General features: G+C 49.8%; 2 protein-coding genes across 2 annotated transcripts; one reads left to right on the top strand and one right to left on the bottom strand.

Annotated features, from left to right (window-relative positions):
* Positions 1 to 1,185: 1,185 nt before the first annotated feature.
* On the top strand, positions 1,186 to 4,117 carry LOC144172515 (uncharacterized). Its single transcript, XM_077701200.1, has one exon. The coding sequence runs from the start codon at positions 1,218 to 1,220 to the stop codon at positions 4,035 to 4,037; it is 2,820 nt and encodes a 939-aa protein (XP_077557326.1). The 5' UTR covers positions 1,186 to 1,217; the 3' UTR covers positions 4,038 to 4,117.
* Positions 4,118 to 39,865: 35,748 nt separating this feature from the next.
* On the bottom strand, positions 39,866 to 61,401 carry LOC144172540 ((3R)-3-hydroxyacyl-CoA dehydrogenase-like). The gene is made up of 3 exons (XM_077701214.1): positions 61,108 to 61,401; positions 44,300 to 44,499; positions 39,866 to 40,303 (listed from the first exon to the last, which is right to left on the bottom strand). Exons 1-3 carry the CDS (start codon positions 61,274 to 61,276, stop codon positions 39,902 to 39,904), a joined length of 771 nt encoding a protein of 256 aa, XP_077557340.1. The 5' UTR covers positions 61,277 to 61,401; the 3' UTR covers positions 39,866 to 39,901.
* Between the last annotated feature and the right edge of the window lie 10,332 nt (positions 61,402 to 71,733).

Below are 71,733 nucleotides of genomic sequence, written 5' to 3'. Positions count from 1 at the left end.
GAACCCAGCAACAAGAAAAGGATAATCGAAAACACCAAGGAAAGAAGACTCATGGCACGTCTCGACCGCATGGACAGGGAGCGCGAACAGCTAGCAAAAACGACGAAGGATAAGTTTAGCAAGATGGAGAAAACGCTGCAGGATCTTCAGAGCGGAATGAGGCAGATGCAAACCCAATTGCAAACATTCATGCAGAGCATGGAATCCCAAACGCAAGCGTTCATGCAAAACGTGGAGACCCAGATCAACACTAAATTGCAACAATTATGGACCCAACAACACCAAGTACAAGGACCAAGCCAGACCGAAAGACAGTAAAAGACCAGAAGCCGGACAGGGACCTCCTAATCTGGCAATGGAACTGTAATGGTTACCAAAGTAAAAGGGCAACGATAATACAACACCTAGAAGGGATAGACAGGAAACCAGACATCTTCATGCTTCAAGAAACGCACTGCATAGAAACACCAAAACTACCAGGGTACAGAGCACACGCCAAAGCTGCAAAGACGCTGAGCGAAAACAAGACGGGAGCACACAGGCCTATCGGCGGGGTGTGCACGTTCGTCCGTAAGGGCATCGTCTTCGTCGAGCACGAGCTGAACACCGGCAACTGGACCGACAGCTGCGCGGTGGAGGTGATCATTGGGAGGAGGACGAAGACAAGCACACTCGCCGTAAACGTGTACAGCAGTCCGAGGCACAGGAAACAGAAGTTTCGCACGCTCATGCAGAAAGCGCTAAGAACGATAAAAAAAGGAACGGTAGTAATCGGGGGCGACTTTAATGCACCACACTACGATTGGGGCTACGACAAGACCACCGAAAAAGGAAGAGACTTAATGCAAGACGCGACGGACGCAGGGTTAATACTGATCACGAACCCTGAGACCCCAACGAGAACGGGCACATCGGTCGCCAGAGACACCACCCCGGACCTGACGTTCGTAAGGATCGAAGGCAGAGGGGACGCGACATGGAAGAACACCAAGATCGATCTCGGCAGCGACCACATGATCATAGAGATACGAGTCCCACTCGGAAACGACACAAGCCAAGAGAAAAAAAAACACAAATACACGAACTGGGAAGAGTTTCGCCGCCACCTCCCAACTCAGCACGAGAAAATAGAGGACATAGACGCGTGGGCAAAAGCGATCGTGGAAGCAACCGAGGAAGCAACGATTGAGATAGAGACAGACGGAAACGTACACACGATGGATAGCCGACTGGCCCACCTCATCGAAGCAAAGGAAGCCTTAAAAAGAAAATGGAACCAACAACGTACGAACAGAAAGCTCAGAAAAAAGATCGCCGAAATTACCAGAGAGATAGAAAAACACAGCAGGGAGCTCGGCAAACAACAGTGGGAACAGACATGCAGGGAGGCGGACGGACAACTCCACATGGGTAGAACGTGGAGACTGCTCCGACACCTCTTGGACGAAACCCAAACCAAGGGCGAACAGCAGCATAAACTCGGCAAAATCATCCACAAGGCGATCGCGAAGGACGGGGAGGACGAGGTGAAGAGAAAACTCGACGCCAAATACCTCCCGGTTTCCCCGAAAGAAAAACACCCAGAATATCAGGGAACGGAAAACGCCGAAATAGACCGGGACATTGAAGAATGGGAGGTACGAAACGTCATGCAAGACCTCAATAGAAGATCGGCGGCGGGACCCGACCGAGTAAGCAACAAGGCACTACGAAACCTCAACGACGCAACGGTCGCGGCACTGACGGAGTACTTCAACAAATGTTGGAGGGCCGGAAAGCTACCGCGCCGATGGAAGGAAGCCAAAACGATTCTAATACCGAAGCCGGGCAAACCACCCGGCGTCGAGAACCTAAGACCGATATCGCTGACGTCGTGTGTAGGCAAACTGCTCGAACACGTACTCATGAACAGGTGGCAACACTACCTCGAAGAAGCAGAACTATACCCGGACTCGCTCATCGGGTTTCGGAGTAAGCTAGGGACCCAAGACGCTATGCTACAGCTCAAGAGAGAGATCGTAGACTACGACATCAACACCAACGACAACAGAGCAATACTGGGCTTGGACCTGCAGAGTGCCTTCGATAAAGTTCGGCACTCGGCGATCCTTGCCCAGGTATCGCGCCTGAATCTGGGAAAAAGATCGTACAACTACATCAGAGACTTCCTTACCGACCGCACAACCCGAATCTGCGCGGGAGACCTACAACTACCAGAGAAGACACTAGGCAGCGAGGGAACGCCGCAGGGAGCGGTAATCTCACCGCTGCTCTTTAACCTAGTAATGATCGGGGTCGCCAACCGACTGAAGAGCGTCGAAGGGGTACGACATACAGTCTACGCCGACGACGTAACGCTATGGGTCACCGGCGGAAGCGACGGCCACATCGAGAGCAAACTACAAGAAGCACTGGAAGCAGTAGAAGACCAGCTGAGGGGCTCGGGACTGGTATGCTCCCCCGCAAAGTCGGAACTCCTAGTGATCCCGCCCAAGGGAGCGAGGCGCAACAAGCAGCCAACCAAAGACGGCGACAATATAACAGTAAGAACACAGGGGGGACTCACCATTCCCCAAGTAAGCAGGATCAGAGTCCTAGGAATGCTCATCGAACGCAGCAGGGTCAACGGAGAGACGGTCTCCAAACTCGACGCCAAGACCGGCGCGGCGATGCGACTCATAAGAAGAGTGTCGAGCAGAAGAGGTGGGATGAAAGAGGAACGACTCGTAAGACTCGTTCAATCCTTCGTGGTCAGCCACGTCGCATACGTCGCCGCCTTTCACAATTGGCGGCAGTGCGAGCGGAAGAAAGTCGACGCGATGCTGCGCAAGGCATACAAGTCGGCGTTGGGGCTCCTAGGAGGCACGAGCACGCAGAAGCTCGAAGCCCTCGGACTCCACAACAGCCTGGAGGAAATAGCGGAAGCCCAGCAGACGGCGCAGTTCACAAGACTATCGGAAACCAAGACCGGCAGAGAAATACTACGACAACTAGGCGTCAGCGTCAGAGAAGATCTGCAGACGGGGGAGCAGATACCGCGGGAGACGAGCAAACGCATCGTCGTAAGCGCGATCCCACGGAACATGAACCCAACGTTCAACAAGGAAAGAAGGCAAGCACGGGCTAAAGCGCTGATAGCACTTCACTCAAACGACGAAGGGGCGGTATTCGTGGACGCGGCCAGCTACAAAAACATCAACGGCGTCTTCAGCGTCAGCGTGGTCGAAGCCAAGACCGGCGAGACCAGGCTTGCGGCAAGTGTGAAGACCAAGTCGCCGAACCAAGCCGAGGAAGTGGCGGTGGCACTCGCCATCGCGGACCCAAGAACAAAGACGGTGCTGTGTGATTCGCGAACGGCAGTGCGCAATTTTGCGAAGAACCGGGTGAGCTGTGCGGCCGCGCGTATTCTACGCAAGGCCGAAACCAACAGCGACAACGGCGGTGTGGTAATTAAGTGGTTCCCCGCACATGCGGGCGAAGGGGTGGCGAGCTCGCTGGGGCTCGCCAACCACAACGAGACGGCCAACGCCGTGGCGCGAGGATTAGCCGGCCGTGCCACGGGAACGGCGGTCGCCGACGAAGTGGATCGCCCCGACAAGGACACCATGACCAGTTACAGCGAGGTGATCTCATGGTATAGACTAGGAAGACGAACGATGGCCCTGCCTCACCCCGGACTGACTAGGGAAGAGGCGGTTGTGCTCCGTCAACTGCAGACAAACTCAGTGATTACCCCAGTGCTAGCCAAGCACCTGTGGCCGGAGGTTTACGTGACTGATGTGTGCAGACTGTGCGGGAAAGAGCGGGCCACGCTGGCCCACATCCTAAAAGACTGCATAAGCGCGAACAATGCCAACAATGCCGACGTTCTCCCGCCCCACATAGAGGAGGCGAAGAGATCCAACGACTATGGCGTGCAACGCAAGGCCGTCCAGCAGATTCTAGCGGCGGTCGAGAGGCAGCGACCGGACGGGCCGGAGGCAGAAAGGGGGAACCCGAGTACGCCGAAGACCACCGGGAGCGACTCTCGCCGCTAAGAAGACGTCCGGCCTCGTCGACCCAAGACTCCATCCGAAGAGGGTGGGGTAGGGGTTACTGCAGGAAGCTTAATAAAGTTGTTCTCTCTCTCTCTCTCTCAGGACCAGATCTAGTATGTTAGCGGACGTCGGACCCACTCTGGTTGGTTTGTCAACTAGCTGAGTCAAATTAAAGTCGAGACACATGTTAAAAAATGTAGTACTATCTCCTGACAGATTACTGTAAGCAGAGCAAGGCACTGACCAGTTTATTTTGGGTAAGTTAAAGTCCCCGAGCAAGAACAACGGCGCATGTGGAAATTTTAAGACCAGATTGTTAAGAACGTCATGTATTTTGTCACAAAAGTCAGGTGTAACTGTAGGTGTAGGTGAAGGATCCTCAATGGATTCTTCATAAACGTTTGTGGATGAGTTTCCCAAGATGTTGGTATCGGTCGTCTTTTTGCCTTCTGGTCGGCACAAGATTCTCTTCCTGGGGTGTTCATGTTACCCATCGTGGTAAGCGGAATGTGGTCTTTCACCGGCACCTTGGAGTTGTTGCAGGGCTCCATTCCAAGGCTCACGTTATCTTTGTTCAAGGATGTGGGCGTCGTGATGTCTGAAAAGTGGTAGGACCCGTCCTCACTTCGTTCTCTGGGCGGGGTAGGTGTGAGCGCCACCACATGCGGCTGCTGCTCCGCCAGACGTCTTGATTGCAACCGGGAGAGCGAAGAACGGTGAATGGTGCTCCTCACATTCATGTCGTCGAGCTGCTGAGGCGTGCCCTGGGGATGCTGCGGAAGGACCTCGTCGCCAACGCAGCTGTTGACCGACGGGGGACGGTGGCATTCCTGGAACAACTACAACTACAACTACAACTACAACTACAACTGCGGCGTAGCTGTCTTACTGCGGGCTTGTTGAAAGACAGCTGTCGCCTTCGTGCCATCCTGCGGCTGGCACTGCGGAGTAGCTGTCTTACTGCGGGCTTGTTGAAAGACAGCTGTCGCCTTCGTGCCATCCTGCGGCTGGCACTGCGGCGTAGCTGTCTTACTGCGGGCTTGTTGAAAGACAGCTGTCGCCTTCGTGCCATCCTGCGGCTGGCACTGCGGCGTAGCTGTCTTACTGCGGGCTTGTTGAAAGACAGCTGTCGCCTTCGTGCCATCCTGCGGCTGGCACTGCGGCGTAGCTGTCTTACTGCGGGCTTGTTGAAAGACAGCTGTCGCCTTCGTGCCATCCTGCGGCTGGCACTGCGGCGTAGCTGTCTTACTGCGGGCTTGTTGAAAGACAGCTGTCGCCTTCGTGCCATCCTGCGGCTGGCACTGCGGCGTAGCTGTCTTACTGCGGGCTTGTTGAAAGACAGCTGTCGCCTTCGTGCCATCCTGCGGCTGGCACTGCGGCGTAGCTGTCTTACTGCGGGCTTGTTGAAAGACAGCTGTCGCCTTCGTGCCATCCTGCGGCTGGCACTGCGGCGTAGCTGTCTTACTGCGGGCTTGTTGAAAGACAGCTGTCGCCTTCGTGCCATCCTGCGGCTGGCACTGCGGCGTAGCTGTCTTACTGCGGGCTTGTTGAAAGACAGCTGTCGCCTTCGTGCCATCCTGCGGCTGGCACTGCGGCGTAGCTGTCTTACTGCGGGCTTGTTGAAAGACAGCTGTCGCCTTCGTGCCATCCTGCGGCTGGCACTGCGGCGTAGCTGTCTTACTGCGGGCTTGTTGAAAGACAGCTGTCGCCTTCGTGCCATCCTGAGGCTGGCACTGCGGTGTAGCTGTCTTACTGCGGGCTTGTTGAAAGACAGCTGTCGCCTTCGTGCCATCCTGCGGCTGGCACTGCGGCGTAGCTGTCTTACTGCGGGCTTGTTGAAAGACAGCTGTCGCCTTCGTGCCATCCTGCGGCTGGCACTGCGGCGTAGCTGTCTTACTGCGGGCTTGTTGAAAGACAGCTGTCGCCTTCGTGCCATCCTGCGGCTGGCACTGCGGCGTAGCTGTCTTACTGCGGGCTTGTTGAAAGACAGCTGTCGCCTTCGTGCCATCCTGCGGCTGGCACTGCGGCGTAGCTGTCTTGATTTGGGTAAGAGCTGTTTGGGTAAGAGAGAGGTCTTTTCACTCGATTTCACCCCCACTATAGTGATTCTCGCTGCTCAGTTAGCTGCCGAGGTTTAGACCATTTGATGAAAATTGAGACAGACTGCTGTAACACCTCTGTGAGGGTAGTCTGCTTAGGGTTTTACCCAACAAGCCCGAACCCTGCTCAATACCGAGAAACACTCTGTTGGGGTAACATGAAGTGCGAAAACATCTCCAGTGTGTGGGGATGCTGGTGTCGATGTAGTGCCTTTCAATATAGAGCCTTCGCTTTCGCTCCAATCGCAATTGATAAATAGGACATGAGCCTCTGATGGTCGCGGTTTCCGGAACTGGCTCATCCCTCTGAGTTGTGGGATTCTACGTTTCACACACCAGTTATTTCCCACCACGCAGACATCGCACTCAGCAAACATGCCTTGCGAGCGCCGGCTGTGGACGGGTCCGTTGTTTGCGGAGACAGACAAAGGCAGGAGGCGGCGAGGGCAAAACATCAATGGAAGCATTTATTGCAAAAGTGCGAATCAAATACACTGCATGCAGACTGATCGTAGGCCATAACGGTAACACTGTGAGCGAGGCATTAAACAACGCTAGAGATCGAGATGGTTCGACTCACCGATGACATACCGGAGCAGCGGAGCGCTACGCGTGCGAGCGCGGTTGCAGTCGCCCAGCTCGCCCGGATGCGTCCCATTGTGGCGCGTTCCCCAGGCCCGGACCGGCGCGCCGAAGCGTCCGCTCGCTATCGCATCCCCAAGACAAGAAACCGCCCTCTCATCATTTGACGTCCCACCAGACTTCGCCTTATGGTGGGGCTAGTGCAGAGGAAGAACTGGTTCTCGGGTAAGGCAGAGGGGAAAAGGGTCAACGCCTCCACCCTGGCGCCGACGAACCCTCCGGTCGCTGGCGCCCTCCCGTATGGCTCCCGTCGCGCGAGCCAGGCGCACAATTGTGCAACGCCGGCCGCGATGGGAAGCTAGCCAGAAAGGGGTTCGCGTGAAAGTCGCGATCCCCACATCCCTTGCTCCTATATTCTAGTCACTGCATCGTGTTGCCTACACCGGCTTCCGCTCGTCCAATTCCACCGCTGGTAGTGTACCAGCAGGCCCGGTCGTCACCATCTGCTGTCTGCAGGCAGGTAGATCCGGGAAGAATCGCACCAGCCAGCCCAAGCAAGCGTTGCTCAAGTGGCGGTACATCCGCGATGGCCCGTGGCCGCAAAGTGGCAAGAGACTGCCGGCTTCCTCGGCTGGGCTGGCGACGGCATGCTGCACCGCACCGCTTCAGCAGGCTCGCCAGCTGCAGACGGCCCGTCATCCGGAACAGCAGTCAGCAGCATAAACACGCTCCGTCATGTGGTCCACGCCTGGGTGGCTCAGCTGCACAAAGAAACTCACCGTACCTACAGCGTACGGCAGAAAAATAGCTCTCCGATCGCACCGCCTTTGTGGCGCGATCCCAATGACAATTGCCAAGTTTTAAGCATTGCCATTGCCGTGTTAATGTGAACAAAGCGCAATAAAGTGTCCAAACCCCACAATGTATAGAGCAGAAAAAACAGGCTGCAGTAGCCCTTTCATCTCATTGATCATGTGGTTCGATGTCGAATATCACAACTTCCTAGGCTTCGGCATAACTACCAGCTTGTTAACGTCAACAAAGCACGCCAAATTGTCCTTACCCTGCAGCGTGCACGTTAGGGAGACTACAAACTCGATTGCATCAATAACGTGACACAATCTGATGGTTCAGCTGCTAAGTTTCTCAGCAATGCAACCGCTCTCAAAATGTCAACAGAGCTAGAACCTGTTCTAACCCTGTAGGGTACAGGGCGCAAAGAACACACACGATGGCATCGACCGCCCGGCGCGATGCTTAACCACAAAAATGGGAAAGCAGTATTTGCTCGCATCTGTAACACTACATTCATACCTATGAACTTGTTGAAAGACAGCTGTCGCCTTCGTGCCATCCTGCGGCTGGCACTGCGGCGTAGCTGTCTTACTGTGGGCTTGTTGAAAGACAGCTGTCGCCTTAGTGCCATCCTGCGGCTGGCACTGCGGCGTAGCTGTCTTACTGTGGGCTTGTTGAAAGACAGCTGCCGCCTTCGTGCCATCCTGCGGCTGGCACTGCGGCGTAGCTGTCTTACTGTGGGCTTGTTGAAAGACAGCTGTCGCCTTCGTGCCATCCTGCGGCTGGCACTGCGGCGTAGCTGTCTTACTGTGGGCTTGTTGAAAGACAGCTGTCGCCTTCGTGCCATCCTGCGGCTGGCACTGCGGCGTAGCTGTCTTACTGTGGGCTTGCTGAAAGACAGCTGTCGCCTTCGTGCCATCCTGCGGCTGGCACTGCGGCGTAGCTGTCTTACTGTGGGCTTGTTGAAAGACAGCTGTCGCCTTCGTGCCATCCTGCGGCTGGCACTGCGGCGTAGCTGTCTTACTGTGGGCTTGTTGAAAGACAGCTGTCGCCTTCGTGCCATCCTGCGGCTGGCACTGCGGCGTAGCTGTCTTACTGTGGGCTTGTTGAAAGACAGCTGTCGCCTTCGTGCCATCCTGCGGCTGGCACTGCGGCGTAGCTGTCTTACTGTGGGCTTGTTGAAAGACAGCTGTCGCCTTCGTGCCATCTTGCGGCTGGCACTGCGGCGTAGCTGTCTTACTGTGGGCTTGTTGAAAGACAGCTGTCGCCTTCGTGCCATCCTGCGGCTGGCACTGCGGCGTAGCTGTCTTACTGTGGGCTTGTTGAAAGACAGCTGTCGCCTTCGTGCCATCCTGCGGCTGGCACTGCGGCGTAGCTGTCTTACTGTGGGCTTGTTGAAAGACAGCTGTCGCCTTCGTGCCATCCTGCGGCTGGCACTGCGGCGTAGCTGTCTTACTGTGGGCTTGTTGAAAGACAGCTGTCGCCTTCGTGCCATCCTGCGGCTGGCACTGCGGCGTAGCTGTCTTCCAAAGCATAATCGGTTCGCGCTTCATGAGCTGCGCTTTTTTTTTCGACTTTTGTGTTTCTATTTGCTTTCGTGTTTGTGTTCCTATTCTTGCCACTGTTAAGCCAGGTTTCCCGTTGTAAATTTGATGTGCATAATAAAAACAACTACACAGAGGGACCTGGTGATTTGTTTCTGAATTGTTTTGCAAGTCCCGTAATTGCTTCGCAAAATTGATGCATTTTGTTTATTGTGCCTCGCGGTCCGATTTTTGTTTTATAGATGCATTGTACACGAAATTATTTAACGAGTGCGCATTAAATAGGCATTGGTCATATAGACTGGCCACAAAGCCAAAAATGTGCATGAGATTTCACGGGGTGCACCCATAGGCATTATCATGGCAACATACTTTGCCAAGATTTGTTAAATATTGGCCTTCCAGAACTTGGCCATTTGTTGGCTTGTCAACTTTCCCAAGCGCCAGCCAATAATGGCGGCCGAAGTATTGCCAAGCTCGGACACATTGGCCAGGGCCGAACCCAGAAATTTTTTTCGGGGGGTGTTATGAATTTTGGGAAGGGGGTAATTTGGCTGAAAGCAACAGTAAGTATTGTGTACGTGCTGCCTGGAAAAGATTTCGGGAGGGGTTCGAACCCCCAAACCCCCCTCTGGGTACGGCCCTGCATTGGCCACTGATGATTTGCCGTGCTTGGGCTTGGCAATTTCTGCTGCTTGGGAACGTCTTGTACACATTGAGGTTCGTACGACTTCTAGTCATCTTAGTAAAGATGACTTATCGACATCTCACGGAGCTCAAGACTTCGGAGATCTTGCACAATTGTCCTGTAGATATCTCTCTTAAGACATCTTTGAGACATAAACAATAGACGTCTTATAGCTAACTCGCATAGTGCAAGATGTCTAAGACCTTGCAAGACCACGGTGGACATCTATAAGACGTTTTGTGTTCAGTGGGCTTTTAGGCCTCCAAAATTGTGCTGGGCAAGGTAGTGTAATTAAGTTACTGAGTAGTTACTACAACATATTTTACTTATTTCTTGCCTAAATATTTAGCGCGTGGGCAAATTCTATTTTGCAATAGGCAGTTTTAGCATATCGATACCGCGTTTGCGTTACCGTTTACCGTGTTGGTGCACAGCGCGAGAGTTACCGCGAACGGTGACTTACCGTCACAGGCTTCACCGTCACCAGCGGCTTCCGGTAACACGGTAAACGGTAAAGAAAACGTGCCGGAAGGATCCTTTAAACCTAGTAGAGTTAGAGTCAACAGGCAATTTTAGCATATCGTTACCGCGTTTACGTTACCGTTTGCCATGTTTGCGGGAGTCCACCGCGCAGCACGAGAGTTACCGCGAACGGTAACTTACCGGCACAGGCTTCACCGTCGCCAGCGGCTTCCGGTAACACAGTAAACGGTAACGCAAACACGGTAACGATATGCTAAAACTGCCTATTGACTCTAGCTCTACTAGGTTTAAAGGGTCCTTCCGACACGTTTTCTTTTTAAGCTCTACAGGTGATGGCTATATTGTCAAAGCAACTACAGTTATTGTGAACGCTTCACCCGAAAAGTGAAATATTCCATCTACTTTAAACAAAAGCAAATAGATATCAGCAAAAAAAATTATGCGTGATTTGCTTTGACACTAATTCATCAGATGTCGCTACTTGCGCCGCGGCGGCCGAAATACGCAAACCGCAAACGGTGTGCTAAATAAAAGAGAGTTTTAGCATAGCGTTACCGTGTTTACGTTACCGTTTACCGTGTTTGCCGGAGTCGACTGCGCAGCGCGAGAGTTACCGCGAACGGTAACTTGCCGGCACAGGCTTCACCGTCGCCAGAGGCTTCCGGTAACACGGTAAACGGTAACGCACACACGGTAACGATATGCTAAAACTGCCTAATACATGCCGTTTTCAGCGGCAAACGGAAACCCCCGCTCCCGGTAACACGGTAAGCGGTGACGCAAACACGGTAACGATATGCTAAAACGCTATTACAGACGGATAACTACCTAACTGTGTGGTTTTGCTTTTCCCCGCACTGCGTGCCCGCTTATGTATTTCCCGTAAAAAGTACACGCAAAAGAAAACGGCTTGGGGTACGTGTTCTTAACGCCTGGATGAAAAATATGTGCGAACCGTTTCCTCCGAGGAAAAATTTCAGCTTTAGACTTCAATGGCCATTCTTCTACAGACATTTGCATATAAAGTGACCGTTAGCGACGTACACATTAAAATGGATCGTACCACCATGGCTTGGCCCTTTCTCGCTTTCATAAAATAAGTTTTTTCTGTAGTTAGTTAAGATTTGGTAATAATATTTCGCGATATCTTTTCCCTGCAAATAAAACAGTATACCTGTACTACCCCTAATAAATTAATAGTTGCATTTGTTAAAACCCCAACTTCATTCTTGAGAAGAGCTGCGGGCGCTACAGACTGGCACTGCGACCGCGGAAAGGTTCTATTTTGTTAATTCTCGCTCTTTCTTTTTTTGTGTGCGTTGCATATAAGTGCATTCGTTTATGCAACCGTACGGACTGGCACCATCACCGCTGCCGCGGCGTACGCATGCGAGTAACACGTTCCAGACCGCGCTCGACCAACGCAGAAGCAGACGGAAGGTGTGCTGTACCGGGTTGGACGTAACGCAGCAACCTACGTGTTGTTTTTTAATTGGCGCCGCGTATCGTAAAACGGACCATTGCAAAAAGGTTGCAGGTTCATAGGGCGTCTTCATACTTTGGCTCCGCCAGCCGTAACGTTTTTTTACGGTGAAATACGTTTCACGTAACTTCAATTTAATTTTCAGGTTACGGCGGGCGCAAGTGTCTGACTTTCCGTTACGTCGAACGTAACTCAAAACATGAGGTTAAAATACAGTCGGACGCAACTTTAATTTTAAAAATCGCACGCCTCGGTTCGAGTCACCTGAGTCGAAACTGGGTGCGTTATTCCGGGAAGGGGCTAAATGGGAAAATACGAAACGGGAAGGGCGTTTTGTACCGGGTTGAAGCGGCAGGGAACAAACGAGAAGGTTCAAATGGGAACGGGTTCAAATGGGAACAGGGGAAATGGGAAAAGCGAAGAGCTCTGATTCTCATCGTTTTTTCGCGTTCGTTGTCATCTGCATGCAATTTTCTGCAGCCAGAGCATCGGACCGGAGCTCGCCGGAACATCAGGAGCGCTCGAATAAAAGGGCTCGCTTTGGGGACGCAGGGTGCGCTGACGCTTCGTCAGCTGTAACATCTCGCTCTATCCCGCTTCCGTGTGCTGCCACAACAGAAACCCTGCCTGACGACGCCCCCGTGGACACGCTACCAGATGGATATTCGGGACAGCCTGGAGCGGTGATCCTTGAAGACAAGCATGATGGAGGTGTTTATGTTGACAGCAGATCGGCGTCAACCTTGTTGACTACAGAAAAAGTTAAGTGGAAGAGGAAGGAAAGCGACCTCATGAGTCAAATTGTGCGACTAAACCGCTGCAACAGCTGAGAGAGGATGCCTTCAGTGCGCACCTTTCGTTCATACGGCAAAAGGCCGCTGAAAACGTGTCTTCCGCATTATTCTTGCTTGAACAAGTAAGGAATTTTAAGAAAGGAAGGCCGACATGGTCCGAGGAAACAACTTGTCGCTGTGTTGTTCTCAGCCCCATATATCTACAAAGGCATATGAACGTATACGAGGTGAAGCACTTCTGAGGCTGCACTGCAGAAGTGCTCAGTCCGGGCTTATCTGCATCCAAAGTGGCGATATGGGCTTCACAAAACTGGTTGCAGCTCGCCTTAAGACTGAGGCAGAAATCCTAAGCAAGCCACAATCAATGGGTGTAGCCCGAAAGAACCCATTCCCGTTTGACCCCTTCCCGTTTGAACCCATTCCCGAAACGCCCTTCCCGCTTGACCCGTCCCGTGTGCGCCAGTTCCCGAAACGACCTTCCCGTTCAGCTGGTTGGCTGCCTAATAGTCTTACTATGATGTCTTCTCGCTGAACGTCTGAAAGGCCCTTAGAGGTAGTATTCCCGCTACAATTTTAAGTTTCTCTAGTAAAGAAAATTTAGGCTAGAGACGACCCTGCGCTGCTTGAGTTTTTGAAGGTTTGCCCTACAATGCAAACTGAGTACGCCAGAGTGACGGGAATAAACAGAATCAATAAAACGCAAAGCTAAGTTTATATTAAATGCAGAGCATTTCAGTAACTCACGATGTCACCCGCGTTGGCGTCCGTAGTCCGCACGCTCACTGCGCATGCGCGTCGGGTCGAGGCGATAGCGAACACTCTCTCGCAAGGGGCATATTGGATTGGATTCGAACACTCTCTCGCGAGGGGCATTGGATTGGATTCGATTGGATTGGCTTGGATTGGATTGGCTTGGCTTGGCTTTGATTTGGATTGGATTGGATTGGATTGGATTAAAGTGGATTGTGTTGGATTGTGTTGCATCATAGCCGCGGCAGACACGCTGGGGCCGGCGCATGTGCAGTACTCTCTCTTCCGCGGTTTCCTCTCCTTCGGGCGCGCTGCGCATATAACCGGTGTGCCGTTCTCCGGCGAAGCAACATCCGCGCTTGGCTCAAACACCTAGCGTCCACGCCGCTTTACAAGTACGCCAACGTCGTCGACTGGGACCGGCTTACGCAGTCCCCTCGACGTATATAAGCGGCGGAGCGCGCGTTCTGAATTCAGTCAAGGGCGTCTTTGCTTGGCTTTCGCTTGACGTGACGCTTTGCTTGACTCGAGTAGATGCGACGCATTTACTCGAGTTCCCCCCGTGGGAAGATGCGGGCGGCTTTTTTTTCGCCGCTTCTCATGACTGCGATTTTTTATAGCCAGATATGGCATATGTATCCAGATACGTAGGGTTACTTTATTTTTATACATCTTTTTATCTTTTATAGTTTTCATCTGTTTCTTTTCGACATTGATGTACACTTGTGCTATTATAACGATTACATGTGTTAGTCCGCCAAATACGATTTCTTTCAAAGTGAGGGTGTTTTTGCGATTTTTTATTTGTGCTCCCGCGGCGCTTTTCTGGGCTTTTTTATTTTATCATTTTTTGGTTTTGTTAGTTTAAAAGACTTGTTTGTTAATTTAAAAGATTTGTTTATTAATTTGTTAATTGTTACTTTGTTTTTTAGGCTGTGTTAAATTAAAAGATTTGTTAATTGGTATGACGAATTGTAACCAAATGTCGTCGTCTCTAGATTCAAAAAGTGAAGCCCAGGTTTGAAAAGCAGTCAATTGAGGACTCTGGATGTACTGAGCATGCTATCGCAGCGGCTGTGAACAAACAGAAATAAATGAAAAAGAATATGAAAATGTTTTATAACGTTTCATAAACTGGGTACGTTATTCCGGGAAGGGGCTAAACGGGAAAATGTGAAACGGGAAGGTTCTTTCGCCCCGGGTTGCAATGGGAAGGAACAAACGGGAAGGTTAAAATGGGAACGGGTTCAAACGGGAACGGGCTAAGTGGGAAAGGGCGAAACGGGAAGGTCGTTTTGCGCCGGGTTGAAACGGTACGGAACAAGCGGGAAGGGTGAAATGGGAATGGGTTCAAACGGGAACCTCCCCGTACGTCAACAAACGGGGCAAAGAACTGTTGAAAATAATAGATGAGAAGAACCTCACTCTCCTCACGGAGCCAAGTGCCCCAACTCGTATAGGCACGAGCACAGCCCGGGATACTAGCCCTGACCTTACGCTCGTTGCACACGCCCCAAATGCCACCTGGAGCAATACGGAGGACAACCTCGGGAGTGATCATATGATACTACAGACGAAAGTCCCAGGGCCTCAGTTCCGTAGGGTCATCGGGGTAGCAAAACTTACTGATTGGCAAGCACTACGCTCCCATAGAAGAGGTAAAACAGAAGACAAGATAGAAGACATAAGTCACTGGGCGAAGACACTCGTGGAAGAAATCACGCACTACACGAAGAAACTCAGCTTCTCCGATGACATTCCAGCGGTCGACCCACACCTGCTATATTTATGGGAGGCAAGGCGCAGCCTTCTTCGCAGATGGAAGGTGCAAAGGCACAACAAGAGACTCCGAAAACGAATAGCTTTGCTCAACAAAGAGGCGTCAGCGTACGCGGCCGAGCTCTGTAGGCAGAACTGGCTTCAGATGTGCGATGCTCTTCAAGGAAGACTAAGTACTTCCAAGACGTGGAACATCCTCCGCTACCTAATCGACCGTACTAAAAGTCGGAGTGAAACAAGTTAGACGATGCAAGCCATCATTCACCAATTCCCTGGCACGCAAGAAGACCTCTTACGGGAGCTACAGGCAAGATATTTTCCGCCTACACCCAGGGTGCAGTTGCCAGAGTACGGGGGACGCCCCAATTTAGATCTCGATAGCCCAATAACATCAGCTAAAGTGAGGGCGGCTTTGCTGAAGATCCGCCGGAACACGTCCCCTGGCATGGACCGCGTGTCGAAAGAGGTCCTAACAAACCTGGATGACGGCTGCGTGGAGGCTTTGACTACCTACATGAACGAGTGTTGGGAGAAGGGGGTGGTGCCAGTGGCCTGGAAAGAAGCAGAGATTCGTCTCCGTCCAAAACCAGGCAAAACACCTTGCACGGATAATCTTCGCCCCATCTCCCTCACTTCGTGCATCGGAAAGCTTATGGAACACGTCGTTCTTAACCGTGTACAAAGGTTTCTTGAAACGACGGACCAAATGCCTCGCGCGATGTTCGGGTTCCGCCCGCACCTCTCAGCTCAGGACGTACTACTGCAGCTGAAGAAGGACATATTTGAGGCAGCCAGTCGCACCGCACCCAAAGCGATCCTGGCTTTAGACTTGAAGGGTGCGTTCGACAATGTAACGAACGAAGCAATCCTCACAAATCTTGGCAACCTGGGTTGCGGGGAAAAGACGTACTCATTCATCAAGAATTTTCTGTCTGATAGGACTGCGATCATTAACATTGGCGACATTCAGTCGTCTCCCATAAAGTGTGGCAGTCGTAGTACACCACAAGGGGCAGTGCTATCGCCTCTACTTTTCAACATAGCCATGATAGGCCTTCCCCGACAATTAGAGAAAATCCCCAACATTCCCCTGTATGCAGACGATATAACGATCTGGATTGCCAACGGCTCTCCCGGCGTTATGCAAGACAGCCTACAATTGGCAGCGGACGTCGTCCACACCTACGCCAGCCGATGTGGTTTAACTCGTGCCCCGCAGAAGTCGGAACTTATAATAGTACAAAAATGCCGCAGGGACGTTTCAGACATCAAAATTTGGCTCAATGGCGTACTCATCAAACCGAAACCCTCAATCAAGATATTAGGGATGACGTACCAGGAAAACTGCAAAAACACCCTGCTTCTCAACAGGCTCCAAGAAACCACGGCTCAAATTGTTCGGGTGCTGCGTAGGGTGGCGAACAGGAGCCATGGACTAAAAGAAAACGACATGGTCCGTCTTGTGCAGGCCTTCGTCGTCTCCAGAATCGTTTACGTGGCTCCTTATGCGGCTTTGGGGACATCGGAGCGCGAAAAGCTAGACGTCCTTCTTAGAAAGGCATATAAACAAGCCCTGGCACTTCCTCCAAGCACCTCTACGGTACGACTCATGGCTTTGGGACTGCACAACACCATCGAATAGCTCATAGAGGCCCACCTAACGGCGCAGAAAGTAAGACTCGGAGCAAGCCCAACGGGTAGGGAAACGCTAGCTACGCTTGGTTACACGGCGCCGCACATCACGGAAAACGCAGTGGACATCCCGCCTGAACTAAGGACCAGAATTCTTGTCCGTCCAATACCCTGGAACATGGCCCCTCAACATCATGAAGGAAGACACCTAGCAAGAGCAACTGCGCTAGAAAAACAGTACGGAGGGCAAGACTACGTCGTATATACAGACGCGGCGGAATACGCGAGGTACGGGGTAAGATCGGCGGCCGTTACCTCCACAACCGACCTCCTTTCCAGTCTGACGATTCGGTCGTCGAACACCCAGCAGACTGAAGAGACGGCTATCGCCCTTACCCTCTCCCAGACAAAGGCCAGCGTAATTATTACGGACAGCCAAGCCGCCTGCCGAGCATACCAAGCAGGTGGGGTTTCAAGACAAGCGCTTCGGGTTCTGCTTCAACGGCCACCGCAGTAGCAGGTCACAATCATTTGGACCCCGGCCCACTCTGCTCTTCGCGGCAACCAGACGGCACACGTCCTGGCCCGAGAACTCGCCCACCGGGCACCGCAAGAAGAGTCGAAGCGAACCTGGCAACCGCTCCTCACATACGCCGACATCACCCAACATTATCGACTAGCGAGACAACTCTATCCCCCAGTCACCGATCAGGCCACGAAAGAACAGGAAGTCATCCTGAGACAACTACAGACTAATACCTACCCCCACCCAACACGACTACACGCCATACACCCTACTCTTTACGACCCCCTATGTACTCACTGCCAAGCACCAGGCACGCTGTATCTTATTGTCTGGGAATGTCAACTGAACCCAGATCTTTCCCCCATCCCCAACCCCTCACGCGAGCAGTGGGAGAGTACACTGGCCAGCTCTTCTCCTGAAACACAGCTTTTGCTAGCGGAAAGGGCGAAGACAGCCGGTCGTACCAACGGAGTCTTGGACTGAAGACCCCGACCACAAATATGCTCGCTTCAACTGTGATTAAAGTTTCTCTCTCTCTCTCTCTCTCTCTCTCTCTCTCTCTCTCTACCGAAGAAATGCTCCCCCAGGGGCCCATGGCCTCTCGCTTAATAAAGTTTTTCACTCCCTCAGGAATGCAGCCGCTACGGATAAGATATTCGTGGCAATTTGAAGGACGCATGCTTTACAAGCGTTATTCATGAAATAGTTGCGTAAGCTGCTGGGAAGACTGAAAACAAAAGAATAAATAGGCTATAGGATATATGTTTTATGTGTCCATCTCCGAAAACCGACCTTTCAAAGACATTTGATCAAGTTTCCTATGATTTGCTTGCAATATTGGCCGCGGTAAATTTAGGTACTATATTGTATGAACGCATTCACCTTCGTTTGAAACAGTGCACCATGTGCCTTGTCGTCAACCGCGTTCTGTCTAAGCCAGTTGTGATTAAGTCGTCTGTTAGATAGTGCTGTCCACTTTAACCCGTGTTGTTTACTTTGTACCTTAAACCTCTGTGCCTTGGTGTTCAGCAGTATCCAAGTTTACGGGGGGTTTTCCTCGTTATCGTCCGAAGTTAAGGTCCTTGCTTCCGCCGATGGCGTGATGTATTTGTGTTGATAAAACAAGCGTTGAAGAAACCCCTTGATTGACCAAGGGGTCATGACGTGTCTGGAGCGACTGCAAACATGGAAAAAACAAAGATTTTTTAGTGAATGGGAAACGAAATTCTCGCGATTTTCTGGCATTACTTGTGATAATGACGCACTGCAATACATAGGTTTTCATTTGCCCCAAATACGAAACACCGGGCTGCATTGGCCATTGGCACTCAAAAAAGTCAAGCGAGCCTCGCGGGCATGAATGGGGCGAAAACTTTTCCTTTGCGCTTCCGCAGGTCTGTAATGTCTTCCTCGTGGCAAAGCTTCTTTATGTGCTGCAGGTATACTAGTGTGCGCGTTCTGAAGTCGAAGCTCCAGATAGAGTTTTTGAGACGGTTGGGCCTGTGTGCTTGCGTGGCGTGCGTGGCGTGCGTGTGTGTGTGTGTGTGTGCGTGCGTGGGTGTTTGTGTGTGTGTGTGCGTGTGCGCGTGCGCGTGCGCGTGTGCGTGTGCGTGTGCGTGCGTCGAGGGGGGGTTCTCAATGGGAACCTATGCGGAGGAACAATTTGTTTCTTCCATTGGTGTTTGGGTGTGATGGCTAACGCATTTGTTTGTACACCAACTTGTCTATCATTCCTTCTTCTAAGCACACGCATCATCCACTTATAGTAAACGTTATTGAACAGCGCATAAGTTTTCATTTACCTTTTCTCTTTGTCTATATGGGCGAAGTTAGTACGAAGCCGCCTTAGGGCTTTTTAAAGGAGGTGGAGACATTATCCGGTCAATCCCAAGTCGTGCTCCTCTTTCATCGCCTTTCCGATCCCACAATGTACATGTTTAATATTTACGCGGTGCGAACGCCACCAGCAATGAGACTCCTCTCTATAGAAAACACTTTCAAATCCTGCCAGGCTCGTCACTTTTTGTTATCATGATTGATGGAGTGGAGGCCCCCTATGCACGTCCACGCGAGCTGGTGAAGCCGGGAAAACCGTTTGGCGGCTGTCTTGCTCCAGGCAAGAGCGAGCGCAGCTTGAGCGCTGGCAATGCAACCAGTGAGCGTTCGCGGAGGCGTTTCCGCATAGAACAGGACAGTTGGTAAAGATAGTTTCGGCCAGATATTTTTGTTACGTTGTACAGACTTGATATAGCACACAGGGCAGTTTACGCAATCATGCATGAGCTGAACTTCGCGTATGTGTGCATTCACTTGCTACATTCCCGACATGAGGCGCAAGGTGAAAGAAATATAGCGGTAAACAAAGTTGTATTTTATCCCTGGCGTCTGTAGCGTAGCCAGGGGGTTGGGGAGGTCGGTGTCACAACACTCCCCGAAATATGATGAGAATTGCATTCCTGTCTCTGTCTCCTCCACATTTCCGTTCTTCTTTCGTCCATGCTGTTCGCACTTCGCATTGGTATATCATATACAAAAACAAAATAAGAAAATTATACAGGAAAAATAAAATAAAATGATATGTGCATGCAGGCACTTTCCGTTTATGTTTTCTTATTTGGGGGAGCTGTGTAACACCCCCCCCCCCCCTCCCGAAAAGTTCTCTGGCTTCGCCATTGCCAGGCTTATAGAATATCTAAAAAAGCATATGTATTTCTAGAAGGGCTGCCTAATACCACTAAGTGATTTGATTTTGATTGATTTGATTGATTGTGGGTTTAACGGGTCGACGCTACACCGGCGATGACGTGCGCCGAAGTGGAGTGCTCCGGATTAATTTTGCCACCTGGGGATCTCTAACGTGCGCCGAAATCTCTAACACACGGTCGTTCTCGCCTCTCGCCGCCATTCGAAAAGCGGCCGCCGCGGTCGAGAATCAAACACACGTCCTTAGGATCAGCAGAACAAGCTGCCTAATATAATATATATATAGTGTCCATGGCGCATCTAGGTAAATAAAACACGCGCCCTTAAAACAAAACAGCGCAGACAAATGCAAAGATATACAAAATCGGGCCGGTTGGCCAGCTTGCTGCTGCTATGGTTCTTATCTATCATTTAGAGATTTATAAAAACTCGTCCTGGCCATCTCTGTTCGTACCCTCTATGCGAGCTTTCTGGTTGATTTTTTTGAATGAGGGGGGAAACCCCATCTTCACATACAGGTTGGCAATCTTCTTTGACAAAGCGTAAACTCGATTGTTGAGGGGATCGCAGTGCAACAATCATGCCCCAACTGAGCGACTAATGTTTGTTTGAAGACTACTGCCAACATCTTTACCATAAAGCGCGCTCACTATCTGCATGTAACAATATTATGGGTGATCTTTAGGACATGTTTTCAAGGCGCCACCATTAGTTTTCACAGCTGCCGGCAGGTCAGTGAACAGCGGCTCAGTGCAGCCATCATCGCGGAATGCGCAACCATGCACTTTCAGCATCCCAAATTCTGGTATATGCGGCACTACTGCACTGACAACAGGCGAAAGGCTTTTCCAGAAGTGCTTCCAATTAGCGTAATCGATAGTGATCATCGCCCAGTGGTCGCAGTAGTCCGGATTTAAGCTTAGATGTGCGTGGAAAGCCGGAAGCACGGGAGGAATGCATCCCCTTATCGCAGCGTTGTTGATGGACCCTTCCTGTCGAAGCAACCGGCTTTACACAGCTCCAAGAAAAGAACATGCGCATTCTTAGGCGTCCAGCCATCCCTACGAACCAGCGTATGTCCTTTGAGAACCTCTGGAAAACGCACATATACACATTTCACTTGGTATTCGCCAGATAAAAAATTCGTGGAGAAAGTTTTTCCTTGAAACTGCGACTGCGCTGCTCGAATAAGATAGCGCGCTGAAGGGGACAAGCATCTGAAGGCGGTTTCGCGAGTACATACTTATAAAAAATGATTCTTGCCTACTCCATCGCACGATTCCTGCAGCTGAAAGCAATACTCAAGGTCACCACAGCACTCAGAAGCGTTTCTACACAAGAGAAGCGGAGAACCACCGCAATGCGGGAACTGCGGGGTGTGCCCAAGTGGCCGCTTTCACATTTCCTGCCTGGAGCAATATGGCGGCTGCCGGCTTCAACAGCGGGGCGCCGCTTCCACTCCAGAAGATTTTTTTAAAACCTCCTTGGTTAAATCGCGCGCAAACACATGATATATATTGAGTGATAATCCAAACGGGGAGGTACGGACGAGGAGAAAGTCTGTTTATATAACTGACGCAGAACTAAAGCAAAATCAGCCTACTGAAGTCCGCTGGGGCTGGCAGGGTGGATCGAGCGGAGACGGGCTGGTGGCCTGGACGAGCCGATGGCGGGTGTGGTTAGTCTACCCGAGAACTTACTGAGTAGCGCAAAGAAACACACACACGAAAGAGGACACAGGACAGGCGCTACTCCTGTAGCGCGTGTACCGCATCCTTTTCTTGTGTGTGTGTCTTTGCGCTACTCACTACGTTCGTAGACCAAAACCAGCACGCCCAGCAACAAGTTCTCCTGACAGTCTGTCCGCATTGCTGACGAGCTGTGTGCGCCGAGAAGCTCCAAACCTGCGTTATGGTCCCACAGCGAAGAACCTGGCGGTGCCGATGGCTAGCGGCGGGAGGAGAGAGCTCAGGCCCCAAACGACGCCTCGCTGTCCGCGCTCCGTGTCACGGGCGCACTGCTCGCTCGTTGGCCGGAAACCGGCTTCTTCTGCTTGCGTCCAAGGCTGTCACCGGGCCGACACCGCCACGTATTGTGACTTGGATGGGAGCGCCGGCGACGGACCTCGTGCCAGCACCGCGGGGGCACCGTCTCACTACTGCCTTCTCCGAACTGCTTCTTCCTTTTTGTAACGCTGCCCTTATTGTGACGAGAAGTGCATCCCTAACCTGTACCATTTGATATGGCACTGTGCGCACTTCAAGACCGGTCGCGAGCCACTATTGTACCTCGGTTCCCCACCCGGAGAGGAAGAAGCGCACCTGCAACGCGTTCGAGAGGACCACTCAGTGTGTGAGAAAGTTGTTGAATACGCGCTAACCAGTGGTCTCTACAAGGTGGTGTAATAACCTGGACCGACACCTATAAAAATCGTCGCCCCTATCTCTTCACGGTTTTTGCGAACTATATGTTCACGGACTTTAAAATGCTATCCCCCATTTCCGGTGACTGACCTTGAACAGTGTTCTTTTTTCGAATATTACCTCTCTTCCTTCATGTCCCTCTCCTTCCCCAACAGGGCATTCATGCCCTTCTGATAACAAAGGCATTCCTCCTCCTGCTCCTTTCTTGTTGCAGGTCCTCGTGAGCCGGTGCTGCTCCAACCTTTAGGTGGATTGGCCCAGCCCTGTACCTACACCCAACTGCATAGAGCTTGTGCTATTATCCGCATGCAGCGCCGTCTGAAATTGAGCTACAATACTGACTAGATAACCCCAGTACATGTTTGAAAACACCAGCCTTGCTGCTGACCCCGCCTGGTGCGGGCGGTCCGTTTGTCTCGGTGTTCTGTTCTTTCACTGCATTAAGTTTGCTACGCGGCTCATCCCCAGTGAACCTCTGCGCAAAAACAGACCATAGAGTTTCTTAATAAGTGTACTAGAGAGGAAACTGCGCCTGGAAATCCATGTCGGCATGGGGGTTAAGGCCTAATGGGAAGACCACAGCTGCTGGCAAGGCATGTATATCGGATTCTTAAGCGTCTCATTGGGTTGACTTTCTTGACTATGCATTTATATGTCTACAAGGTAGTCGCTCCGGGCGAAAAGGGCGAAACTCGCTTCACTTCTCTCGCTTCCTTTGAAAACTCTAAATTCGCTCCGTTAGTTCATGCTAACACAGCTGTGCTTCATTATGGGAGGACTAGTGCCGGTGAACGACCATGAGTACAGATTTTCATAAGTACACACCTGCAAAGTGAGTCACGTTATTGTGTGGTATGGAGAGCATGCGCTTCCCGGTTCTTTTTTCCAGTAGCAATGCATATGTGAACAGCACCCGGGCTTGTTGAGAGAGCTGGTAATTTGCCGCCGCGAGAGTTGACGCAAACGGTCTTTGACGGAAATATGAACGAAACACCGGTAAGGCAATGTTTTCATAGGTACGCGCATAAAACATTTCTGGGCTTTTTAAACAATTTATTATTAGCAATGTTTGCGAATTGGATAAGTGTCTCCTAAAATTTTACATTACTGTAAACTACAGTGGAACCCCGATAATACGAACTTCACTGGACCGCGAGGAAGCGTCGTATGAACGGGGTGTCGTACGACCGGGGTGCGGGTAAATTCCGGCCTAGTAGACAGTCTCACTCGACAGGTGGGCTAAGAACGTATTTAAACTACAAGGTTCAGCTCGTTCTCGCGTGATTTTCGAACCTTTAGCTGAAGTCCCAAACTAACACAAAAGAAACGCTATATTTTGTGCCCCCTTCCTCAACGGCGTACGAGCTAGCCCACCCGTGCCGTGCGGCGCTATTTATCGCTTGCCGGCCCCGCGCATTGCGCGAGTCCAGCAGCAAATTGAGAGGTGAAAAGGCGAGTGCGAAACTGCCAAGGCTAAGCGAAACGAATCATAGTACATGGCGGAGGCGACAATAAATGCACATTCCGGTGAAGGGTGGGGACACCCTTTGAACCGTCCCGCGCCTTCGCTATTGGGTCAAAGTTCTCAACACATAGCTGTCCTCGTTTCCCACAAGACCCAAAAACGCGAAATAGATAAGATTGAAAGTTCCGGAGTAAACCGCTTTGTTGAGAAAATTATAGCGTGGTCTTGCTACAGTGACTTGCTGCGGCGCCCAGCTAGGGACCAAAAAGATAGCTTGCGCATGACGTAACCGCCACCCTTTCTTCTGCACTGCTCGCACCTTTCCTAGCGCTGCTCGAATTAAGAACACAAGATACGTTAACTGCCTTTCAACATTCACGCATTCACGCGGTTCACCAACATGGCAGCTATCGTGACGTCAGTGCAAGCTATGTTTACGTGTCCCCACCACGTGGTCCCCACCCTTGCGGCAGACGTGCTTGAATCGAGGCGCCCTGCAAAGGAAGGAGCAGAGTGAAAACGCGGCTTTGAAAGACACTGGTAATCGGAGAGTAGAAATGAAAGGAAGAAACTTGGATCGAGCGGGCGGGGAAATTGGGTGTTCGGTCATCGCCGCGGGGTTGTCTCGGATGTGCATTCCCATTCATCGGCGGCTGGATGGGAGCTTCAAATTCACGGTCCGCCTGCCACCTCACCTTCGACTTCTCGCGGTTGGCGCGTTGGCGTACTGCTGCCGTGTGGGGCCGTCCAAGGGCACCTCCGGCTCAAGAGGTCCGCCTGCTTGCTTGCGTCTATTCAGCAAGTGGTCTGGCCCGCATGCGGACCTTTGCACATCAGGCAGCGTCAAACCGGGGTCCAGGATAAATAAAGGTCGGGATGAGGCGGCGCAGCGGTGTAAATATGATTGATTGATTGATTGATTGTAGGGTTTAACGCGCCGACGCAACGCAGACGATGAGGCGCGCCGTAGTGGAGGGCTCCGGATTATTTTTGACCACCTGGGGATCTTTATCGAGCGCCGAAATCTCGTACACACGGGCGTTTTTGCTTTTCGCCTCCATCAGAAAAGCGGCCGCCGCGGCCGGGAATCGAACCCTCGGTGTAAATATGGGAAAAACGCCGGTCTATCCGCGCCAGGGTCCATTGTATGAAGCGGCCTGCGTGCCCTCGAGCGTTATATCATCGGGGTTTTTAATGCATTGTTTCTATGGGGAGTCTGCCGGGACCACGGTGATCTCTCATAAGAAGCGGGTCGTCGTAAGTCCGGGAGACATATCAGCGGGGTTTCACTGTACCAGAGTGGTCTACAGTATTGTAGGCATAATGGTTCTGGAAAGCTCTCAGTAAAAAGAACACACTTTATTTGTTACTTCCTCGGCTTTAAAACACGTCTTTTTTATAATTATATAATTACAATCTCTGCGTTTTTTGCGGCATTATATTTGAATTTACGGCCCCGAAACGTTTCAATCCAAGCCAATGACGGAAACTATGGCGAGCGCGGTGCTCAGTGGAGTCCGATGACGACACATACGGCCTTGATGAGACCCGCATAGACGCCAGCGTTAGATTCCTCTCTAGTGTATATAGTAAAAAACTGTATGGCACAAACCAAGTAAGCAAAACAGTTCACGTAGTGAAGGGAACGGGCCCTGCTCCCGACGGCCAAGTACGACTTTTGTTTACACACAGGGTTAGTGTGCACGGCACACGTTTATCAGAAACCGTGAGAATTCAGCTGGTAAACAGCGTGTTTGAGCATTGACGAGTGTGTTTTTGATGTTGGAGTTCCGTCATCTGTCATAGACTGTGTTTTCACTGTGTATAAATCCGGATACCGTAGGAAAATTCGTCGTCCTGGCCGCTCGTAAAGGCGGAGACTACAGTGAACTCCAGTTCGGACCGGACACCCCGGCTACGGCTGCAAAATTAGCGGCCGCGGTGGCTCAGTGGCGAAGGCGTTGCGCTGCTGAGCACAAGGTCGCGGGTTCGATTCCCGGCCGCGGCGGCCGCTTTTCTGATGGAGGCGAGAAGCAAAAACGCCCGTTTGTACGAGATTTCGGCACACGTTAAAGATCCCCAGGTGGTCGAAATTAATCCGGAGCCCTCCACTACGGCGCGCCTCATCGCCTGCGTTGCGTCGGCGCGTTAAACCCCACAATCAATCAAATGAATTACTGCGGCAAAATTGGCTCACGTGGCCTGGGCACTTTTTCGTTTTGTGCTGAGTCCTCGTTGCTGCTAACGGGCATCAAATGAATGGGACTTCGTGGCTACGCCTCACCCCATCGACAAAGTCGACGCACTACTCTTAGTTTTTCTTTTGAAACGCACGTGTTTTTTTTTTGCCCCTTTCGTTTTCAGATCCCTGTTATTATTCTAGTTAATTGACTTTGTTTTGCTGGCTCTGCTTTTATTCTCTGACATGTGTTTATTTTAGACGCTTTTTCTTACTTTGCACGTTGAATCGGTTATCTGGTCCCTATTGTTTTGCTTACACAGTTTTATCGACTTGTTTTGTTTGTTGTGTTTGATATGTGTTGGCGTTCCGCCGAAAGGGGTGGTACGATTGTTGATTGGCTTGGTGTTCATAGCGGTGGTAAGTATCTATATGTGTTGTCATTTAACGCAAAAAGAATGTTGCGAGCTGCGCTCGTCCTGTCACCCTCTTGAATTAGCCCTCGTCTTTCATGCAGTCTTATTCCTTCGTGCTGCATGAATCAAGTAGCGAGCAACCAAGTACTAAAAATAGATACCTTGGCGTTGATATGCGGCAATCTTTTCTCCTTTGAAGAGCGCACGCTCGGTGTGCTTCAGCCAGGGTATCATACCGGAATTTTCGCGGGTTTGGTTCGGGTTTGGGTTCAAGCCTTTCGGTTCATTTCCGGGTTAGATTCCGGAGCAACATCCCGTTCCGGTTCGAACCGGTTCGAGCCGGTTCAAACGGGTTCAGAGAAAAAAATTCCCTCGCACTTCCCCGAGGGGGAGAGTGTGTAAGTGCGAATGCACGGTTGTGGATTGCGCGATTACGGTGGATATCGTGATCTTGGAGTGGAGAGGAGGCGCCCAACACCCGCAGTCACTGAGCGGAGAGAGGAGGAGGAGAGTAGCGCCCGCCGTTACGGCGAGGGCTACACGAGCGCCCTCACGCGTCGGAATGCGGAGTGCCCGCTACGCGAGCGAGAGCTCTCCCGCCCGAAGTGGAGAGGAGGCGCCCAACACCCGCAGTCACTGAGCGGAGAGAGGAGGAGGAGAGTAGCGCGCGCCCATCTCCCCCCGTTGCTAGGGAAGACGAGGAGCGCGCGCACCCGCAACTGTTGCTATGCGGACTACGGCGGCGGACGATTCAGGCTCGCTTAAGAAGTGCATTCGCACTTAAAAAAACCAGGAGTGTTTTTAGATGCGACGCTGAGAGCATCTCTTGTCGGCGGCCCTGTCCTTCCTGCGTGCGTCCGTCGTCGTCGGCGTCCGCACTCTCCTCCGCTCACCCCCTCTCCTCTCCGATAGCGAACACTCTCTCGCGAGGGGCATTGGAATGGATTCGATTGGGTTGGCTTGGCTTGTCTTGGCTTGGCTTGACTTGGCTTGGATCGGATTTGGATTGGATTAAAGTGGATTGTGTTGGATTGTGTTGCGTCATAGCCGCGGCAGACACACTGGCGCCGGCGCGTGCCCAGGTGAGCGCGAACACTCTCTCTCAACATCTGCGGGTGGGCGGCCCAGCGCGCTCTCAGTCGGCCGGTGGGCGGTGCTGCGCATGTGCAGTACTCTCTCTCTCTACGCGGTCTACTCTCCTTCGGGCGCGCTGCGCATATAACCGCTGTGCCGCTCTCCGGCGGCCTTTCGGTCGGCGGTTGCTCTCCGCTTGCGCTTGAACCCCCCCTCAGCATCGCATCACACCAGGGTTCCCGCGAGGGGAGGTGGGCGTAATTTTTTTGTGTTCAATTTTTTTAGTCCTGCGTTTTTATTGCATTGTAACGTCGGTATAAACGATTACAATGTAGCTTCCTTTGTGCAGATGTTCTCATTTGGGAGATTTGAAGAGATCCTGCAACCCTTTTTCCAACTTTTTTCGAAACCTTTAGTGCTTCCCCGAACGTAGCCAACACATCCAATACTTATACTGCAGGGTCGCAAAGCACTTCAGCCAAAAATTACTGCGCTATGCCCATCAGGTAACTTGGATAGTTGCTCGAAAGATTTCTCTCTTTCCCGTCTTCGAACACCGGAATTACGTCATTAGAGCGGTGCAGCGGCTACTGGCCGGCTTTCCTTCGGCTGCAGCAATAAACGCATTCGATACACACTTAAAAAATGGATGATGCTGGCACTGCACAAGTCGCGGAAGGCGTGAACCGTTGCGAAGCTGAGACGATTTCCTTCTATGTATGCACTGAAGGAAACATCTCCATGCATTGCATTAGGTTTGAGATTGTTTATCTATATGTTCCGTTATCGCATTTCACGGTGGTAGTAGTAGTTTTCATATCCATCTATATTAGATGCATCTGCACCTCATTCACTCGCCTTGTCCATGCAGCGTCAGCGTCGTTGTCGTCCGCCCCTCCCCCATTCCCCTCGCCGCGCGAGCTGCGCTCTCCGCCACTCACCCCCTCTTCTCTCCGATGCCCCTCCCTCGTCCACACCCCTCCCCCTACACTATAAAAAAATAACAGTTAGTGGCGCCCGGTTTCGATCCCACGACCCTGTGGGCGGAACGCGAGGTACATGGTGCTCTTCCCACTGCGCCACAATTCCGACACAGAATGAAATGCTACGAACGCGCCTTATATCCTTGACCAACGCCGCCTGTATTAACATTGCCTGACGCGTCGCGCGCTTTTCAATGGGAAGGGTAGGGACGCTTAGTTCAGGCACTGATCCGCTATGTGGCGCGTGCCGGCGGACATCTCGCCTTACCTTACGTCACTGCTCGCGAGTCACGAACGCTGCACCCACTTTTACGACGTGTGTCTGTCAGCTTGCCTGTTGGGCTTCAAGGGCCGTTTCGCTTACATCTTAGCCGCGACGGGGCGCTAGTTCTGTGGCGCACTGGGGGTCTCGTTCAACGTGTCGCTCGCTTCATACTTGCTGCATTTTTCCAAAGATAAAGACGGAGGCGGACTGAAATAGTGTAAGAACATACTGATTGTCGGGTAGACATATAGCTAACAGAAAAACGATATTTTCGGATGGGGCAGCCATTATTTTACTGATATTTTTCTTTCTGTAGTATTTAGAGAAGAAAAAATTGCGTGCACGTTTTTTGTTCAGGCGCTCACTTCTACGATTACTTTCCAATATTATCACGTGCTTGTAAACTTCAGAAAATTATAGGAAACAAAAGGATAAGCAGCTGGGATCCCGCCACGCTGTCCGGGCGCTTCTACAGTGCAGTCCTCAATTTTAGAAGTGCGTACCAATGCGGAGTGCGAACGGCGGGGTCAAAACAATACCTAAATGCGAAGGGGATAGAGGTGGGATGCCCCACTCAGAAAATTTCAGGGCCTGTGATCCGAGTAGATAAGCGCGCAAAGCCGGCATCAGCCTGCGGCAGCGCAAGGGATTTTGTTTCGTGACAAAGGAAGTTTTATCAGTGACAGACCAAGACAGACAGGCATGGTGAAAAACAAGAAGGCGTAGGAGCGCCGCCTCGGGAACGCTAAACAAACTTTCCACTATTTTGCATAGTTTCCGAGAAGCGGCGCTGGCTGGCGGACACGAAAGCACGCTGGAAGGCTACGGAGCGGGGAAGGGTAGGAGAGAGCAACAGGAGAGTGGCTGTTTGGCCATTTCTCGCTCACGCGTTAGGCGATGTTAATACAGGCGGCGTTGCCTTGACTCATTCAAACTACGTCAAGAAGCTACTGATACAACGCATGATGGGGCAATGATTAACACTTGCAATAAAAAAAAAGAAGCTCCCACTTACAGCAACAATGATGGAGTAAAGGTCGTTGCGACAGCGAAGCCCCAAGCATACCACTTAGAGAGATTGACCAAGATTGGGCAATAAAACATAATAATAATCATAAAACATAATACTCATACGCGTTCCCGACACGTTTCACGCGATTTCAGAATCAATCCAGCGGAAACACCAAGTGAACCCGTCGATGCGTCGCATCTACACAGGGTTCCCCTCGCGGGGAGGTGGGCGCAATTTTTTGTTGTCTGCCGCATGCATGACTGGCGGCTTAGGATTGTTTAGTCCGCACGCTTTCACATTTTTACGAAAATAGAACGGGTCAGCCCGGGCTAGAACCGACGCCAGCCGGCTTCCCGAACAGGGCGTCTCTAGCGCGCGCTGTCTTGTGCTCCCGCCTTGAGGCGTGGACGCGCGTGAATTGCATTTTTGGTATTTTTTTTCGAGCGCAGCGCGCAAGCCTGGACGACGCCGGGCACTCCACGTATAAGGCGCGTGCTGACGTGAGCGGTAAGCGTGGGAGAATATATGACCCTGGGTTTTGACGCCGCACACATTACGGCCAGCAACCACAGCGTCGCTGTTAAGAATGGTGCAGCTTGCTCTAGTGCCACAAGGCTGGAGAAAGCAGCGGATCTGAGGGTCAACATGGCCTCTTCCGATTTTGCTAAGCTTTCCTAGGTTTTGCTGGGCTTTGCAAATTTTTTTTAGGTTTCGCGATCTTCTTGCTAGGCTAGGCTAAGGATTGAGGGGTGAGGCCAAGTTTACCCGGATTTTACAAGGCTATTCCGGTCGGTCCCCAACACTGACAGCTGATCTTAGGTGGAAAAGAAGCTAGGTCGGCTACCAGCGTCGCTGCTTTTCTAGCCTTACCCCACTAGTGCAACCTGCACAGTTTGTTTTTGCGTTTTAGTAGCCCAAAGAAGACTATCACCTTTAAAATGGTATAGTAATGGGTGCGCGTGCACATACGCCCCTTGAGCTCACACTCGATAAGGCGCGAATGCCGGCTTCACTGTATTAATACCTATCTGCGGTGGTGCACCATTTACAGGCAGCGCAAATTTTGGTCTTGGTATTTTTTTTGCTAACGCCAGTGGACCAAGCTCAAGCTCAAAGAGGTCCGCTGTTAAAAGAAAGCCTCAAAAGCAATGCATAAACAGAACGTGTATCTGCTACGACGAACAAAGTAGGCAGGGCCGCTCCGTGCTGCGATGGCTAGAGCCTTCGCAGTGCTTCCAGACGCGAAGGAAAGATTGAAAGCGTTGGTCAGACGTTTTGCAGAGTTTCTTTAACTGCACAATCAACTGCAAAATGTTTTCCATGGGAGGTGAACGATTACAACAATAACAGAAGCGATATAAAATGCTCACAAGCACACTTAAGGCTGTTTATGTGTGGGTATGCGAAAGAATTACTCTTTACGGCCGCAAGTTTATTTTTAATATTTAGTTTAGTTCATTTATAAAATTCAATTTGATGTTTTTTTCCTCGTAAACCCCCAGTTTCATTCACAAAAAAATTGATGATGACGATACTCCCTAATGTTAAAGTGAGTGAAGCACGAACTGCTGTTTCCTCAGTGACGGCGAGAGCTCTTGCGTATCAGGAAGTGATGGCGTTATCAGCGAACTTACGACTGCTAGCGCTTAAGGCTGGCGTTATCCCGTAGGGCGACCGCCGGGGAGCATGTCTCGCGCGGCTTCGGCATACCGCCCTCCCCTCAAACTTTTGCCATACTATACCCTCCATTTTCCTGTTTGCTCTATCTTCGGTGGCCTCTTCGTTGTCTCGGTTACAACGGAGCCTACTCTTAGGAACTACGCAAAACGAGAGCAGCGGGTGCTTAAGAGCTGCGCTCTACAACATGACTCTACGGAGCCGCCGCTGTACCGCATTGGGTTCCACTCCCCTCGCCAAACACCTCGTCTACAAATAATGCATCCTCGCCGTAGTCTTCTGACGGGCAGGCATGCAGCCTCCTGGCAAGTGGTTAGGGCCCGGTGCCGCCGACGCCACCTCCGCATCCCCCCTTGTGGCATCCTCACCTCTTCTGGGAGTGGGCACCTTCCCTGCAGGCTACCCATTGCTCCGTCCGTCCACTAAGCAGGCGACCGTCCGTCTACCATCGTTCTTTTGTACCATCGAGTGTCGCCGTAGTGAGGAATTGTGTCCCCCTACCCCCTGGATGGCTTGTGACGGGCCGCCCCACGTCTCAAGTCACGCATCCTGCCTGGAATCATCTGGCAGGTAGGGAGGCAGGCAGACAAGTAGTTAACTGGCAAGCGGGCACCCTCTTGGCAGGGCAGGTAACTTCTCTGAGTAGAATAGGGCCTGCCTCAGCGCAATCCTATGTGATACCGTCAAATGCCTACAAAACCACGCACACACACACACACACGTTTTTTCGCACAATGAGGCAAACAACTTCGCTCTGAAAAAAAAATGGTTGATCTACTACGCTGTTCATGTACCTACAGTTTCCGCTGACCAAGTAACGGAAGCGCTTTGGAACATCGTCCGACCTACCCTCCCAACAAGGAAAGGACCCACTCCGACGCAAGGACAAGTGGTTGTGTTGGGTGACGTGCAGCTTCCCGATCACCATCGCCAAGTTCTGCAGTTAGGCCTAAAGTTTGCCTTTGAGCCCCGCTTGTCAAAAGTGGTAATGGTTAGTTTGGCCCGTGACATCACTCACGTTTCGGAGGGTGACAAGCTGCGCTGCACCGGGGAGTGCATGGATGCCGTCGTGCGGTCTACACCTAGGCCCGAAAAAGGATTCCACTGGAACGGTATCGTAGATTACCTGGTGAACAATGTCATCAAATTGCTTTTGTAAGATGAGGAGGACAACTGCGTTGTTTTACCGGAAGGTATGTTCTGTGAGCAGGCTTTAAAAGCAGTGCACAAAAATTTGAGAGTAACAACAGCGCTTGTTTGTGTCCTCCTTTCTCGTGTCTTCGCCCAGTTTTTGCGCTGTTAGCAATCAGAAAGCAGTACCAACTTGCCCAGCTTACAACATTCCAGCAGTTGTTCATGTTCCTGAAGGCCTTCGCAAGGGTGCACGGATGCATTCGAATTAACAACACATTGAAAACTTTACAGATTATTAAACGCCGTGTACACATGGGAACTCCGATGAGTAAGCCGTGATCTGTTGCCTCGGAATATTTTCTCAATCTTAATTTATTTTAAATGAAAAAAAAATTAGGGGAAATGGGCAGTATTCAACTTAAGCTGATAGTATATACGGACAACTTTACATGAAACTAGGAAGAAAAGCTGATGGGTTGGGGGACTACAGGCTATGCATAATATTAGCTGGCGCTGTCAGGCGAGTGGTAAAAATATATTCATACAAGAGGTAGACCACCATTTTGAAAAACGATAAATTACAGTTTTCAAGCCCCGGAACCGGTTCGGAATGGTTTCTGCGATTCGTTCCCGTACGGGTTAAGTTCCAAAATTGCGGAAAAAATACGGGTTTGGTTCGGTTCCGATTCCGGGCAAAAATTCGGGTTCGGTTCCGGTGTTCTTTTCGGTTCCGGTTTTGGTTCGACCCCCTGATTTCAGCCCCTAATATAGTATAATCCTTCGTTTAGAAAATAGTGGCAATACGTAAAGGCGGATTTATCTATACGCGAACCTAAAATGATCCCTTTTATCGGTGACACGGTGTAAAATACACTTTTAGGTGTGGACACCGCAGCCCAAAAATCAGTCAAATAGAGTTGGTGGCGCCGTGGGGCCGCGCAGACCTTTGATTGAAAAGACATCTGGTGGCAGAACTCTTAACAAAGCTTCGCGGCGTCCTAGGCTTCAAGTGGCTTGACTAATGACTGTCCGAAGCATGGTAGTTCGCAGGTACCTGCGGCATGCGTGTAAGACAACGTTGTTTGTGTGACCTCACCGTGTCAGCACGCAAAACGCGATCTCAACGCGTAATTTATTGAAGTCTTTAAATATCTGCGAGAGGTCGGGCGTCCTAAGTTCATTTAGACGCTGGCACAGCTCCTCTGAACATTTAATGCCGGCAGTGACGTTTACAACATCGATTCGTCTCCGCTGCTTCATGCGTGAACTTACCCCGTTTTTGCAACGTCATTTACGACGAAGCAACATCAGAGTACTCACTGCTAAGTTACTCAATTTCAGAAACTGGGCTTCTTTCCTTGTATGTCGGGGCATTGTTTCGGCAGCGGACGCTTTCTTTTGCCGCAGCTTCTACTGAGAGGCTGGGGGGGCTTAAGCCAACGGTAAAATCGATGGCACTGCATCGCTTGCGAACGCGCACCTCTTCCACATTCAGTAGTAGCTCTCCTTTAAAGGGACCCTGCAACACTTACCATCGACTACTCGGAATGTATTTTGTGGTAAAGTCTATTGTCCCAGCAATCTCCTCCCGCAAGAATTATGAAAATCCGTTCACTATCACCGAAACTACGCGCTATGAAAAATCGCGCGTAAATGTTCCCTCTCAACTCAACCGAGGACAACGCGACGAAAGCTGCGCGCTCTCCCCCGGAGAGGGAGGCGGCGCGCGGCGTTCTGTTCGGAGGCCTTCGATATGTCACAGGCCGGGGAGTTTCGTCCTTTTCCCCGCAACGTGGACGGGTCTATTTCCGGTCTGGTGCCACAAAAGAGCAGGCATGGCTGCCTGCTTGCAAGCAAGCGCTCGGGCTGGTAGGGCGTTTTTGGAGCAATAAACGTTTGTTTTGTCGAGTGGGCTCGTTGAAAGAGGAATATTTAGTTCGTCACGCCAACTCAGCGCGCACTCAAAACAAAAATTCCCCGCATTTCCCCGAGGGGAAGAATGTGAAAGTGCGAATGCACGAGTTGAATTTGCACGGTTCGGTAATGTTCGCAACAGAGAGATCACACACACACACACACACAACTTCAAAGAAAGAAAGATGCATTTATTCACAGACACCTATTTGTGTTGTCGTTGTACTTGATTGCTAGAGCGGATCTCAGCTTTGAAATTTCGTGTCAGTACTCCTTTAAGCGGGTGCATTAGCCCTTCTCACGCCCGATTCCTGGCCAATCCCCCACGTGGGTATGTGCCATGTCAGCGGCCAGGCAGCGCGCGCCCATCTCCCCCCGTTGCCAAGGAAGACGAGGAGATTCCTGGCCAATCCCCCACGTGGGTATGTGCCATGTCAGCGGCCAGGCTGCGCGCGCCCATCTCCACGTGCGCGGACATCGCCGGTGGACGCAGGTTCAGGGTCGCTTAAGAAGTGCATTGCACTTAAACGAAACACCAAAAGCATGCGGACAGCTTCAGACATAGAACAGGTTCATACACAGCGCCGACTACGGCTGATCGCCACAGGAAATGACAGAATTTAGCCGCGAAGTTGACCAGCGACAGCCAATAGGACAGCCAGGACAGCCATGGCCCGATTGACGTCGCAGAGGCCATTCCAGGGGTGCATAATAAGGAGAATTGAAAAGAGAGCGGTTGGTTTTTCCGCGTCTTTCACGGCGATTTGCGCGCTTACCGCTTCACGTGCACGTGTAATATTTGGCTCGGGTGTTCCTGGAAGTCTAATCTAAACGTCGCGCAGGTTTACTTGCACTGCACGAAGAGTGTTGCAGGGTCCCTTTTAGCTCCGAAAAGTACCCTTTCGCGCAACCGCACTCAGAGAAATACTGAGTGCAAGTAGCATCATTTTCTGCTGGGAATGCCTGCAGAGCAGGCATTCATTCGTTTTGGGATCGCAGGGAACGTTAAATAATGTCACGTTTCTTTGCCAGTTGTTGCAGTACTACTTATAAAGACATGTTCACCCCATTGTATTGTTTCGAAAGCATAAAATCTCACTTGTTTGAGTGCTCAACCGCTACCGGGGCACAAATTCCATTCTGTGTAATATTTTATACTTCTTTTGATTGTTACCGACTCAAAACACGGGCCTAGAACACATTTAGACACTGGGGCGAGTGCAAATGCTCTCGCACGGCTTTCTTCAAAATATCGCCTGCACCAGAAGCCGGCGGAACCGGCCAAGCCGGTGGCATCGGCGAGCAGACGTCCAGCAGACGACCGGTTACGGAAGCTGCCGAGAAGGCCCGACAAGGAGCCAAAAAGATCCTAACACGACCGAGTGGCCTGCGCTGGGGCAGCATCTCTCCTATGCCGCTGGAGGGCGCTGCAGTGATCGGTGTCAGCAGCATCAGTTTGGCGACTTCATTAAAATGACGAGTACACGTTCGTTTTGCAGCCTGTGTCCTCACCTAATAGTGTATTTTACACCGTGATCCGTAATTTGGAAGCACTAAGTAACCCAAATACGTGTTTTATTTCACGGTACTTATTGTCGAATTCAAACCGCAAGTTTGAGAAACTTCAGCCTGAATTCACCTGCCATTTCCCTCCCGATTCACGCAAATAATTTATTCCCCTCCTCCTGTTTCTCATCCCGCCCTCTTCTCTACCCAAGAAATCAATATGACGGAAGCCCATCTTGTCGGTGCATGTGAAAGAATGAAAGGCAAGGGCGCTGAGCACAATAGCAGTCGCGGTTTAAAATAATAACGCTGTGGCTGCAACACGTTAGCCTTGGTAAGAAAAATCATAGCCGCTTTCTTAAGGCAGTGATTGTTAAATAGCGAAGCTTCCTCTCGTGCAACCAAGGTCAAGTCAAGGTCGAAAGTACAAACTGCTTCGACCGTGTAGGAATGGCGCCGTCAGGTGGGCTTCGTCTTGATACGGCGAGAGACCCAGGTTCAATAAAGACAACGGGAAGCCTTTTTTCCTTGACGCTTTTGATGTGCCTTCGCTTATCATCGTCATTGTTCTGTGAACCCCATTGTGTAAAGCTCGCTTTCCTGCAGTCCGTTTTGGCGCGACATCGAATGCAATCAGTGAGGCATAGTACGCTTCGCTTAAATTAATTGAGAGCCCAAATGGCCGCATTAAGTACGATTCACAACGATGCTCAGGCATCTTGCATGGACACGTGGCAGATTTCCGGCGTTTTGATTAAGCGGTGTGAAGCGACTATAGGTGCAGGCATGAAGTAGCATTGTCTTCTTTTGCATGCACACGTACAGAAAACCAATTGATTGTGGGACTACCCTTCTGTCCTCTCTTTCATCCACTTGCTTTACCCGTCGGCATATGCCATTCAACAATTCCCCACAGCTCCCGATCCATGCCTCCACCCTCTCGTCTTTCTCCCACCATTGTCTCTACCCTCTTTGTAATTATTTTACCTCCCTTCTCTCCCAGATTGATAACTTTCCCTTACAGAACCAATTCATCCTACTCTGTCGCCTATACATCCCATCCAATTATAACTGCCACGTTCCACCAACATGGGCACTATCAGAAAAAGCACAGCCAAAGGAACTGGAAGCATCATTGCAAATCAGCGAGTTTTTTTTTATATAAATCGGATTGATCCTACCAATGAATCTCTGAATGCTTATGCTTCACTCGGTCTTCACAAATTAATCGTGGTATTAAATTGTACCTCTTGTGTCCCACCTCCGGCATCTTGATTTTTTCTTCCGGAAGGCACATTGTTCAGGGCAAGATGCTTTTCCTGCTAAGACGACGGAGATAATCTTCTCGCGACCCCCCCCCCCCCCCAAAGATAGCGATTTGAAATAGTCTCTGACGTGTGTTTTTCTTCTGTTGGAGTGCCTGATCCACGCTCAGTTTCTCAATTCAGTGCGTTCCGACAATCCACTCGGAACCATTTTTATTCATTTATTTATATAATATATCAGTTATCTGTATTTTCTTACCACTGTTACGAGGAAGCGAGCCCCCCAGACACAGGGTGAAATTTTCACGTTGAGAAAACATTTTTTAAGGGAGCCCGCAAGCCAGACAAGCAGACCAAAATTTCGGCGTTTCAAAACGATTTAGTGTGTGCGAAACCACGTCGTGGGCTATTTCCGACGTAAAAGGACGCAAGGACTACGCTAACACTGAATGCGATCCCAAAGAGACCTTGAAAGACATTCAAGGCCGGACCTAAGAAACAAAACCTAACTGCAAACAAATTTTTCTGAAGCGTGAACGAATTTCTTGATGAAGGCTTAACAGCCTCGGGCGTTCCCTTCCACGACCGTCTGCAAAGTTAAGCGCTAAACGTTCAAGGCGCAGATAAGTGATTCTTTCCGGGAACATACCAGAATAGACTGTGCTTTGTTAGTTTTTACTATGCTATAGGCAGAGTTTTTCACATCTTACTTGCATCCGTCTCCGGTTGCGAAGCCGTCTAATTGGCGTGGTTGCGCAGGCGCCGGCGGCGGCGGAAGAGAACAAAGCGAGAAAGATAAGTCGCGCGCGTAGAAGAAAAGGGGCGTCACTGGCGTGGAAACTTTTCCATGCCATCACAAAGAAGTGTTTCGACTGTTAAGGACAACAGCAGTACTGAACATGCCACTTACGGGTTGCCGTAAATCTTCTTTTCTTTTTACCACACGCTTCGCAGTTCCGTTTACTTTCGTTGCCTCAAAGTAAGCGCAACTCCACCGACCACAACGCAAGCGTGCCCCTGTGAAGTAGGCGAGGCGTTCCGGCGCTTTCACAGAGGCCCCTCTGTGTATAGGGACAGCTTGAAAAGCTGTAACTAAATAGACATGATATCGTAAGAGAACCCCTTCCAGCAATTTGTGTATTCCCTGTCCTTGTTACATTGCGGGGGGATGAGCATCACTCACGAAAAACATGGCACACTTTGCAAAAGCACCGTTGCAAGATCCCCATAGCCGATAAACGAGCTGCCAGTAACGGCAGCCTGTTTATCGTTGTTTTTTAGCTTTGTTGTGTTTCTTTATGTTTGGAGTAAGCGGAGCTAAAGTCCGTATGAATTGTGCGAAGTGCAACCCTGGGAGCCTTATCCCTGTTTTTCTAGCGAGTACGCTCGCAAAGGACGGAGAGGCATTGGTAACGGGGGCAGTTGGCTAGGTACATCCAGGGATCAGGGCCCGAAATGAAAGAATTGAAAAGTGCGACGCCCTCCCTACCGATGTTATATTGACCGATACTCCGGATCACATGCCAATTAGTTACTTGTATACCTCTGTCGCCTCGGGGGCAACGTGCGTGTGGGAACAGCCAATCCGGCTTCCTTTCTATCTAGGCGCAGCCCCGGGAATTTGAAGGAAATCGGTGAGACAACGAAACATCAATTTTTGCACGCAATTTGATTATCAATTTTTAAATGACGGACTACACATGGGATGAATCGAAGTACGTTGCTCAGTGCTGAGAGTTTCACAGTTGTTTCCCTCCACCACTCGCTCAGTTGTTTTCCGTCGTTTTCTTTCGATTGTTGGTCTTAAACGTCTGCTCGAGAAAGCCGCTTCGGCTTTTTCCGTAACATAGAGAGTTGGGTCATGCGACTATTTTTACACGCGTTTACGATTGGTAGTTTTTGTGCCCAATCAGCGGTCTAATGCGGACGCGGGTTCGATTGCCTGCCGCGGGGGCCGCTGTTCTGATAGAGGAAAAACGCAAAAACGCCCGTGTGTGCGAGATCGCGGAACACGTTAAATATCCCCAGGTGGCCAAATAATTTGGAGCCCTCCACTACGGCGCGCCTCATCGGCTGCGTTGCGTGGGCGCGTTAAACGTTACAATCAGTGTTCCTGTTTTGGTGTAGTAAGTGTAACATTTGAAATTATATGTCTTGGATTACAGCGACTGTCATTCTAAGTAAATCAAAAGAAGTTAACCTGGAACTTCAGAAAGGTCCTCGAGTATATTATCGCTGGAATCAACATGCAACAAAAGCGTGTGTGTACAAAACACATCGCGCAAAAGGTCCTCGAGTATATTATCGCTGGAATCAACATGCAACAAAAGCGTGTGTGTACAAAACACATCGCGCACTTTCGCCAATATAGCCAACTAAATAGATAGGTAGAGAGAAACTTTATTAGTCACAGGATTGTTGGGCGAATTAGCCACCTCGGTTAAGGCAGCCGCTGAGGGCTGTAACGATGCAGGCCGCCTGTTCCCTTTTTCTTGGAGATTCGCCGCAATAGCCAGCCACGCTCTGAGGTAATTGTGCCGTTGAAAGAATTTGGTTTAAAGCAGAGCAAGCATTTTGCGTCGAACATACAGCATTCTTTTCCCAATTTCTCAGTAATGAGTTAGCTTTCCCTCTCCCATTGAAAAAAGCACGGAAAACACATTTCCCTCGTTTATTTTGCATGCCAGAAGGACCTACATCCCCGCTCCTCCCGACACCTCGACAATTGCGCCCGTCATGTACGAGCTTTCGGGGCCGCACAGGAAAGCCGTCACTTCAGCAATTTCGCGGGGTTGAGCTCCGCGGCCGAGCGGAATGCCCGCTGTTATGGCTCGGACCTGCTCGTCCGTGAGATTCGCCGAAAGCGGCGTGATGGTGTATCCCGGAAGCACGGCATTGCAGCGGATACCGCTGTCCGTGATGTCCAGGGCCACAGTCTTGGTTAGCCCTATGAGGCCGGCCTTGGAAGCGGTGTAGCTTGCCAGGCCCCTCATGCCGACCTTGCCCGTGATGCTGCCGATGTTAACGATGCTGCCCTCTTTCACTCCTGCCTCGAGCATCAGACGGATGCCGGTGCGACACATCAAGAATGGACCCTGCAACACAAAAACGATTGGATGAACAACCTTATTTATAATGTCCTGAGTCTATGCGAGGTTATTCACAGGCGAGCTAAGATGTTAGTGAGGGTTTTAGATCTGTACCACAGAACATCCACACAGGCGTGTATGATAGGGACGTGGCGCCCTGGTACCATTTGCGAACAATGCCAGGAATGTAGGCTCTGTCTGCGCATGCTTTGGTGACAAAGATTCCCCCTTGGTGAGGCAGGGACATCAAGTCAGGGAGGAAGCCGGGGAAGCAGCTTCTTGAAGATGCTCTTGGCATTTTAACAGCGAAGCTGTTTAAGCTTGAGTTTCATCCGCGCCTCGCGTCCCTCAAAACTCGGCGAAGCAAATAGGAGAGAACAATGCTAGGCCAAGAACTATGGGGGCGGGGGGGGGGGGGGAAGTGACAAGGAGGCAAGACTACGACGAGCAAGTTTGGAGAGTGCGCGTTGCGACGCAGACGTTCGGGTAGGGAGCCGTGCAAGCCGTCGCTCAAAACTTGGCGCAGAAACGTGGAGAGAAAGAAAATGCCAGGCAATAATTGTGAGAAGTGGCGAGGGGGCAAGAAGCGGGCGAGCAAGTGGGAGAGAGAGAGAGCGCAAACATCTTTATTGAGTCCGGCAGCTGGGACGCAGCCTAGTCGTCGTGTCGGGCCGCCACTCGTCGTCGGCTCCCTACTCATGCATTGCCTCCAGTGGAGGCAGCAGTTTCGGGGCGCTGGCGTTCGAGGGCCCCCAACACCTGCTGGACGGCCGTATGTCGTATTTCGTAGTCCTTGTCTCTGGTCGCACTTGCGAGGAGCGGCGGGAGCGTTTTGGCTGTATTGGCTTCACTGGGGTTTAGTCTACAGTCCCACAGAATGTGAGATGCTGTGGCTCTGTCCTTCTTACACAACACACACACGTCGCTTGGGAACACTTCTGGACAAATGTGTTTGGCTATCACCGGAGTCATTAGCGCATTAGTTTGTAGTTGTCTCTACACGACCGCTTCTCGTCTCGTCAGACGAGGGTGCGGTGGTGGGAAGGTCCGGCGGTTAGCTCGATACCACTCAAGGATGTCCCTATAGGGTGGAAGGGTGTGCCAAAAAGGTTGTCTGCACATTAGGGCTGGCGTAAGCTCTGACGTGAAGGTGTTGTCCTAGTAGAGAGAGATGACGTGCTCTCGGTGGCATCAGTGTCAGATCTTCCAATAAGGTGGGCCAAGCTAAGAAAATTTATGTTGGAGGCAGTGAAGGCCACCAGTGCCGCTCTCTCATTATTCCCGTATCACTTACGGAGTTGGCGGAATTTTTTTCGCAGTTGTCGCATTTCTGGTATCAAGCTAAAGGTTCAAGTGAGCTGCGGTCGATAGTGGGCGCTGTAGCTATGCGAGGAGTTCAACAAATGCCCTCGCGAGCAGCGTTGTGTACTTGTGGGTTCCCAGTCGCTCCTGCTGTGTGAAAAACTGTCCACGCCAGTCGGATATGTACGTCGTTTCGCGGAAGGATTGAATTGTTGTTATAACGTGGTTGGAGGTTACATTATGGGTGTAAGCCTTGTTACGTTCCTTGGGGGAAACTTGCGAATCAGCAGCGATATAATAATGCGGATGTTCTGGTTACTGGTGTGTCTGACTTAGTTGGAGGGCAATAAGTAAGCCGAAGGGCTGGACTGAGTTAGTAATCGGACACCGCGGAATCTCAGACCATGATACTTTCTGGTTATGTAAGAAAGGCCAAGTGTCTTCGGTGATGGAGTGAGTTTCTGAGAATTTGAGTGCATAGAATGCATACACTTCGGATTTATGGCATTTTTAACAGAGCGTGATTGTGGTCCATGGCATTGTCAGGAGTACAATAATTAGCGAGACGACAATGTCTGCTCTTGTGAGACACCATGAGATCACCAAGGCATGGAACAGTGGAAAGTAAACCGTAACATGTTCTTCCTCGTCATGAGAAGCAGTGTCTCTTCTGATAAGCGGTATCTCGACACCTTTCCTTACAAGCAACAACCACTTGACAGCGTGAGTTGAGACCCACGTAAGGGGTTATGCACGCCTGAATTCACTGATCACGTTTGGAAATAACTTATGTGAGCACAAGATGTTTCAGAAACGAAATTATCCTTGAATACATTCCTCTCAACTAAAAATTACGTCTCAAAAAATTTCGTCCTTTTATATTTTTTTGTTGTTTGAAAGAAACCAAAGACCGACATTTTTGGAGCACATGGCCGCTAGTGCATATGAAATGCAGCATTTTATGGAGAAAAAAATTGCAAAGGATTCCTAAGAAACCCCACAAATAATTGGAACGGAGCATTTCTCTATACACCACGCTTTCCCTACCACGAATTTCGCAGAAGGGTCGCAACACATTGGTTTTTTTAATGTTAACTTGAATACCAGCGGCAGCATCACCTCAGTTCTTTTCCATTTCGAAAGAGTTAGCTTCTCCTCGGTTTCCTCGAGCGTTGACTGGTGAGGGGTCTATTGAAGAAAAATGTTATGTCGTCACGTAAAGGGGTTGATGAAAACATTGAACATTCAATCGTCGTAATTGCGCCATTGCCACCGTTTCGGCCATTTCGACGTTAGGGTCTTTAAACAAAGTTCGTTCTAGTGGGCCAGAATGAGTTTAGTTGTCGGTATCATTAAATATCGACAAAATAAGAAAACACTAAAAGGAACGATTGAGCAAAAACCCCTGCCATGAATTTTGTACCCATATTGTTTTGGTGTTGTAGACGGACAAACAAAGAAGTGCTCGCTTCAACATTTTTAAGATGGTGGCCTTAACTAGCAACAAATTAATTACGCCTCATTATCCACCGAGGGCAACATAAGTCTGACGCTCGTTTTACCTTGCTTCACACTTTCGAAGGGATTGATTTGTGAAGTCTTATGGATTGTAGGCTCTGCACTTATGGGGGACCTATTTACCAGAAATAATTTTCAGGAGGCGGCAAATGAATACTGGTCGTTGTTATTTCAGACCAGTCAACTGCATAAGGTTTGATGCGAGCTACAAATAGAAGCAATCGAGCCGATGTAACACTAATAGAGGGAGTATCATGGAACTAGGTTACGCCACGGCACATTGGGCACCATCTAGCGCAGTAGCCTCCGGAATTCGCCGTGTCGCACTGTTATAAAAAGCACTGAAATAAATAGCAGAGTTCTGAACACCAACGACTAAAGAGCCCCCCCCCCCCCAAAAAAAAAGGAGAGTGAAAAACAGGGCTCTACCGAAAAATATGCGTTAGAGCCCGGAGAATATAACCCAACGTACGCATGCAACTATTTGTCGAAAGGCATGAAGGGAGCAAAAAAGACACTAATAGGAGCAAAAAGGACACCAACACACTGTGCCTTTCTGTGGTAGCATGTCACGCCGCTCTCCCTTTACAAGGGAGATTACATCTTGCGATGTCGCTCGCCCCTCCTTCTAATGCATAGTGTTGAAGGGCTTTCGCAATGTAAGCCATAATTGTTTCTGAAGTGGCACGGGACAGTAGTTCCACTCTTCGGGCGCTTGCGTTCCTCATCATTAAGGCTTGTAGCAACCTTTGTTACTCAATGGTTAAGGTGTCGTAGCGCATAATACGAGGATGCAGTTTCAATCTTGGCCAAGAAAGCTGTTTGAAGATTGAGCCGAAGAAACAGAACCCACTGGTGTGTCACTATTTCGATGCAGGATAAACATCTTCAGGTGGTCCAAACTAATCTGTAGGACTTCCCAACGCCATGCACTGATACCGTTGGTGCTTGAATATGCAACTTCATTTCTGTTCACTGATACGGTCCTTCGTAAAGTCAAAAACGTCGTGAATGTGGGTCTCTTCAATCATGGGCAGCTTTGGTATGGGGTGCCTGGCGCTATGCTATTTTGGAAGACGTCATTTTACTCATACCCTGCCTTGCCGCGATTTAGTTCTCTACGTGCGACATTTGACGCATCCTGTTTGTGCAAGCTTAGTTCATAACGCGCTCGGGACTCACCTTGAGGTTGACATCCATGATGCGGTCGAAGTCCGCCTCGGTCGCTTGAGATATTGGGGTGAAGGGTGCACCCGTCCCTGCGCAGTTGACTATTATCGTGGCGGGAACACCACCGTTCACTTCCTGGATGAACTCGAACAGGTGCTCGACAGAAGCTGACTGACCCACGTCCAAGTGCACAGCCCTGTGGTCGACTTCACCTGAAAACCACTTATTTTTTCGGTTAGAATAAAAGGAGTTATACCCCTGTCACACCGGAACTTTCAATTGCGATTGAGTCGATCCGGAACGAGCTCAATCCGGATCGTGCGCTGCTGCACGGCAGTTTCAATCGCGATCGAGCTTGATCTCACTCGAACTCAATCCTAATTTCTCAAGCGCGATCAGGCGAAAGCGGTGATACTCTCGTCCCCACTCAGTAATGGCACAGAAGGTGACAATCTCAACTGATGCCACAAATTATATGGAATAATTTTACTCAAATAAGCGTGATGTAACATTTCTGTAGTTCCTGATAACTACGACTGCGCAGAGTTATCAAGCACCGTCCGCGAAGTACATTTTTAGCACCATCTGGCGTACGTTGGTGCAACGGGTGCAACTTCCCGATCGGGATCGAAACGTGCCGTGTATCAGCGGCGGTGCGTTGAGCGTGCTCGAAAAGTCAATCACGCTTCGCTTAAATACGGATTGAAAGTGCCCGTATCACAGGGGTATTATGTGCGGGTGACCACAGTGGAAGTTTCAACGTTAAAGGGGCAACATAGCGCCGTATTAATGTAATAAATTGATTCACAGAGCAATGTTTTACTTTAAAGGGTAGCCAATATAAGAGGTTCTTGTCTTCGGGAATCCGGGGCAGTTACGGTGGTTCCACCATAAAAAGCCACAGGTGTTGTCTTGCGGATGATGAATCAAGCACATGATATGCCAGGCAATGGCATTGACAGAAGGCATCTGAATATTTTGACGATAATGCCCGTTTACGTACAGTGCTGTAGTTTTAGCGGCGTCAATTTATGACACAATTATGCGGGTTTTGCGGGGTTGTGTGTGGGGAGTGGTCTAACATATTATCGGAGCTCACTCCTCTACCGCAGCACTTCATGCCCGATATAGTATTTCCTATCACTGTGAAGCTGGTGTCCTAGCACCTTTCCAATTTAAAGAATGATACCTTAGCAGTTTTGCAACCTCAGGAGAAGCCGCAAACTTAACGCCAATGAAAGCAGAACAGGGGTATTGGATTTAGGGCTGCAGTTGGAAACAAGTCCATGTAAAATCGGATCACCTCGAAGCGTCCACTTCTCCTCGCTGCGTTTCAGCTGTGCAGCACTCAATATATAATTGTCGGCTTACTCTAGTTTATCGAATTCAAAGCGCGCGCATTCACTATAACAAGTGTTATTTGCTTCGACAGCCCATATCAAATTCCGGACATGGTCTCTATTTTACCGTTGCACAGAGGGTCGATTACGAAGCAGAAATTTCGGGTAGAAATCCGAAAAACATTGTTTAAGGAACACTTTTTTGGGCGCAAGGTGAAACTATACAGTTAGGATGTCATTGATTTTACACACGCCAACACATAGCGCGCATTGTCGGATGTATTGTAGTAATTATAAGTATTTACTTTATGAACGCCCAAAGAGCCCGCAATGTGGGAAATATTGGAGTAATTATCAGTACAAATGTCAATGCTAATTAAATAATGCACCCCTCCATCTGAGGACGACGATGGTTGAACGCGAAGCTTTCTCGTAATGAATTGCTTGGTTGCCGACGGAATTTGGAATTAGACTCACAGGCGGTTTAGATTTTGGATCGTTAAGCTTTGACTTTGACTCGCACGTAGTTTGGACTTTTGGTTGGAGTGGCTTTGGCCGCGACCCTTCACAATTTCATTTAGCACTAGGAAAGCTTGGTGTGCAACAATTGTGTTAGACAGAGGGATGCATACTTTTTTCTAATTTTGCTCGACCATGCACCCCTTCGCCGAATTCAAACTGCTTTTACCATGTCAGAATGGCCCCATTAGAAAGAAGAGGGAGAGACCGAGAGAGAAAACATTTTAATAAGCTAATAATGACAGTGGAACCCTAGTATGGGAATATATGCGTTGTCCTTCAGACGACTTAGCTCGTGTCACAACGAGAGTCTGGTCTTCCAGTTCACAGCTGGTCAACAGTGACTCCTGCAACTCAGGAAAGGAACGTGCCATCAGATAGACGTCGGCTTCTACATTAATAAATAATGCAATACTCCAATGCAATACTCCAATGCAATACTCCAATGTTGTTCGAGCTTGTCATTAGTTTTTCGGCAGAGTAGCAAATATCCTAAACTCCCGAACAATACTTATAAGGAGTTTTCAGTTACGTCGTGGCGTGACAGTGACTGTACGTATAGCTTTGAAACTTAAATTGACAGGTAGTGCTACTTTAGGGGTATGTAAAGACGTTTGTGCACCATAGCCGAACTGACTGGCAATGCTCTTCTCAACACTCGCCGTACCGTCACGGAAGGTGTGTCTGTCAGAGCCGCTTATATATCACGGAATTAAGATTGCGCACCGCATATATATGGGACGTTATTCGAGACGTTGACTAACAGTAACTCCTATCTACTCCAGGCTGTGCACACTTCTGGGCTACTCATTCAATGATGTACGTCAATAGGAGGAGAATAGGTTTGGTGTATTTATCTAATATAAAGCCAAGAAGAAAAACAATATGTCCAGCCTATGCTGAAGCAGAGAGTCCAAATACGTGTGCCGCATCACCTAAAGGAACTAAGGACGGTTTCAAAAATAACTTCAAAGCGCTGGAGAGGGGAGGTTCAATGTTCCCCAGGCGCATTGTTGGGTATTTCTAGAAATCCGATATTGCCAAGCCATCTCAAGTGCTGTCCTTTAATGAGCATATTCAAAGAACGTTGTTCGTTTAATTGGCCGGGGTTTGCCTTATGACGGTACCATCCGCTTTAATGGCGAAAAATCAAATTTGGCGCAGTTTTTTTTTAGTTTGTGTTGACTTGTATGACTACCGAAAGCCGATCGCAAGGTTTGTTTACTTTCTGTGTTCTTGGGGCCCTATTCTCGACTGCGTAAATTCATAGTGAAATCGCCATGTTTTTTGCTTAAGCACAACGTAAGGAATCAGGGACGTAATGCACGTTTACCTATGACGACCTGCAGTGTAACTTGACGCTCTAATCATAAAAAATTTCAACCAAGGTATGAGATATTGCAAGTAAAAGATATAAAAACACTTGGCATGTATTATAAAAGTAAGACCGAGAGCTGAGCCTGGCAAAAGAAACACATTTTTGCAGGTCAAAATTGGCGTCACAACCAGAAGGCGTTCGAGTAACGTTGATCCAAAAGCGAGCGAAAGGGGATGTTGAGCTAAAGAATATCACCCACTCTTTTTTGGCGTACCTATTTATTTCTTCCAATCGCGCTTAGTAAACTGGTTGAGCTCTCTGCTTCAATGCAAGCTTTGTTGCGTTATCACCTTCCCGGCCGCCACTGCCACCAGGCTATCGTCTGCTGCTATGTTACAAATTTGTGGAGTGATTACACAAAAAAGTGCCGGGACCATTGGTTGTATGACGCTTAAGGGTAGCGAAGCGCTACGCCTGATAACCGTGGAGCGCACCGATGTCGCCAATATATTCATTTCTGAAGCTTGACTTCAATCAGCGCAGAAATTATTAAAGCAGTCAGTTTTCTTTGTTTTTTTCTCTTGACCTCTATCACCTGACCCAGCAGTTTACTAGGAGGAGTGTGCACAAATGCCATGCATTGGGTTCTCTTTGCCATGGAGAGGCTTGTACTGCCCTCTTATGCTGCTGTTACGGCAAACAAATAATTTCTATTTTATTGCCAAACATAAAAGCAAACTACGGGTCGTCATTTGCATGCTCTGTTATCGCTGACTTGGAAACAGTTTTGATCAAAACTATTATTTCGTTCTGTACAAACCATGATCTAAACTACGCGTCATGCGACACAGCGCCTGCTGCATACTCACGGGATTTCACGGCGCCGAAGGTCGGTGAAATTATTTGCCCTACTTCACGGCGACAGCAGCCGCCATTTTCAAGCTGTTACGTAATATTACGTCACTTTTACGCAGGATGAAGTTACCAAAGTGCGACGTAATCGTTCCCGCGAGCTGTTGAAAATACGTCATGCTTTCTCATCCAATCACAGAGAGCGCGTGACGTACAAGCCGTATTGTTGAATAGCAAAGACAGGCGTACGTTGTCATGTCCGCTGCCTTTAGTCTAGTTTTTCATTTCTGGCCAAGAATTATGCGCTTTCAGTAAAGAGAAATAAGGCAAACTTTGGAACTGGTGCTCGTAAACATCATGACGAGTCGAAATGACCAAAGCACACTCAACCACTTTGTCAACCGGAAACACGTGACCAAACTTAAAGCCAATCAGACAAGACGTCCGGCAAATTCACAGTTCACTGTCAAATTGTGCATTCGAGAATAGGGCCCTTGCACTGCTTTCTGACAATCGTTTCGAGCTCCCCCCGACAAAGAATAAAGAAACGAGCGCAGTCTTCCAGGTCGCTGATTTTCAAGCAGAACGTATTAGGCTATGCTCAGACTACCGATGAAAGAGCCAAATCGTGATCTACGAACGTAAAAAACGGTCTGTCATGCAGTTCGGTTGGCTGAGACGTGAAATGACCTCATTCTTTGAAGTTATTACGACAGTTGCGGCAACAGTCTGAACCCGGCCTTATTGGGACTCGTTTTTATCAGGGACGCCGGTAGCTACCGTGTCCGAATCACTGATACGACACCGTACGTGCATATTGCCGCGAACCATACATTGGGTTTGTTTATTTCTGTTTTGCTTTTACCGCCCGGCTGCGCCGGTCTGTGTTATCTCTGCGCCAAGGGAAGCGCGTGTTCCATTCTTTCTTTCTTTCTGTTCCTCATGTGTTATCTGTTGTGATAGGGAGAGCATTCCGATCTAACGTGAACAGCCCAGAATAATCTTCTTGGATCTACTATGTTCTCGATGTGAATCGACGTTTCGAGAACCACGTGCGCCGAAAGATAAAAAGCCTGCAGTGCGGACGCCAGGGCATTCGATTCTGCGACGCTCGCTGACGCAAGTCACTTTGTTGACCGCTGCTTCGCCGCCTCTGTATTCTTTTGAGTTGTTAGGGGAGCACAAGTTCGCTCCAATAAACTTGTTTCTCCTGCAAGACAACTGCGTCGTCCTTGGCTTCGTGACATCTGGTGTGGTGCGGGGTACGCACCCTTCATGCCCACTACAACCTCGAGAAGCCGCCAAGCCAGTCCAACAAGAGCCAGCCCCCGCCTGCAAGATTTACCACCCGAGTTCGGTTTGATGCCAGAAGGACCCAGGAGAAGGAACGCTTCAACCAACACCATGGTACAAGAAACAACGTCACCAATCATGCTGCAGCAGCCCCGGGAACCGCCATCGTTCCGGGGAGCCCCCGCTGAAGACCCAGAGGAATGGTTGGAGAAGCTGGAGCGCGTGCGGATCTTCAACAGGTGGGACGATGAAGAAACCTTCCGGCATGTTTTCTTTTACTTGGAGGATGCAGCTCGAACTTGGTTTGAAAACCACGAGAGCGCCTTGACCGACTGGACGCAATTCAAAAGCGAGTTCCTTAAGACCTTCACGACCGTGGTGAGAAAAGAACGAGCTGCGATTTTACTGGAAACTCGAACGCAACACCCGAACGAAGGATTCGTAATCTTCGTCGAGGAAATGAAGCGACTTTTTCGCCGTGCGGACCCAGGAATGACGGAGGAAAAGAAACTACGGTTTCTGATGCGAGGTGTGAAGCAAGAGCTCTTCGCGTGCCTTGTTCGCAACCCCCCCAAGACCGTGTCCGAATTCGCGTCTGAGGCCGCCGCGATGGAGAAGACGCTCGAAATCCGAACGAGGCAATACGACCGCCCAATCAATGCGCTGGTTTCGGAGACGATTGGTGCCAGCGACTCCGACTCATTGGTGCCAACTCCGACTCACTACGCGACACTATCCGCGCAGGGGTAAGGAAGGAGCGGCGGAAACTTTTCCCGATGACGACACCAGAACCTCAAGTCACTTCACTGACCGACGTGATCCGGGAAGAAGTACAGCAGGCTTTGGGAACTTCTGTGCCGTCCGAAGCACCCCGCGAGCCCGAGGCTATGACCTACTCTGCGGCTGTTCGTCGACCCCGCCCTGCCCCAACACGCCGTCAAGAGGCCCCGCCGTACCGCCGCCCACTGTCACCCGCCCGACCCCCGGTAGCCCGAAACCAGACGCCGAGGAAGACGGACGTATGGCGAACTCCCGATAATCGTCCTCTGTGCTACCACTGCGGAGAGGCCGACCACATCTACCGTCGCTGCCCATACAAGAGACTCGGACTGCGTGGTTTCTCCGTCGACGCACCTCGCCCTCTCCCTGGCCAACGACCACGTGAGATCGACGAGTATCTATCTGAAACCAGCCGTGGCCCATCCCGTTTCAACCGCTCGCCATCGCCCTACCCGTACCAATCGCCGAACCGCCGTAGCAATGCTGACTTCTCACGTAGCAGGTCCCCCAGCCCACGCGGGGGAAACTAAAAGCAGCAACTTCGGGAGGTAAAGTTGCACAACGGCGGAAAAATGAAAACCCTCCAACGACGCAGCGACTCGCTGAAGACCATCATTCACGACATGCCCTCATCCCGACGACCCGACCCAGCCCTAACGAGTCTCCTGAACACGACGACAGCCACACGGCGCGACGCGTACCCGACCTGACCGAGACGTCCGTTGAGAAGACGACGACAACGACGATGCACACTGCCCGACCGTCAACACGTACAAGCAGAGATACGACGCCCCGACGAACCCGAAACTCGAGGAAGACTGCTTCTGACGTCAAGGTGTCCATCGACGGCTTTGACGTAGTCGCCCTCGTAGACACGGGAGCTGACTATTCGGTAATGAGCGGACCATTTGCGTCTAAACTGAAGAAAGTTATGACCAGATGGGACGGTCCGCACATACGCACAGCAGGAGGCCACCTCGTGACGCCAAGCGGAACGTGCACATCGCGCGTCACCATAGACGGCACAACGTACCCTGCGGCGTTCGTCATTCTGCATAACTGCTCCCGCGACGTAATTCTTGGGATGGACTTTTTGATGGACAACGGGGCAATAATCGATCTGCAGACCAAGTCAATAACTTTTTCCCCCAATCACTCCATGACGCCGGAACCGAACCCCGAACGACGTGCTGCTGTAAGGATTGCCGATGATCATGTCACCCTGCCACCCCGCGCAAGCTTGATGGTCGCAGTCTACTGTGAAGATGCTGCTCCTGACGTCGACGCTATCGTAGACACTGATCAAAGGGTGCTTCTCGACCGTGGTGTGTCGGTCGCAAGAGGCATTGCGCGCTTCAAGGAACACCAATCCCACATTCTGGTTACTAATTTCACCGAGGAGTACCAGCATTTAAACAAGGGCACGGCAATTGCATTCCTCGAAGAAGCGCAAGAAGCAAGTGACGTGATCACGGTCGCCGACTTTGAACGCACACCCGTAGAAACCTTCAAGCTCCCGCAGCCCTTGCACGTGAATACGGCGCTACCGCAAGAACAACGAAACAAATTATTGGCTTTGCTGCGTCGCTATAGCGAATGTTTTTCGTCGAGCGCAAAACTACGTCAGACCCCTCTAGCGAAGCACCGAATAATAACCGAAGATGGAGCCCGACCTACCCGACAGTCACCGTACCGCGTCTCTTCACACGAACGGGAAGCCATTCGGACTCAAGTCGACGACATGCTCAGCGACGACATTATACAGCCATCGAAAAGCCCCTGGGCTGCGCCCGTCGTACTCGTAAAGAAAAAAGACGGCACATTAAGGTTTTGTGTTGACTACCGGCGACTGAACAAAATCACGAAAAAGGACGTGTACCCCCTCCCCCGAATCGACGACGCCCTCGACCACCTCTGCCACGCGAAGTACTTCTCATCGATGGACCTGAAGACCGGCTACTGGCAAATTGAAGTGGACGAGAGAGACCGAGAGAAGACTGCATTTATAACCCCAGACGGCCTATACGAGTTCAAGGTGATGCCGTTTGGGCTGTGCACAGCAACAGCGACGTTTCAAAGAGTCATGGACACTGTGCTAGCTGGCCTTAAGTGGCACACCTGCCTCGTATACCTCGACGACGTAGTGATATTCGCCCGGACTTTCGACGAACACCTTGCAAGGTTGGAGTCTGTACTCGAGGCAATTCGTACGTCGGGGTTGACGCTGAAGCCTGAAAAGTGCCGTTTCGCATACGAGGAACTCAAGTTCTTGGGCCACGTCGTCAACGCCGCGGGAGTCCTACCTGACCCGGCAAAAACTTCAGCTATCGCGAACTTCCCTAGGCCGAAAGACAAGAAGGGCGTGCGAAGATTTCTCGGGCTGTGCGCATACTACCGGCGCTTCGTCGCAAACTTCGCACGCATTGCAGAGCCACTCACGCGCTTGACGAAAGACAGCACCCCTTTCAGCTGGGAAAACGACCAAGAAAAAGCATTCTGCGAGCTGCAAAAACACCTGCAAAGCCCGCCCGTGCTCGCTCATTTCGACGAAAATGCCGAAACGGAAATGCACACGGACGCCAGTGATATAGGCTTGGGTGCCGTCCTTGTCCAAAAGCAAAGCGGCTGCGAAAGGGTAATCGCCTATGCCAGCCGTGGTCTGTCGAAGGAGGAGAAAAACTATTCTGCCTCTGAGAAAGAGTGCCTGGCTATTATATGGGCGATTTCAAAATTTCGCCCATACGTGTATGGAAGGCCATTCAAGGTTGTAACAGACCACCATGCGCTGTGTTGGCTCGCCAATTTGAAGGACCCCTCTGGCCGTCTTGGGCGGTGGAGCTTGCGCCTGCAGGAGTTCGACGTTACAGTCGTTTATAAATCCGGCAGGAAACACTCCGACGCCGACTGCCTGTCCCGCGCCCCCGTCGACCCACCACCACAAGACTCTGATGAAGACAGCGCGTTCTTCGGGATCGTGACGGAGAGCGACCTAGCCGCCCAGCAGCGTGCCGACCCCGACTTACGCGTCATAATCGAGTACCTCGAGGGATGCAACGTTGCCGTTCCTAGAACCTTCAAACGCAGCTTACCAGCATTCAGCCTGAGAAACTCCGTCCTCGTGAAGAAGAATTTCAGCCCCGGAACAAGAGCGAATTACCTTCTCGTCATCCCCGCGGACCTTCGTGACGAAATTTTGGAAGCGTGCCACGACGACCCGTCTTCCGGACATCTCGGCACAGCCCGCACTATTGGAAAAATCAAGGCGAGGTACTACTGGCCCGGCCTTACCTCTGACGTCACCCACTACGTCCGGAGCTGCCGTGACTGCCAGCGACGAAAAACGCCGCCGACAAGACCCGCCGGACTTCTACAACCGATCGCCGTCCCATCGAGACCATTTCAACAGATTGGAATGGACCTTTTAGGCCCGTTCCCTACGTCACGATCACAGAACAGGTGGATTGTCGTAGCGACAGACTACATGACGCGCTACGCCGAGACCGCCGCTCTTCCGAGGGGGACTGCACAAGAAGTGGCAAAGTTCTTTATAAGCCAAGTGGTGCTGCGACATGGAGCCCCGGAAGTCCTAATCACAGACCGCGGAACGGCATTTACTGCGGAGCTGATGCAAGGAGTATTACGCTACAGCAACACGGATATACCGAAGAACGACGGCGTACCACCCCCAAACGAACGGACTAACAGAACGTCTGAACAAGACAATCGCAGATATGCTGTCAATGTACGTTGACGTTGAACATAAGACTTGGGACGAAGTGCTCCCGTATGTCACGTTTGCGTACAACACGGCTATCCAGGAGACGACGCAGCTGACGCCGTTCGAGCTTGTCTACGGTAGAAGGCCGACTACGATGCTCGACGCCATGCTTCCGCACGTAGAAGACGACGACCTCAACGCCGACGTCCATGGATATCTTCAACGTGCGGAAGAGGCCCGCCAGCTCGCTCGAGTTCGTATAACGGACCAGCAGCTGTTGGATGCGGGCCGCTACAACCTCCGACGCCGAGACGCCGAGTACCAACCAGGGGATCGTGTGTGGGTTTGGACTCCCATCCGACGACGCGGACTCAGTGAGAAGCTCCTGCGACGCTATTTCGGACCCTACCAGATTCTACGACGTGTTGGCCAACTTACCTACGAAGTGATCCCTGATGGTGACTCCGGCACATCACGACAACGCAGGCGGCCTGAAGTCGTCCACGTGGTTCGCCTAAAACCTTTTTACGGACGATGACGAACTTTTATTTTCATTTGTTCGGACTGTCGCTTATGTTAGCATCGGGTCGATGCACTCTTAGAGGGGGGGTAATGCCGCGAACCATACATTGGGTTTGTTTATTTGTGTTTTGCTTTTACCGCCCGGCTGCGCCGGTCTGTGTTATCTCTGCGCCAAGGGAAGCGCGTGTTCCATTCTTTCTTTCTTTCTGTTCCTCATGTGTTATCTGTTGTGATAGGGAGAGCATTCCGATCTAACGTGAACAGCCCAGAATAATCTTCTTGGATCTACTATGTTCTCGATGTGAATCGACGTTTCAAGAACCACGTGCGCCGAAAGATAAAAAGCCTGCAGTGCGGACGCCGGGGCATTCGATTCTGCGACGCTCGCTGACGCAAGTCACTTTGTTGACCGCTGCTTCGCCGCCTCTGTATTCTTTTGAGTTGTTAGGGGAGCACAAGTTCGCTCCAATAAACTTGTTTCTCCTGCAAGACAACTGCGTCGTCCTTGGCTTCGTGACAATATCGTCGTTTATGGCCATGCTGGCAGATTAACCGAAGTGCATCGGTTCGGGTGACACAGGATATCAACTTATTTTCTCTTAAATCTATTGCCCCAGCCTCCTATGAACTTTGCACACGTCTATTAAAAGAAAAGACGAGTCCGCTCGAGTTTTCGTTTTACTCCCGGATGAAAGCTCATTTTCGTAGTATGTACGAGAGTGGGTGTTTTCTAATGCGCATCCTCTATCTTTCGCAAATGCTCTTCGTTTCATCTTCGTCCAAAAGCAAGATGCCCTTCACCACTTGGCTTTGTAAATCAAGAATCCTGCTAACACCACTGAAAGCTTGTTTCTAATGTGGCATATCCTAGCAAAAGCGCGTTGCCAGACATCGACGTCAAACAGCCCTCGTCAGCAGATTGCGCAGTACAAAATTTAAGCTACTTCGACCATAGTGTTCAATGTACATAGCCACAAAGTGACGTATATTAGTCAGCGAATTTCTCTACTGCGAAAGCCTGCGCTACCGCCGTTGGACAAAAATGCGGCCTCGGAGCATGCCCACAAAACGCTGGAGAAAAATTGTCGCGGGCTGAATAATTATTGAGATTCTAAATAAGACTCGCAGTGGTGCCAAATTTTCGAGGAATCTTCTGTAAGTAGGGTAAAGTAAATAAGGTGAAGAGACAACTTGACAATATTATGTCTGGGTATCGAACCTCGGGTTTGGGTATCGCGTAAGGCACGCATGACCAAAACAATGGCATATCCAATATGCTGGCAGGCTAAAAATGTACCAAGTGCATGATTTGGGGTATTGGACTTAGAAAAGCGTCTTTTATACATGTACTGAGCCATACAGTAATAGTTTGTGCATTCTAGTTGCAGAAGTAGCAAGTAAAGGAGCACCAAAGCACGGTTCCGCTAAAAGCCTCATGTGTGGAACTAACAAAGTAGATTGGCACAGCCTCTCGGTCATACTAGCAGAGAATACAGGAAAGAGAAGCACCGGGGAAAGATGATGATCAAATGAGTGGACCTGATTGCGGCACTGAACATGAGTCGTTCAAGCCGATAGTGAGAACACTGCAGAATAATGTGACGCACTGAATGGAAGAAACACAGAAACACCGATCCTCGAAACAGTGGCAGCAAACGAAGGTCTCCGGTGGCCTAACCTTGCTGTAGTATAATGCATGTCACAACAAGAAAAAGAAAATTTTCAATAACTTTTTTTCATGGAAAAGTTTTAAAATCACCTTACACCTTCATCGCCCTGAAGATTTGCCGTTTCCTAGAAGCGCATGCTCCAGTAAGCTGTGGTACAAGGCCAAAACCGTTCAATAGGCGCGTTGAAGTCGCGTAATCTATATACTTTGTAGCGCCACGAGCTTAAAAAAAGGGAAATTGCTATGTCACGTGGGCAATAGATAGTAAACTGGTAAAAGTTTCGTCGTAGCTCCGCAGACAGAGAGCGAGAGAAGAAAAGATAACTACACTGCGCCTGAAGAGGTGGGTGACGACAGCCGGGCTGGTATCTTCTGCTGAGGTGGAGCTGCGTTCGCACCGCTGCGATCTAGTTGCTACGGAGAAGTGCAGTGCAACCACGCCTCGGCGTCTACATGCCCACAACTAGGACTGTCGCAGTGGCGGCTTATGTTACCCCTGACCGCTTGCACGCGTTGCAGAATGGAGTGTCCAGTGAGTGCAGGAGTGAGTAGGCGGCACCCGCCGCGGTGGCTCAGTGGCTAAGGCATTGTGCTGCTCTCCACAAGAACGCAGTTTCGATTCCCGGCCTTGGCGTCCGCTTTCCTGATGGAGGCGAAAAGCAAAAACGCCCGTGTGCACGAGATTTCAGCGCACGTTAAATATCCCCGGGTAGTCAAAATTAATCCGGAGCCCTCCACTACGGCGCGCCGCATCGCATGCGTCACGACGGCTCGTTAAGCTCCCACAATCAATCAATCAAGGAAGTATGCGGCAGATAAGGTTGGATTAAGAATGCTGGCGGCAAAATTTCGATGCTGGTAAACACAACAGGAGCGGAACGCAGCCGATGCCGCGCTAAACCGAGTAAATGTCACCGCTGACACGGCTAAAATATCAAGCCCGGTTGTCATTTTGTCGCAGGGGCGCGCAAGGAACACCGTTTTTCGGGCTTCTAAAGCAAGCTTGTGCTTTTCTAAATCCTTTCTTGCTCTTTCAATCCCCCATTTCCATTTGCCCATGTGTAGGATAGCCAAACGGACTCTAGTCTGGTTCACCTCCCTGCCTTTCCTGTACTGCTTTGCCCTTCATTTCTACTCCCACCGGTGCGGCCCTCATGTGGGCGCTTCCGCACAAGAGAGAGAGGGAGAGAGAGAGAGGAAGAAGACAGTTTATTAAAGAAAAAGAAAGAGGTCTGTAGGCATGTTGTCGCCCACATGCGAGCATGCGAGAATTAGTTTCCCTGTAGGTGTGAAGGGGGGATGTAAAAGATTCAGATCTTTCTACATAGTGATATATTAGTCCTATCTTGTCTGAGCAACACCTATTTCGTGAAAGTAGTCAAATAATGCATCTATCACCTTTTTATGCGACGAGGGAGATGGCTTCGTTTCAAAAAAATACTTTTATAGTTCGAAAACTGTGGTTGAGGCACTTGATATTCTGTGCGAGGTCATTTCTTTCATGGTTGTATGCAGGGTGCTTCAGTAAGATAAGCTTAAGGGTTTCAGGCGATCCACAGTTGTCACAGTAAGGGTTTGCTGTTTGGCTAAGGTAGGAATTAGTGAGCGCCGTGTTGAGCCGCGAACTACGATAGATCGCCTCCATAGTAGGTGGAATTCGCGCCAGCTTCCTCATTATCAGACCGGTTCATGACGCCGCGGGATACATGCTCGTGCAGGGTGTACGAGCTGCTGCGTCGTAGTGTTTGTAGCGCTGCCTTCGAATATGTGAGGGTAACCCATTGTGCTTGCGGGCTGGCCGAGATGTAGCGGAGCGCATGGATGATGGCATAAAGCTCGGTCGATATAAATTATGTTGCGCACTCTGGATGATATGACACAGTTTGCAGGCTGATGAAACGAATATACCAGAAAAACGTCTGCGAGGCGTCGATGAGCCGTCAGCTAGGATTTCAGTTATAGCCCAGTATCTGCTACTGATATGGGCAAGCGCAAATTGAAGGGGACAAATTTCAGGCATAATTTTCTTTGAGTTCAGTCCAGGTGTGATAAATTTGAAGCACAGGCGTTATAGCGCCCATTTCACAAATACAACAAATAAAGTTAGGCCTACGTTGCCCCTCCCCCATGCTTATTCAATGGTCTTTGTATAATTTATTTACTGGGGTATGTCTTTATATCCCACCGGTACTATTGTGTAGAGGGGACAGAAAGCACTTCAAACAACTGCTGTGTGCAAAAAAACTATAAAGGAAATCACATACAATGTGCTTGAGAGCCCTCTGGCTATTACACAGCCGGAGGCGATGACGACTCTGCTACAACAGGTAAGGGGTGTTTGTGCTTGGCGTAAGTGCCAGGGCCTCCAACAATGTCTTTGCCACCTATGGTATTCCTCTCTTTTGTTATATTATTTCCTTCCCTCGACAGAAAGACAATTTTATACTTCTTGGCTGCGTAACTGCAGTTCAGGTTTCATCATACTTTCGCCTCGGTGAACGGTTGAGATTGTCGCACTGATGACGCGTGATTATCATACGGATCGGCGACAGCCAGGGTGCATCGCTCGATCATGCCCTTGGAAACAAAGCTGAAAGCGCTATTGTGCCCCTGGCGTCCCCGAGCATTAGTTTCGTTGTTCAAGGACATGATTACTGGCGGCTCTCATAAAATTTCCAAGCTCAGTTGTTTTCCGCTTACAACACAGTCCGAACGGAGAAAAGCAATATACCGTATTTACTCGCATAATGGCCACACTCGCGTAATGATTGCACCCTTCAACTATGTCGTCCAATTTCGATTTTTTTAAATTTCCCGCACAATGAAAGCAGCCTGAACTAGCCGGAGAAATATTTCGTATGCGTGCAAAGTCTAGCTAATGATGATAGTGCGTACCTCTGTTTCCTTGCCTTTCAGAGAGGACATGGATACGTTATTGCGGCAGACTTGCCGATATAAGCGATATCGGCGATTAAGCGTTCAATATGATGAGGAAGAAACTCTCACTTAATACAGATAACATACTCACAGTAAAAAGAAAAAAAAAACGCGCTCAGGTTGCTGAGTCGGCCGCCACGTCTGCTTTGATGTCCCGCACTGTAACAGGGGCAGCCTGTTGTCACCTCCCAGCAAACTCGTAGCGGCGCGTTCGGTAATTCATGAAAGCAGGGCATTTTGCGTAACTTTGTAAAACGGCTGGCGGTGGTGTGCGGAGTTATTATCTTTTTATTTATTATTTTTATTAAGTTCATGAGAACTATCGTAAAAAAATTTACCCACAATGTTTCGAAAAAATTTACCCCGCGTAATGAACGCACCCGTGAATTTACATCAAAATTTCAGAAATAAACAAGTGCGATCATTACCCGAGTAAATACGGTATTTCTTAGCCTGCGAGCACCCTTCATGAGGCGACGATTCGCGACCCGTAATTGAAACACCCAGTAATCATAAGGTCTCGGAGATCTAGAAAACTGATTGATTGATTTTGGGGCTTTAATGCACGGAAGCTACAACTGGGCCACGAGGCGAGCCGCAGTGGAAGGCTTCGGATAAATTTGGACCACCTGGGGATCTTTAACGTGCGCCGAAATCCCGACACAGGGGCATTTTGGCAGTGTTTTAGCAGTGAAGATTCTACATGCATGCAAGCAAGAAACGAAAGGCAGTGGCATGTCCGATACCGAACGGAATGATTAGTCGGTACGTGGAGCGTGTCTAGCGGCGATGATAAGGCTTCAACGGCTCTCGAGTGAGCTGCATCGCGAGGGGCTTATCGGAAGTTATTTCAGCTCGCACGACTGAGGCCCTTGAAAACGTCGGCTGTGTGTACTATGTTGTTGTAGATGTGAGGCTGTTGGTGCCCTTACAAAGGACATTTGCGCAGAAGTGTTTCCTAAGAATGTTTTGTGAGTCAGAGTAAACGATATAAATGACGGGGAAGATGTCAATGCCAGTGCAATCTTTGCATTCCTTGTCAGTAATGCAATTCAATATGGCCCGTTCTTTCTTTAATTTTAGATTAAGTTGATGAATGTAGGTGTTAGGTGTTAGCCATGCGAAATATCCGCGTTTCTATTGTCAGGAGCATCCGGTTAAAGAAGAAAGCCAGCTTGCATCTCGGAAGGCTGTATTAAAAATGGCATTCTTGTGCAGATTTGTTCAGTACAAGGTTCGTTTTATTTGATCTCGTTTTGTTTCCCTTGAAATTAAAATTACGAAGCTTTTATGTCAGGTGAACGTAAACAAGAAACACTGTACAATGCAGTTTTCTATAATTGCCCACCCACTAACGAAATACAGAATATCCGGCATTGTGGCTCAGCGGGTAGGGCGTAATGCTGCTAGCCCCACGAGGCGGGAACTTTAATCTTAATCGCAGTGGCTGTTTTTTATGTGGAGGCGCAAAGCGAAGACGGCGCGCATTAACTATACCCAAATGGTCAACATACTTCGGGACCACGCCACACGGCGCGCCTGATAGTTGAGGCGTATTTTCGGCGCATTAAACCCCACAATCAACGGGTGCACAGATAATAGATGTGTGAAGTATTAGCTTGAATAGGCAGCCAAAGATGAGTGCAGAAGAATCACCTTGGGCATGCAAATTCATAAACTTCTGACCACCCAAATGCTGCGTTATTCAGACACAATTTCCAATCTTGTAAACCACGCTTCTTCTGTAGTGAAAAACACCATCACAGTAACATTTATAGTACGAAATGTGGAATTTTGTGGGACAAAAATTACTTTTCAAAGCCGTGTTTTTAGGCTTTGCCCTCGGCTAGACCCTAAGGCTCGTGGACCTACCTGGAAGTGTCTTGAGAACCGCTTGCGCCAAATCCAGCTTTATGTCGGCGACAATTACCCTCGCTCCTCTCTCGGCCAAGACTTGACAAATGGCTCCTCCAATGCCGCCTCCCCCGCCGGTCACCACGGCAAGACGTCCGGACAGCGAGGGCTTTCTCTCGGACGACATTTTCAAACAGCGAAGAAGCCACGCTTCCTTCGGCTAAGTTTCTTACGGTCTTTTCGCTCTCGGCTCGAACGCACAACTGCCCCTTGCTGCGGGGCTTCGTATCGTTACGATAAGACGGCGCGCGCGCGCTTTTCTTGCTTTATTGCAAGCCCTTCGAAGACACACACCCCCTTTCTTTACCTGTCTTTAGCCAGGGGACCCTCCTCTCCCCTGGTTGCCGTCGAGGCGCCGTCTTCGCCGCGGCCGGACGTGTCGGCATGGAGTGCGCGTTCTGGCCAGCTGCCATCTTTGCTTTTTTATTGCGTTTTATGAATATTACGTACCCGCCACGGTGTATTAGTGGCTAAGGCGTGGTGCTACTGAGCACGAAGAAGCGGGCTCGATTCTCGGCCACGGCGGCCGCTTTTCTGATGGAGGCGAAAAGCAAAAACGCCCGTGTGTACGATGTTTCGGTGCACATTAAAGATCCCCAGGTGGTCAGAATTAATCCGGAGCCCTCCACCACGGCGCGCCTCATCGCCTGCGTTGCATCAGCGCGTTAAACCCTACAATCAATCAACTTGTAAAAGCACTTAATAGATTTCTGATAAAAATATTTACCCCGTATCTTCTTGTTTAACGGCAATTCACGTCGGAAGGCGATAGCCTCGTAACTGCCTCTTCTGTTTCCCCAACTTACAATCACGCACCTGCCTTTCCCTCTTTCGCGGCTCAAAAGATGAAAGCAGTGGAACTTTTTTTGTTAATATCTCCTTGTTCGCATGGCTCCGGCGACATACGTTGGCACAGCTCATGTCGTTAACTTTTGTTTCTTGTTTTGCCTGAAATGGCATAATATCGAGTTCTGTTATTTTCATGTTTGCTTCTATCTCGCTTTTCCGCGTCATGTTTAAGCTTATTTTTGATTTGCCTCCGGGAAAAGTAACCTAACGTATTTTTATTCAACGGACGGGTGCTTTCGCTCACACTTTACTGAAATGTTCTTTATGTGTTTGGGAAAAATCTTGACGTGTATGACCGGAGCCAAAAGTTTAGTAAGTTTAAACTGCTATGTCTATATATACTTTACAGTCAAATATTATTTAACTTCAGCCTGGCCAGACAGACAGACAAACATGCGGGCGGGCGGGCGGGCAGACAGACATGCAAGCGGGCGGGCAGGCGGGCGGGAGGGTAGACCAAACATCTCGAATTCAGGTGTCGCTAGAAAGACTGTCGCCTTTAAAAGACACCAAAGTACTAGTTAAAACACGAACCAAAGTATTATGTTCCAGTACTTCCAGCGTGCAAAAACAAAGTACGGTTTTTTGGAATACAGCGAACGTCAGATATGAACTTTCCGTTCAAAGCGTCAATGAAACATCCGTTTCAGCAGCTCGGAATCTTGGGTGCGTGCACATGGTGGGATCGTACAGTGATAGCTCTGCAAATTCGATTTAGTCACTAATGCTGTCATGTACATTTTCACTATCAGGACTTTTTTCCTGATATTTGATTGATTGATTGTAGGTTTTAACAAGCCCACGCAACGCAGGCGATGAGGCGCGCTGTAGGGGACGGCTCCGGATTTTTTTTGACCACCTAGGGATCCTTAACATGCGCCGAAACCTCGTAAACACGGGCGTTTTCGCTTTTCGCTTCCATCAGAAAAGCGGCCGCTGCGGCCTGGAATCGAACCCGTTTTCCTGAAATCGCAAATTTTTTCTACACTCAGTAGGTAATTAATTTTATTTTCTCTCTTATTCCTTATTTCTACGTATTATTTCTCCTTTTTCTTCGCCTCACTATGTTTACCCCCATCTGAAGTAGCAAGCGCTGCCGTTTCTGGGGCTAACCTCTTCCGTATTCAATAAAGCTTTCTCTCTTTCTCTCTCGGTTTCTTTCTTTCTTTCTTTTTTTCTTTCTTTCTTTCTTTTTTTCTTTCTTTCTCCCTCTCTCCATTACCAACAAGGAAAAATGTAATTAATTAGTAAGAATTTACTTTACAAAGTACCTCATGCACCAAAGACATCCTATAAATACTTCGACGTTCATATTTTTAGGAAGTTTTTTGTAGCAAACATCATTAATCTTTGAAGAGCTCATCATACGCTGAGTGTTTTCTGAAACAACTTTTCTTCAGAACTTACCAACTTAAAACACTTCCTTCAGAAAACACAGGAAAAAATCACCTTACGGTATGCACCATCAACTTGTGACCCTAAAGGTATATTCCTTAGCGCTAAACTGAAAGTATTACGGAACCAACTTCATGGTTTATTTTAAAGCACTGTTTTGGTAGTGTACTGCACGCTTATAAAATCCAGCTTTGTTGACTTGATATTTCATTCGCTAATCCCACCCAATTATATCCGTCATGTTCCCCATCCCGCTTTCTTCCTTATTCTTCTATTCACCCTTTTATTCACTTCCTTTGCCCCATCTGCACATGTAATTCCAGCATACCACACGTTCCTCTCCACGCCTCTACCCTCCTCTTTCACCTGGCATTCCTTCTGCCCTCTGTGTCATTCCTGTCCCCCCTTTCTATCTCCTCTTAAAGGGCCCTGCATTTCTTTAAACTTGTTTTTATATCCTGCATGCTTTCAGAACGCACTCAACAAACGCACTCAGTTTTTAAAATAAGGGACCACAAAGTACCTCCACCAAAAATTCCAGCTGGATGCCCATCAGACAACACTGAAACTTACTGGATGAGGAGGAGGAGGAGGAGGAATAAACTTTATTTCAATATTAGTTTTTGTAGTAGTGGCAATGGGGGGTCTTCTCAGTCCAGAAGTCCCTGGGCGGTCGCTGCCAGGCGGGCCCTTTCAACCAGCCGAAGCTGATCGCCGGGGTCCGGGCTGGCTAGCATGCCTTCCCACTGCTCGTGGTTGGGGGAGGGAGTAGGGGGGAGGGATGGTGTGTGGGAGCACGCCCAAATCATATGATACAGTGTGCAGGGTTGGGGACAGTACTTGCAGGTGGCGGAGTAGGAGGTGGGATGAATGGCGTGGAGGAGGGTGCCATGCGGGTAGGTGTTGGTTTGAACGCGGCGGTACGTGGTGGCTTCTTCCTTAGTCAACTTGTCGTGGGGTGGGGGAAAGATGCGGCGTTCGAGGGGGTAATGTTCGAGGATGTCGTTGAATTTTTGAGGCACAGAATGGTGGACTTCCGATGGTGATGCTGGAGTGTTGGAGGGGAACGCCCGGTAGATATGCGCGCGGGCGGCAGCATGAGCCGCCTCATTCCCCTCCACCTCTACATTCTCTGAAACTTACTGAAAAAAATATTTTTTCTCTTTCTTGGTCTTGACGTAATTGACCACTCGAATGACGTTATTACCGCAGTGTAGCGGCTATTGACCGGTTTTATTTCAGTTGACGTGATTTTAAAATTCGGTATGCCCATAAAAAGTGCCTTAGGTGGAATTTCATTTAGTGCCACGAAAGCAGAGCAGAAACGGAAGGCGCATCTGCTCAAATAACGCAGTGCCGCTCCGGGGTGGCGATCACTGTAGCTTTTGCAGTGCTTCCAGACGCCAAGGAAAAAACCAAAGCGCTTATCGGCACTGCTGCAAGTCCCTTTAATAGTGTCACGTCACAACGCAGAGAAGTTGTCACAAGGTGTATTTACAAAAGAGACACCGTAGTGCCTAGCGAAATGGCAGGTTGATGCCGCGCTGCCTGTCCGACCGAAACTCCGATTTCGTATACCTTTTCCTTTTGTCGGTAATCCATCAGTGTCTTTAACAGCAGCACATACGCATATAGGGTAATATTAGACGTAGCTGGATAGGCGGCTATGCCTAGCGTGAGTTTCTAGCGAAGCTGACCGAAGCGCTGTCCCGCTGCCTGTTATGAGGGAGGAGCAGTGGTATGTAGATCCCTTGTGTAGTACGGCTTCAGGCGACTAACGTGAACGAGCTGAGGTGCCGAGTGCACAGACGATGTCGGAGGCACCAAAGGAACAATTTCGTAGGTGACGGGGGTGGCGACACAAACAATGCCATAAGGGCCATTGAAGAGGGACATTATCTTCTCAGACAGTTCAATGGGACGACAACGGGTCCACGGAAGAATGAAGGAGCCCGGAGTAAAGCTTGCAAGGCGGTTTCGCCCTTCGCATCGAGACTTCTGTATGTTTTGATGACAAGAGCCGTGGGCAGCCAACATGGCGAGACAGGGCAGTGTTAATAATGACGTCGCGGGCGTACGCAGTCGTCGGCCCAGTCGAAGCAGGCGGCGTGGTGTTGAACGGTTAAGTTGGCTAAGGGACAGAGAGGAGGAAGAATGGAGGATATCCAACCGTGTTGTGCTGGGAGGAATCACACGCAAATTTGACATAAGGTAGTAACGTCCCAATCTTGACGGTATTTGGAGACGCACATTGCCAGCATGTCTGTGAGCGTTTTGTTCTGCCACCCAGTAAGAACATTTGTTTGTGGATGGTATGCGGTCATCAGTTTGTGCATTGTTTCACGAGAGCCAAGAAGGTCACGAGAGCGAAGAAGGTCGTCCACAACCTTTGACAAAAAGTACCGCCCACGGTCTGTGAGCAACTGGTGATGGGCACGGCGAAGAAGGATGACGTCTAGCGCCCAGAATTAGGCGACATTTGTAGCACAGCTCGTGGGGAGCGCGCGTGATGGCATAGCGGGTAGCAATAGCTTTAGCCTAGGACTGAATCACTACATCCTTCTCTCTCGCCTCTGCATCCCATCCTCATTATAACTGCCACTTTCCGCCATCATGTGCACCTTCAGCAAAAGCACAGCCAGAGGAATTTGGAGTATTTCAAATCAGCGTCTTCCATTTTTAGAAATAAATTTACGCTTTATTTGGTTTGAAAAATCGGTCTAGATAGTGAATCGGAGCTGCTGTTCCCGCGGTCTGCGGATCGTTTTTTCTTCTTCGATAAGATACTAGTGTCTGTCCAGGATGCTTTTGTTAAAGAAACAAACGGTGATAGTTACCCAACGCCCCAAGACAAGCGTGTAACAGATGTGGGAACGATTTTGAACACAGTAGGAGAGGCAATTTACTCTTGCAGAAGTCTTTTATCCTCACCGATTTCGTCTTATTTGGCAGACGAAAAAATGTGGCCGCGGAAAGATAATTTATCTATTAAAACGAAAGTTTCTTAGTGGGACCGATAAAGTTCTGTCAAAAAAACTAATGCATTTTCCCAGGGACCGGTTGGTCGACGGGAAAGTTATGATAAGACATCTGGACATACGTCACCTGCGTGAAACAGGCTGTTCATTATGTCTCAAAACAGTGAATTGAAAATAGCGATAAAAACTGTTCTAGATTAAACAATACACGCATCGATCATGAAGACGGGTGAAAATGGTGTATCTTTATCTGATTGACCACGTATAGCTACACATTTAAAGGGACCCTGCAACACTCTTTGAGCAGTGCAAGTAAACCTGCCCGACGTTTAGATTACACTGCCAGGAATACCTGAGCCAAATATTACACGTGCACGTGAAGCGGTGAGTGCGCTAATCGATGTGAAAGACACGGAAAAACCAACCACTCTCTCTTCAGTTGTCCTCATTATGCAACCCCTGGCCTGGCCTAAGGGACGTCACATAGGCCATGGCTGCCCGATCGGCTGTCACTGGTCAACTTCGCGGCTAGATTCTCCCATTTCCGTCGTCGTCATCGCTGTGTAAGAACCTCTTCTATGCCTCAACCTGTAGGCACAGTTTTGCGTTTCTTTTGTGTTTTGAGTGCGCGCGAAGTTTGAGTGATGAGCTCAATACTTCCCTTTCAACGGGACCACTCGACTAAAACCGTTTATTGCTTCGAAAACGCCCTACCAGCCCGAGCGCGCACTTGCGAGGAGGCACCCATGCCTCCTTTTTTGTGGCACTAGACCGGAAATAGGCCCCTCCGTGTTGCGGAGAAAAGGAGAAAACTACCCGGCATGTGATATATCGAAGGCCACCGAAGAGAACGCTGCGAGCTGCCCCCCTCTCCGGGAGAGAGCGCGCAGCTTTCGTTGTGTTGTCCGCGGTCGAGTTGAGAGGGAACGATTATGCGCGATTTCTCATCGCGCGTAGTTTCGTTAATTGTGAACGGATTTTCATATTTCTTGCGGGAGGAGATTTCTTGAACAATAGACTTTATCCCAAAATACATTACTAGTGGTCGATGGCAAGTGTTGCAGGGTCCCTTTAAATCGTTTAAATTTAAATGGTTTAAATCGGTATACATTTAAACCGTGGGTTGAGCCAACCTTCCCCGCCTAGGGTATTCGACCCCACAACAGCAAGACGTGAAGACACGCCGTAGAACGGACGATTGGGCTAGCTGGTGACTGTTCGTCTTGGTATTCGAAGCGCTCACAAAACAGAGACTAAGGTAAAAAGTGTTTAGCGGCGTGTCGCCTCTCTTTTTCTACTTCCGTCCCTGTTTTCTGAGCGCATCCAACACCAAATTGAGAAGACACGCATTCCCGCGCCCATTTGACAATACCTCAGAGTGACGCCAATCCATCCCATGTAATATTCATCCGGAGAGCCCACGACGAGAATCAAGCGCACGGGCCATTCATGCACAGTATGATCACCTCGCCTTCACTCGCTATGCAGACGCGTCTCCGTAAATCTGCCCACGTTTCCAGTGTGACCGATGCCAACGAAAAAGACCTAACCGCAATCACGACCTTTACAAGATCTATAGAAACAACTGAAGAACTTGCTATCGCCCTTGCTGTCACCACTTCTGAAGAATATACAGTGATACTGACAGACTCCCAAGCGGCATGTCGCAATTTCCTGATCGGAAGAGCATCCCCACCAGCATTGGACATGTTAAAAAAATTAAAGAACTCCCAGAACTTTTGAGTGTCTTGTCACCTGCCCACGAATCCCTCCAACAAAATGAGTCGGCACACGCCGCTGCCCGCGCCCATACACACCGGGACATAAGAGGGACATAAGGGACATTCCCCAAGAGGGACATAGCTTATAAGTTGAAAATACCTTCAACCCTAAACCCCAGCGAGAGTAGGCCGACATACTCACCCACTACTCGCAGGGGCGCCAGCAATACCCAAGACCCCACTCATACCTATCTAGAATCTAAACTACAACATTCCGAAGACTACATACAAACTCTTACCGCCACAATACCCTACTCAATGCAATGTACCCCCTCTACCCTGCATCTTGCAAATACTGCCTCACCCTGGCACCCTATACAATGTGCAGTGTTGTACACGTTCCTCTAAAATAGGAACGAAACCTCGTTCCTCGTTCCTTCCCAATTTTGAAACGAGTTACCGTTACAAGTTCCTTTATTTCGAATGGAACGCGTTCCAGTTCCAGTTCAAAAATTGGAACGTTTCGTTACTTTAACGTTACATTCGATTTTTAAAATTAAAATATAGGGTCTGATAGGTAAAATAGAGTTCGAATTTTAAAACTATAATCGAACTACGTATATTATACGAATATGAACACCGCCGGCAGCAGATTATCTAGAAATAAAAAGAATCCAAAGGAACGCTCCCTGACAAATGTTTTTTCAGGAAGCACCGCACAAACCCCAGACATGTCTAACTCCGTTTTTGGTGCTCGTCTATTATCGGTGCAACACATATAATAGACGCAGTAAGGTTTCTGCGCGTCAGATGTGCAAATACAAAGTTACTCACGTGCAGGAACATAATTAAATTTCTTGCATTAGATTCAATATTACAGTTTATTTAAAATACTTTACAGGACCCTTTGCAGGATTTGGTTAAGGGGGTTACAAAAGTGAACTTAAGCGTTGCGGATCGTACAGCACAAATTTGCGAGTAAGAAAACACATTGCAGTAGGTGACAGAATCCAGGTTGGTGCCGGAGCAGGCAAGATGGCGTTCGATGATTCTCAAATGTCCGGTAGACCCACGAAGACCCAACTTGCTACTTGCTCAAACAAAACGAAAAAAAAAAAACCAGCTATCTCTCTCTCTTATGGTCAGTCTCGGCGCCGTGCGATTCCTGCGCCCCCGATAAACGAAGTTCACATAAAAAGCAGAGAAATGCTTAAATTATCTCAGCTAAACCAGAGACTTCTCTGGCTAAACCTAGCTAACTCACGAGGGGCTCCGCGTTCGCTCTGGTTCTGTCAACCGACCGGACTCAAGCTTCTGTAAATGGACTTTATAGTTCTCGCTCTGGCTGTCCAAGAACACCAAGCACTTCGGTTTTATTAAACTAAAACCAAGCCTCGAGGACCTACTAAGTTCTAACTAACACACACTGAGCCACTGATTGGCCATGTCAAGAAAACCCAAATATTTGTGCACAAACAATCACGTGATCCACACTAACACTCTCACTCAAACTTCCAGGTATTCATCAAGGCACAAGTATAACACAGGTTTAACTTGAAACCGACCAACTATAGCAACTCTGAGCGCTGGAAGTTGACCTTCGGGCGGCCTCTTTCAGGTATTGTCCATACAGCGCGCGACGAAAATATGCCCAACAGTGACAGAATTACTGCCCTTTGTCAACACGACGCATGCAATACAAAAGCACCAAGCTTGCACTCCCGTCGGCCCATTCCCGCCAGATCGGCGACAGACCGCGCCGTGACGAACTGCGCGCGTACTCTGTAACTTTGAGCAGTACAACATCCCGAGACACTGCGGTGCGCCCAGCTCTTTTGAGAGCCGGCGACCCTTTGAATGACCTCACAGCGAGCGCAACTGCCCCGACAACAACGCACCCGCGCCTCGCGAGCACTAATACTGTAATTACCCCTGACAATATACAGAAGGGGTGGTTTCACAAGGAACCTGCGGCGCCAACAATTCTATCGGCCAGACGTGCATTTTGGCCACCCCAGACAAACGATGAAAGGTGAAAAGCATTCTTGCGGCAGCGCTGTTCACCCGTCTAACGCCGCGTAAGCTCAACCGGCATGAAAGCAAGCCTAAGCGGCGAACCACTGCGTGGTTATTTTTCTGCCTTTAACCTTCGAGGAAGCACAATCCGCTGAAGGGCGGGCAAATTTGGCAGCTTATAGGAAGAAAAACACGACTACTTGTGATTTTTGTACTCGAGCTTCGGCATCAAAAACAGCCAAATCCTGGCGATGTAACGGCAGGAACGCCGTTCCTGCCGTTCCTTCAAAAATCTAACGAGTTACCGTTACAGTTCCACCGATCCTTAATGGAACGGTGGCGTTCCTTCGTTCCTTCAAAAAGGAACTAGTTCCAGGAACGCCGTTCCTTGGAACGCCGTTACGTACAACACTGACAATGTGGTATGGGGGTATCAACAAACCCCCTCCCTTACTCCTAATCCTCGACCTACATACGAGTGGTGGGTGGCACGACTGTACAGCTCCGACCTCTCCTCCCAACGTAACCTGGTGGAGAGGGCCTAGGTGGTGAGCGCCGGCCAGGGTATCCCGGACTAGAGGGAGCCCCCCGCCAAGCGGGTGCCCAGACATCAGCACCTAAGGCTCGCCTAAATAAATATTACTCCTCCTCCGACATACGTTTAATTAATGCGCAAAAAATCCTCGCATGGCTTCGTTCTTCGTTTGCGGTTTGGGTCTTTGGAAGTTTGACGTTCGATTGGACGCACTTTCAACGAAGGTTGGACACGCTTATAGGTTTCGGGATTTGCTCAACTTACGTTCGGAAGGAAAGGATGGCAATTTTTTGTCTGTCATGGCATAACAGTAATATTGTATTTTTTCTTTAAGGCGAGATTGCCAGGCAGACGAATAGATCGATTTTTTTTTATTTTAGCTAGCTCAGGAAAGCTATCGGCTTTGCTGAAACGTTTTAGTAAGTGTGCCTCCATGACCTGTGTGCACGAAGCCATATACTAAACTGCAGAGGGACCTCTAAAGTAACTTTGCAACGAAAGCGAAGAAACAAAAGAAACTGCGAAGAAGTTTTATAAGAAGTGTGTGTGGTGTCCTGAATGAAGACTGCCGTTCCAGTGCGTTTTCTGTCCCGGCCTGCAGTATAATAAAGATGTAAACACACACCTCGCTGGATGCTTTCAAGGCTCCACTAAGCGGTTGTCATCTGGGGAGAACTCAGAGTACGCTGTAGTTTGTTTATTTCTACCGCGCCATCGTCGACGTTTTCTCACTTTTCTTTTTCATCCATCCCCGGTCTAGAAACCAGTTCATTTGCGTAGTGACGCAGGAGGCGGTGGAGAACCAAGTGAGAAAGACAGAGACGTTCACGAACAAAAGTCTTTTCACTGGCCTGGAAACTCTTCCATGATATCACAAAGGAGTGTTTGCGACCGAAAGACAACAATAGGTCTGGAGATGCCGGGGGGAGGGGGGAGAGAGAGAAGGCAGCCGCTAATGGTCGTTTCTTGTTACCCCATGCTTCGTTATGTATTCACGTTCGTTAAGCAGGGAGACGGGACTGGATGCCGCCAATGGCCCTTTCTTGTTATTCACTTTCGTTGAGCCGCAAAACGCGACTGGAAGTTTAAT

The sequence above is a fragment of the Haemaphysalis longicornis genome, unplaced genomic scaffold (assembly GCF_048455015.1).
Source record: "Haemaphysalis longicornis isolate Haplotype H1 unplaced genomic scaffold, Haemaphysalis longicornis Haplotype H1 scaffold_23, whole genome shotgun sequence".
Taxonomy (NCBI): domain Eukaryota; kingdom Metazoa; phylum Arthropoda; class Arachnida; order Ixodida; family Ixodidae; genus Haemaphysalis; species Haemaphysalis longicornis.
Note: the sequence above shows the minus strand (reverse complement) of the source record. Positions and strands in the feature narration are given on the sequence as shown.

Bases quoted from the DNA above. Each gene is read 5' to 3' on its own strand.
- LOC144172515 (XM_077701200.1), top strand. From the start codon at position 1,218: ATGGATAGCCGACTGGCCCACCTCATCGAAGCAAAGGAAGCCTTAAAA.
- LOC144172540 (XM_077701214.1), bottom strand. From the start codon at position 61,276: ATGTCGTCCGAGAGAAAGCCCTCGCTGTCCGGACGTCTTGCCGTGGTG. The intron at 44,500-61,107 runs GTAGGTCCACGA...AGTGGTTTTCAG, and splicing joins GGTTCTCAAGACACTTCCAG to GTGAAGTCGACCACAGGGCT. The intron at 40,304-44,299 runs GTGAGTCCCGAG...TTTGTGTTGCAG, and splicing joins TCATGGATGTCAACCTCAAG to GGTCCATTCTTGATGTGTCG.